Raw genomic sequence first — 72,089 nt, forward strand, 5'->3', positions numbered from 1 at the left:
TAAGAGTACTCTTTCCTATATCAGTTTAGCCTGATTGAATACATTTATTTTGAAAGTTCACATGGCCAATCTTTTCATTTTTTTTTTTTTAGTGGAGGTACTGGAGATTGAACCTAGGACCTCATGCATACTAAACAGGTGCTCTACCATTGAGCTATACCCACCCCTCGCCAATCTTTTCTTAAAAAACAAGCACATCATATAATCCAACAAAATACTTTGTTAGAATTTCATGATTAATTTCTAGTCCTTCTGATACCAGGTCTAATTTATTCTCAGCTTCACTATGAATTTAAGAGGAGCCAGAAACAAGAATGATTGTGTTGTTCAAAAAATTTTTGAAATGAAATTTAATTTGTAGAATCAATGAATCATGACGTTCTAGGACTGCTTAATGACCTTAGAAGTCATCTAATCCAACTCTGTGATTTTGTAAACGTGGAAACTGAAACCTAAATTAAGAAACCTGTTGGATGCACTACAGCTTATTGGTCAGATTCTTCACTGTCATTCCCTAAATATAATTGGAAATAAATACTTAGAATTTATTATTTTTTCATCATCATTGGCTAAACTTCCCTACACTCTTACGAGGCACGGCTGATGCTGAGGTGCTTCTAAATTTCATGGATTCAAACTGGGAATTTGTTGATTACCAGAATTTTAAAAATCTCCATTAAATGAGATGACTGATATAAAGCATTCTGGACAGCACTTGGCAAAAAGTAGATGCTCAATAAAGATTTTTTAAAAATTATTCTTTTTGTCTAAATTCTAGTTCAGACATTTGACATTTAATTATTCTTTTCAGTAGCTGTACGTTTAAAACAATGTTATTGGAACTGTAGATGTCTCCTCTCTTCCTCTATTATGTTCTTTACAATATCACTTGTATTACACAAAAACAGGTAGGAGGTGGAGGATGAGGTCTTGGGCTCACAGGGTATTGAGCAAGATTCTCTGAGACCCTATGGCACAGGGGTGTTAGTGACTCTTGTAGTTGAGAGACTGGGTTATAATTTGTGTTGAAGCTACATGGGTTTTCAGTGGCAGGTTTTGTGCATAACAGGGAGTTTCTGGATCTTGTTAGCTCAGGGCAAAAAGTCATGCTTTGGAGCAGTTACCCCAGCAGGAGGAGAAAAGATGATGGTTGGTAATTACATCAGTTTTGCACTGTTGAGCAGATGTTCTTGCAGATAGATTTTGGCTGGCATTTACAGAATATCACTGGTGAGTCTCATGATAGTGTCAGACCTGCTACAAGTGGAGGAAACTGCAGGTCTATAAAACATTGTGAGAAGGAGGAAGAGGGAACCAGACAGCAGTCTGGAAGTTAAAAAGCAACTCTTAAAGAGGGCCCCAGTGAGATTTGTTTGGAGATGGTAGTTTTGCTGGACTGGATAATTAGATCTAATACATATCTGATAACTTCTTTTGCTATTTAACTTTGAGGATAACTTGGTAGTCCATTAGTGTTTGAAAAAAATAGATTGCTTCTTAAAGTAAGGAACAATTTAGAAAACAGATGAGGGAGCTGAACTTTGATTAAAACACACAATTAAGCAGCAAGATCAAACATACAGTGAGTAATGGAAAAGAATGACCACAGGAGTTGTTAACAAGGAATGCTAACCATTTGGCTAGAAATTCTGGCCAATTTCAAATCAGGCAGAAATTGGGATGGCGAGCAATGAGGCACTGCTGGATAACAAAGCACCTTTAAGGAAGAGCCTGTTTTTCCCCTCTGGCTTAAAATCTTTCCAAATTTATTCTGTTCATTTCTTTTATACTGATTTAACATCTCTCTCTCAATATGCTCTGGGATATGTAAGTATACTCCTGGCACTAGATCTTGGAACCTTCTATTGTTAGTGTCATAGGTAACTGTAAAGTTTTTTCATGGTGATGAGAATATTTTTCAGTTTACTGACAGGTAGCATTAAGTTAAAAGGTAAATTCTAACACATGGATAACTGCATTGAAATCCGTACCATTTAATTTTCCTTGGCTAGAGAAACATTAACTGGGCCAGGGAAAATTAAACACTGCTACCTGCTGTCATGGGCTCTTCAGAATAATTGATCCAAAAAAGGAAAGAAAGGAAGGAAAAAGAGGAAAGAAAGAAAAGGAAGGAAAGAAAGAAGGAAGGAAGACTGTATAGTGGCACCAGCGGAGATGGGTGACTATGGGAGGTCCTGGTAGAGCATTTCACATATATTCGTGCTTAATAACCACTTGGACGGGTTAACCAATGGCTAAATGAGATGGCATAAGGTTCTAGAAGAGTTATCTCTGAGCACGTAGTTACCTGTTACAGCACTCCCAAAAGAATTCTCTTTTACAGCAGTCGTGTGCACTTCGGCACGTACTTTTTGGGAAACAGATGCACCATTGTTTTGTGAAGCAAATATTTGGTCTCAGAATTGACTGATAATATCAGGACAGCCACCTTGCCCACCTCGTGGCTCTAGAGAGAGGACCCAGTGTTCCTTCCTCTTCCTCTTGGTTTACAACCAGCTCCAATTTGGCTTTGGGAGTTGTTAGTTTTATCTTGTTCATCTTTCAGTGATATTTATTTTTTTTCTTTTACAAAATGTCTATTTCTTCTTCTCTATAAAAGGGGACCATAGGAAGTTACTGTAATGTAACTGGATATTTTCAGTTAACAAAGTATCATAGGCATATTTTCACATATTAAATGTTCCTCTGCAATATTTTAGTGTCTATACAGTGTGTTCCATTGTATAGATAAATTATAGTTCTTGAGCATTCAGGTTTTTTCAATATTTTGTTACTATGCTGTCATAAACAGCTTTTTAGCTAAATCTTTACCACACCCATGATTATTCCTTAAAATAATTTCATAAAAGTAGAATTAATGGGTCAAAGAGTGAGATGAATCTTAAATGGCAACCTTCAAGCACAATGGCAAGTGATGGGAGAGATGTTTGGAAAATGTCAGGATTTACTGGTGTTACCCCCCCCCCCCCATGCCATCTAACACAGGTATAATTCTAGGCAAAATTACAAAGTGGGACTTTTGCTTTTAATCGACTCTTAATGTTCTCTTGTCTCTCTTCATTGACCCACTTACTTTTTCTTTCCCAAAGCACTTAGTGTCTTTTAAGTTATAAAATTATGAAATTTATTCTAGGAAAGGATCCTATAAATCTATCTATGTTAGGATCTAAATGACTGATACGGTATTAATTCCAGTTTCTTTAGGGACTAAACCTTTGTCTTGGTAAGTCAAAGGATGAACATCCAAGTAAGTGATTGGGACATCCACTGGGGAGGTTAACAAAAAAAGCCTTCCAAATGTCCTGACATTATACTTCACAGGCAGGTTGACATTCACTCCCCTTCAGGAGGTCAACTCTCATCTATGACATCAGGGATCTGTCTAGTGTTGTCCTTACTGACAATCTCCATATGATGTTGTAGGACCTGTACCCAACTCATACAGGAATGGGGTCTTATTTCATTCAGGTTCTTAGGAGCTTGTTAATAATGATAACCACTGAGATTGAACTTTGAAACCAATACAGTTTGGCATTCTTGGTATCTAAGGATAACTGTTAATGGAAAAAGGGCACTTGAAGTTAAATAAAGAATCAAATTTCATAATATTTCATTAAATATAGGAAACTGTAGCTTAAAAATGAAACAAAAATTATAAAAACAAATGTGTTTTCTCTTAAGTTTGACCACCTTTGGATCATACTTGCTACTATGTATCAATTCTAAGAACAAAGGACCAATCAAGAGTTGATTTTTTTGGTACAATTTTTCTGATGCCACTGTGACATGACTCAGCATCCTTTCTGGCATGTTTGACCTTTTCAGTGTAAATGTGAAGTTGGTTAGTTTACAAAAAATAGTCTAGGATTTCATCCAGTTTCCCAAAGGCCTCATTTTATTCTTGGATAATTACATCATTGTCTTTTGAAATGTCTATTGCACTGTGATTCTTAGCTGGTCTAACTTGGCCAAATTATTATTTGTCAATGGCTTTGCTTTCAGATTTGAGCAGTTCCAGGCTAACATTGAGAGGGCACGTATTTTTTAAGAAATCAGTTCACTAGCGAATATGTCCGTGTTCTGGTGAATTTTGCTTTCCTACCCAACCTCATAACTGTAGGAATTCAGGTAATTAATGCTTGGTTAATGAGCAACACCCTGTTCTCAATTTCTTGGTGGATGTTAGCCGTCAAGATATTTGTGTTAAAGAACCAAAGGTTATTCAGTCCATTCCACAGATACGTAAACTGAGGTAAAGATGGCACCAAGCAATGTCTTTAAAGTCAGAAAAGCAAATGTGGAATGAAATAGGTTCTCTCTCCATTTTGTACTCACCCACCAGCCAGGCTCCATCCCTCTATGTTGTGAGACCTGATTTGGAGGGATGTTGCTGACAAATGGGAATTTGACCATTACGAAAAAGAGCATCTTTGCCCTGGCCTATACCATAATAAACTGATGACAGAAAAACAAATGTCACTTATTAGAACATTGAGGTTTACTGTTCAAGTGATTAACTAAGAATCATTTGTATGATTAAAATGCTGGAAAATAATTTGCTTTCCCCATGAACCTATAGCTTAGATCTCATTACACAGAAGTGCAGCATATTAGTTGAAGCAAATTAACATTCAAACACTTTCTGGAGTGGCTGCTAATCACAGGCTGTTAATTACTGTCATTACATTAGGCTGCAGTAGAGACTACCCAAAGAATCATTCTCATGATCTTGGTATTTGAAAGTGATATTCACCAATAAAAACACATGTCAGACATACAGAAATTGCAAATTGCTAAAATTGCTGACCGGGTTGAAAATTCCGCTGACTATAAGTACCCATCGAGTGATGGATGCATTCTTGACACAGTTTCAGTGTTTGGACTTAGGAAATAATGAGTATCAATGTCCTAGCAAGGGAATATGCAAAGATGAAGGAGCCCTTTTGTATCCTTAATTAAGGAAAGTAGTAGCAGAACTCGTTCACAGATAAGTGACTGTACATAATAATCATGTATTTATGTAAGGGACTGCTATGCTATATTACTGTAGTGGCAATTAGATTTTCACAAAGTCATTTTAATAAAAGACATACTTACATAATAAATAAACAAAACCGCTCATTTTCATGGCAGGCTTTCTAATTATACACTGGATGAAAATAAAATGTTCAGCAATGCGAAGTTAAACATATAGACTCTAGCTGCCTTCCACAATGTGCCCCAAATCCTTTTTCACCCCACAGTCTCAATCACCCCAGGAACTCTGCTAAACAGTGAAAGAGTATTTGTACATCTTACTTGTTCTGCATAAGGGAGGACTCATTTGAGAATTTAGAGGTCAAGGCTTCTGGTAGCTACTGACCTGACTTTCTTTATTGCCCACCCTGTGGCTGCCAATGATCAGGATCACCCCAGTACCAGTATGGTGAGAACTGAGGTGACCAGTACCTTTATTGGCTTTGTGAGCGATCCAATCCTTGGCAACACTATGTGAGGGGAGCTTAAGCCACGACCTTTTGAGGATGCATTTGTAGGTCTCCTGATTCTGGCTTCTCATTCTTTCATTAATTAATTGAAAACAAATACATATGAAATACCTTCCTTGTGGAAAACATTGTACTGGGTGCCACAGGAATGCGAAGATGAATCAGATATAAATCTTGACTTTAAAGAATTTGTAACTTCACGTGGGGTAGTCATCTTATCAATCTAAGCCTCTGGTCCCAGGGGAACAGAGGGAGAGATTTTGGATGGATCTGGATAAATCCTTCTTTGATCCTGTAACTGTGGAACATCTCAAAGGACTTGTCCTACCACCTCTGAATGTGGTTACATTAGTGCCAAAAGAATCCCTGTCCCTAAGCTCACAGGTAGGTCACTATCTCCTAAGGACTAATGAGGAGACACTCATAGCTATACATTTCCTTCCTCCCTCCCTCCCTCTCCTCCTTCTTTCCTTCCTTCCTTCTTTTTGTACTTATTCAGTGTTTGCTATGTGCCAACTTCGGGGGATCTGAAAATGAAAATGATACACATCACCCTGCAGAGAACTTGCAGTCTAATGAGGAATATAGGTAAGTAGACTATAGATACAGAAATAGAGATAAGCACTTCCGACGTGTATGTCCTCTGGTAGAGGTACACCTAACATGCAATGAAAGCACACGAGAGGATTCACAGACTTGAAGGGGCAGGCAAACCAGGATTTAAGGGAAGATTAGCAATGCAAATGGGAGTGTGGTTGGGGTGTGTGTGTCCAAGCATGATGTGCTGGAGGAACCCAAAGAAGTTTGCTATGACTAACTTACAGAAGGCAAGGAGACGGGAGCAAGAAGCCCTGATGCTGGAGATGTGGGGCATGTAAATAATAGGAAAGGATTTAAGATTTATCCCAAGCATTTCCTAAGGGAAGCTACTGACATTTTAAAATAGGGAATGACATGATCAAGTTTCTGTTTTAAAAAGATCATTCTGGATTTGTGTGGAGAATGTATTGGAAAGAGGCAAAGATGGGTAGAGAGCAGTTAGGATGCAATTGCAGGGGTCTACAAGGGCGAGGTGGTAGCAGGTTGATTAAACAGATGCATGTATATGTGTACGTGTATATGGGGCTGGTGTGTTGATGGTGAGGGAGAAGTCAGGGATGATTCCTAGGTTACTGGGCTGATGGTGTTCTCATTCCAAAAGTGAGGAACACAGTAGGTTTGGGGGGTTGGTAATGAGTTTGGTTTGAATGTTGATTATGAAGGACTTTGAGGACTTGCAAGTGGAAATATCCAGTCAATAGCTGGACATGGAAATCTGGCGCTCAGAACAAAGAGCCAATGTGAAGAATAGTCCTTGCCAATGTCCTTTGTGTTTATTTGCTTTTAGTTGCTTGGTTTTACTACATTTCATCAACAGAGGCAGAGATTAAAGTCAGCGCTTTACTCAACAGTGTTTCTCTCCCAGCATGTATACATACCTTTCAATTATCTTGCTTTATGTATTATTAAATATAGGAAATTGTGCTCAGATATCATGGGTTTAATTTAAAGTGACAGAAGCAAAAGACATTACAAATTAAAGTTGCTATGTTTCCCTTTAATGCCTTCAAAGTTTCCATCTATTAAAAGGAAATTCAAAAGAAGTGTTTGTGTTCTTTTCCGGAAGATGTATTTCCTAAATCTATCCAACCTCGATGCAATTTCTTGACATGGTGTTGAAAGGGAGTATATAATAGACACAAATCAGCTTTGGGTGGATTTATGAAACACTCTCCCCCTTTGACAGAAGTGGTAACGTATTTAAAAATAAGAAGACACTCCAAGGGGCTCAAAAACCTGGGCCAGACCAGGTTTCATCTGGCCCACTGGCCTTCTCTCCATTTCTTTGTCCATTGAAGGTGCTCTTAGTATCCAATTCCATGCCTACCCAATGATGGGAATTTTTAGCAAAGCTAGCTTTCCTGGGGGAAGCTGGGAGAGTTACGTGGGTAGGTGTGGTCACCAAGATCTGCCTGCCAGCAAAATAAGAGCAAAGGGTTCTCCCCTCAGAGCAGTCTTATGAATATGTGTGATACCAGACAACCTCATGGCATAAAAGTGAATTCATCTACTAATACAGATTCACGATTGGAGGCATAGAGTCCCTATCACAACTAACCACGGAGAAGTTACGGTGCAATCTGCCTGCTTGTTCAGCAGATACAATTCTCCTGGCAGAACTCTGTTTGGTAAGATCTTCCAGAGTTACATGGGAAAATGGCATATGCTTTCATTTGACAGGAGAACCTCAGTCCACTTTGTAGGACTGGGGTGGCTCCATCCATCCTCACTCTTTCCCATCACTAACCCCTTGTAATACACATGGAAGCCACTGGACAGAGCTAAGCTAACAGCTGACTGAGGGATCAACTTCCATTAATTCAGAGCCACAGACTGTGCACCACACCAGAATTCTTTGGCCACTCTATGTATGAGCCTCTCCCCCAACTCCCAGCCTTTTTTCCAAACAGAGGTGAAACCTGGCTTAAACGAATATAAAAATCAGCAGTACTCAGCTGGACTCAGATGATAGCTGACTGGGGTTATTTGTGGGAGACAGAGCTCAGTGGTGAAGTCTGTGGAGGTTTGGGGTATTATAACATATGGAAGGGTGCCATCCCCAGGAGTGAGAAGTCAAGAATCCCTTCCCAGGGTTCTAGGCCCTGGGAGAAAGTTTATAAATTTGGGAACACTCTGGAGACTGTCCTGGGCAGATCTGGAGTTGGAGATGAGTGGCACAAAGTAGGAAATCATGAGGGGAGCAGGTTGTGAGTAGGAAAGAAACATTATCAATAGGTGGCCGGTCCTAGCTGTGTTGCTGCTGGATACAGTGGAGAGTCATCTGTTTACACAAATTATAAATCATAGCATTATAGTAGATTTGGGGGCCGATTTTAATGCCAGGAGCCTCCTTTACCTCCTTTGGCCATGTTTTCCTACTCATTACACACCCTCCAAAGAGCTGGTATTTCCCCAAATCCAGACCCAGATCAATCATTACCATGTGCTTTACCCTAATGATGACTAACATACTTACTAACAGAGCTGCCCAGCCAATGACTGCCAAAGCAAGCTCAGTCTCACACATAATGACATTTATTAATACTGAGCACCATACACCTATTTGAATGACAGGCTTCAATAGGGATATAAATATTAATATGCCTCTACTTTCTTACAATATTGAGTAATAAGGCATTTCTACTTCAACACAATCAAAATAATTTATCAGATCAGAACCACTCTTTGTTGTGCAAAATTAACCAGTGTGTCCTTATACATGAGTATCTGTACAGACAAATTTACACAACTTCCTCTAAATCTTGATGCTCCAAACTTCCACATTTTGGATTGTGGCTAGAATGGAATTTATTCTTTTTTATATCTTTTAATTTCAACTTTCTGAACGTCAGCTTCTGTCCCCCAAGTCTTACCCAGTTTTTCACATGAGTCTTCAGGTATATGACACTCTCCCAATTCAACTTGTTAATTTCTCTGTTTGCCCAGCTAGCCCTCCAGGAGCACTGTCTCACTCTAGACTGCCTGTAAACCATTGCTTCCACTGAGGTTGAGAGCCTCCTGGGTTCTCAATCCCCAGCCTGCACCTGGGCTGTTTTCCTTCCACTAAGGAGACCCGAGCAAGGTCACACTTTTCTTTTTTCATTCATGCCTAACATTCTTTCCCCCTAAACACACACACACACACACACACACACTCTATTAAATTTGGGCTGAATCATAGAACAAGACTTTTCTGAAAGCTCTGGATTAATGGAAGGAAATCACAACCCTTTATGACTTGTTCTTAGATAGGCTGCTCCAAAGCCCACAGATCCGTGCCTATTGTCATGGAGTTCATGTAAAAGCTGCCTCTAGGCTCAGCTGTAGAGCTTCTTTCCTTCCCAGTTAGAGATTCGCTTTTCTGGCCAGCCATAGCACAATTTCCAGTCCAGCCCACTCCTGGATGCCTCTTGAAACGAAGCCACATTCTTTCGAACACCTAGGAGTGCCCTGGGCATGTTGAGACAGCTGGGATTAAGGGCTAGATCTCTTAGTCCATCCACTCTAACACCCCTAAAGGAAGAAACATCTTCCCTTACCTTAGTTTGGGCTGCCCTTTATTCCCCTACTCTCAACAAAGATTTTCCTTTTCTCAACATGACTGTTAGTGAGACTATTCATTTTCTTATATTAGTGGAAAAGATGCATAAACAATAGCTGTCCTTTCCTTTCAGTCTTCCAAATCACAGAGAGAAAAGATACCTCCCTTTATTTTTATAGTTCCCAATATTGGGATTATCCCTTTTAAAATAATACCGTGTCCAAACCACACCAGGCTAAACCTCTGAGTCCACTCAGGCGAGCTTCCATTTTACAGTCTTTTCTCCAGTGAGAGATGGAGATCAGGCCTGCAAATCCTTGAAATCGCCTTGGTCTCAGCACCTGATGTCCTATGAACAACTGATCAATCAAGATTGACATATTCCCACAAGAACCCACCACCATTTGAAGGCCCAGGGCAACCTAAACACACATTCATTCACTCGCTAAATATTTATTGGGCACACACTTTGTTCTAAGTCCTGTGCTCATGGTCTGCAGAGATGCAACCCTGTCTACATCATAAACAATGTATGAAGTATCCCCAGGTTACTTACCCCACCATGACATACTACTCCAAATCCATCAAGCTAAACTTAAAATATGAACCTCCTGTGACTTCTGCTTCTCAAAGAGCTCTACTTCCAATAATGAGATCTCTCTTCCAAGCATAATACTCATGCTGGTGGATTAAAAAAAAACACACTGGTATATTCTTTCAAAACAGAAAACACTTGTATGTTTTGAGATGACAGCTTTCTCCCCCCATTCTTAGAGCAGGTTTCAGGCAGGGCATTCTGGTTCAGCAGAGTAGGTGGTACGGTGCAGTGCAGTGAATGCAGTCTAGGCCTAGAAAGCTGCCCCACGACTTACAGGGTGTGGTCTTGGGGCCAAAACTAAGGCAAAGTATTTTCCATCCCTGAACCTTAGTTTCCATATCAGTGAAATGAAGACCTGATGACTAGCTCATAGGAATTTTATAAGGATTGAATTAAATGAAATAATTATATTGTGCCTCTGTTACCTAGCAGGCACTTTGTATTGACAAAGTGGAGTCGTGCTGTAAGGGCCAGCTGACTTTAGAACCCAAACCCAGGAAAAGACATGCTTAGTCCTGACAGCAGTGCTTCTATTGGATCCTGAGATTATAGCCCAGAAAAATGCAAATTGTAATGGAAAGGCTTATAAGGAAGAATTAATTATATCCTAGCTGAATGTAAAAAGTCTAGGGGGGAGGGTGGTGGGAAGGGATAAACTGGGAGTTCAAGATTTGCAGATAGTGACTAGTATATGTAAAATAGATAAACAAGTTTATACTGCATAACACAGGGAAATATATTCAGTATCTTGCAGTAGCTCATGGTAAAAAAGAATATGAAAATGAATATATGTATGTTCATGTATGACTGAAGAATTGTGCTGTACACCAGAAATTGACACAACATTGTAAACTGACTATACTTCAATAAAAAATTTTTTTAAAAAGTCTACATAAATTCCCAGGCCAACATCCAATACTTTTGCAAATGCATTATATAACATGCATTTTCAAAAAATGTAAATGGCACAATAGGTTTTGTTAATTTAATTACTAGTAACTTTTAATTTTGATATTATAGTGGCAAGAATAGTACAAGGACATTCATATATTCTTTGTCTAAGCAAAAGGTATACAGATGTTAATGTTTTATTACTGTTTCTATCCACTTGCTTTATCATTTTTCTCTCTCTCAGATGGATAGATACAGATATACAGTTTGCTGAAGCACCTGATAGTAACAGACATCATACCTCTAAATAGTTCAGTATGTACTTCCTAAGAACAAAGACATTCTTTATATAACCATAGTACAATCACCAACATCAGGAAATTTAACATTAAATACAATACTATTACCTAGTCTGCAGTCCATATGGAAATTTTGCCAGTTGCACACCCTCCTACCCCCATCCAGGCTCCAATCCAGGATACCCAATAGCATTTAGTTGTCACTTCTAACCTTAGTTTCTTTTCATCCATAACAGTGCCTCAGCCTTATCTGCCTTTCATAGCCTTGAATTTCTAAAGTGTGTAGGCCAGCTGTTTTGCAGAATGTCCCAAAATTTGAATCTATCTAATGTGCCCTCATAATTGGGTTAAGGTTATGCATTTTTGGCAGGAATATCACAGGGGTCATATTGTGTCCTTCTTAGTGAATCATATCCAGAATCACACAATGCCAATTTTTCTCAGTATCAGTAATGTAAATTTCAATAATTTGGTTAGGGTGGTGCCTGCAGGTTTCTTTTATATAATTGTTATTTTTCCCTTTGTAATTTATACATAGTTTGTAGGGAGATGCTTTGAGATTATTTAAACATCCTGATGTTCATCATAACTTCATTCATTATTTTTAGCATTTATTGACAATTCTTGCTCAAACCTATTATTAATATGATGGTTGCGAATGGTGATTTTTAACTTATTTTTCTACATTTATAAATTTGCATTCTACTGTAAAGATGAGCTTTTCCTTCTCCATTTACTTTTCATTCATTCATTTATTCAAATCAATATGAACTCTAGGCTTTCATAGATTCTATTATTTATTATTCATTATTTATTTTGATGCTCAAATTGTCCCAGATTTGGCCACTTGGAATGCCTTCAAACTGGCTCTTACATCTTTTGTGACATGTCTGCATTATATTTCAATCACTTCCTTATTTTCTGACCAAAATTATTCTACATTTATCTTCTGTTTTCTTTACCCCAATCATTTCTTTAAAGCGCCCCAATTTCTTTCAGTATGAAATGTTACTTAGTAACCAAGATCTAAGAATATATATTTTAAATAAATAAAATAAATAATAAAGAATGAATGTAACTATGTAATTTTTCTCACCTAAAATAGTGTACTTGTTGGGAGATTATGAGGAATTATGGCAACAGCCATAAACATATACCCGTATATTATCTATACAAATTTAAGATAGAGTCAGGCAACTTAATATTGGGTAGGCTAGACGGAGGGTGAAAAGTTGAAAGTCTGAATGTTTTGCTCTCTCTTTATCTTTTGAAGAAGTCAAGAAAGAAAATTTTCAGTAATTTCCACACCAAATCGTTTTTATTCTTTCCTAGCCAGTAGAGTTGCTGAATTTACCAATGGCTAAACTTAGCTTAACAATGGCACAGAAAAATTTGTTCCATATAAATGAGCAACATACAGAAGAAAATATTCATAAAGAGTTGACATGTAAGGAAAACCTCTGCATCTGTTAGTTCATTTTACATGTGAAGAAACTGAGCTTCATGGAGATTATATGATTTGCTAAAGACCAGACTGCTAGTCTCAGAAGCAGGATTTGCACCTAATTTTGCCAGTTTCTAAGTTCTCTCATTATGCTGCCTTCTCCGATTTGTCTTCAACATTTAACTAAGATTTTAAATATATATATATATATATATTCTCATGGGTTCTCCAGATTGGAACCAGTCCTTTGGGCCTTCATTTTTTAGCTGCTTAGCTCGACAGTCTTTAAAATAATAATGAATATTTCTAGAAAAACTTCTGTGTTTTTAGGTATTATCTTATTAAACCTCCAACTACTCTAGGAAATATCATCATCACTATCATCCATCCCATTTATGAATGAAGGGAAAAGCTTGCCATGGTAAAAACTTGTCAGTGGAAGAACTCAGTTTTGAACCTGGGTATTGTGGCTCTATGCCTATATTTTGTAACCACTGTCCTCCACCAGAACCCACTGAAGGCTGTAGGGGAGTTCCCAGTGATCCAGTGGTTCCCTAAGACATGCCAATTGGATATATCTAGGCTTACCTGTGGCAACACGCTTCTTTCTAGTGCTGGAACAAGCCATTTCCCTGTCATGTGTAGTCAACTCTCAGCTAACCAGGTAAGGTAAGAAAGCAGCAGCAAGACAGCTCACAAGTCATGGATACTGCTTCAGAGTGCACAGTGATATTCTCCCCTGTAGATACTGCCTCTTAAATCTGTCCCTGACAATATCATTCACTTTTATTGAGAGGAAATAAGTTATAAAGGTTTTAGTTGGATGTGAGAAAGCATATTAGTATTAGGATGTTATTGTAGATAAACTGTCAAGCAGAAATTGCACTAACAGACAATCCAGAGTTCACCACATTGAGGAAATCCAAAGACTAAGTCGTCTAACCATGGCAAGCAGGAGTCAGGAGATGGGCTAACATGGTGGTTACAAATGTGGGCTCTGGAGTCAGACTACCCATGTCTGAATCCTGGCTTTGTCAGTTCCTAGCTTTGTGACTTTGAGCAAGTTACTTAAAACTCTCCTTGTCTCAGTTTCTTTGACATATTATTGCTTCTGTAACTCTTGCCCCCACCCTACCTGGCTTGTCATGCTAGGGGTCTGAGTAAGAATCTGTAAGGTAGGGGAGGATCAGAGTATGCAGATGAAAATGCTACCTAGGAATTTATGATACTCACAACTCCATCCACTTTTTACCCTCCACCTTATACCTGTACCTATACCACTCATCTAATGAATTGCTGAGAACGTGTATATTAGTTACCATACTAGTGGCTATAATCAACACATCTAATGGTATATAATAACTAAAACATAATACATGTTTGCTTTTTTATGAAGCCCAAATGGGTGTTTCTCCTTGGTGGTGAGTCAGAGACTCAAGCTCCTTTCAATTTTTAACTTCACTTCAGTCTTGACTTCCAAGATCACTGTGCTTGTCTGCATCAAGCTGGCAGAGGGGAAAGCACATGGAGGATGCATCTGAGAGGTTTTTACAAGTTAGGCCTGGAAGTGGCCTGCACTACTTCTATTCACATTCCATGGGCTGGAGCTGAACCACATGGCCATACATATGTGCAAGTAAGATTGGCAGATGTAGTCCAGCTGTGTACCCAGGAAGACAAGAAAATGGGTCTGATGAAGAGCTAGCCAGTCTATGCTATGAACAGCAGTAGCAAAATTAAGAGAAGTTTAGAAGGAAAATATAACTTCAGATTTGCAACTTGTGTTGTTTGAACAGCAACACAGTTCTGTACCTCTTTCATTCTGATTCCAGGCCTTCAGGTTGGACCTGCTGATCAGTCACTCTGATCTGACTCTTGAATTCCTAAAATGAAGTTTCACTATGGACACTTTCATCCAGCAAATGTGACACTGTGTAAACTGCAAAAAGTTGATCTCATACCTGTGATCATATAGGTGCTATAGATCAGCACATTAATAAAATATTACCATTGCCAGAGTACGCAGAGGCCATTGTGAAAATGTTACTGCACAAATAGCCCATTGAGAGAAGCTAAATTTTGTATACTTCAGTGAGCATAAAATACATGGTTGTATTTGACTCTAATATGTGTTAATTATGAAAATCAGCTCCAAGCAAAGAAAGTCATAATAATTAAAAAACATCTTTTCATCTTAAAAAAGCCTTCCTCCCCAAAGTATTTATGCACTGTAATGAAACAAATAAAAATAGTTATGGCAAAGCCTAAATAAAACCTCTATTAAAGTAGTATATACACTCCGTAATATGTAATTATGTTGCACTTAAATAGCAACAGACACAGAACAAATCTATTTAGTGAAGAGCAACAAAATAGATACTAGATTGTGAATGTTATTATTTCCTTTTTTGCTCCTTTCTAGTTTCTGGTATATATAAATTATGAAAAAAATACAACCTTGGCATGATTTTCACTCTATCTTATACATTTAAAAATTTCAAAAGCTGAGATTCTGGCCCTAAGAAATCAAATAGGATTGATTTCATATACTAATTTCAACCAACTGTAGTGGCTGCTTGGAACAGTGCATAGAATTGTGTGGCTCTATGCAAACTCACTGGAGAGTGTCATGATCAATCAGTGATGTTTGCCTAGGTATAGTAATAGGGAGTGGTAGCATTCTTGTTAAATGTTTTCTAAGCATGGTTACATATTCATTAAATAGACTAGAGATAAAATTAAAAAAGAGTATAAGGAAAGGTCACTTTGGGTCCTTAAATTAGATATATACCCTTCCAATTTTAGGAACCAATAGGGTAAAGTAGACAAGTCCTACAGCCAAAAGCAACAAATAGTGCAGAAAGTGACTTGAGCTGCTTTTCTGTTTGTTTGTTTGTTCTCTGCCTATTAGTTTTGTTTCCCCAGGCCATAACAATGTAGATACATCACCATAATGTAGCAATTTTTCATAACTTTTGAGTTGCAGTTCTTAAATCTTTGGTGTTCCTAAATAAATGCAAAGTCAATCTTATGTAGGGAATGACAATTCAGTATCAAGAAAAAATTAGAAATTCAAATATTCACTTGTTTTAAGTATTGAGAAACTAAAAGAAATTTGCATATAAAGACCTAAATTAACTTATGATTCAGAGAAAATGGTAAAAAGCACAAAATTTCTTTCCCACTTAAATGGAAAATTCATAATAGAACTTCCTTTTGAATCAAAGCATTTTGGGGGCAGAGCCAGAGGTGATTTCTGTGCTTCAGGGATTCAGAGCAGGCTTGCTTCAAATCTCTCACAGAGGGTCCCACTTCCCTGCCTTATCACTCAGAAGAAAGAAGGTATAAATATGTTTACTTATTTGTTTTTTATTGTTTGCTTGCTGTGTTTGTTTGGGGGCAATTTGATTTAATCCTAAATGACTCACTTTTTAAACCCCTCACCTTCCACCTCCTTCCCCCAGTAAATCATTTTTGCTTTGAAGTACGTTCTTCGCTACATGCAGTTTGATAACCTGCATTTATCTGGATGACCTCATGTTTTTAATATGTCTGTACATCCACTGGCCCCAAAGCTTCCCTTTCCAAAACAGAATGTTTCCCTGGCATACAGTCCTGCATACTCACTCCAATACTGATTTCCTGCTGACCTTATAGCTTAAGCTGTAGAAAGTTAACTTTCATTAATTTGCTTTGTAGTTTCATTTTACCATGCTAACTTAGCCCCAGCTGCTTTATTTCTAAAAGGAGAAATCACTTCTTCTTTCCCTCCCACTTGAATCTACATTTTAAATTATATTTAAACAAACTAGAACAGCTTTGGAACACAGATACATAATGGTTTCTACACAATTTACTGAGAAGGGAGATTTTACTGTCACATATTCCTAAGTCCCACTGTTCTTTATTTTTATAGCTTGAAATGATCTAAAAAGCTCAAGTTCTGATTTTCTTTGTTTCACATAGCAGCTGAGTTATTCTTTTCCTACTGTAGACGGAAAGACCTGCCTTCAATTTCTCTTACTCAACCCTAAGAAGTGGCTTAAATGAGTTTTAAACTTTATCTTCTGCACATGGACAAATATAAATGATGATGCTATGAGGAAATGTTATTGATGATGATTATAAACTAGTTGGTAGATTTAAAATGTTCTGTGAAATTTCAACTTCATCCATCACCAAAATACCAGTCTTCTCCACACAGCATGACTACAATTGGCTCTTTTCTGCTGCTGCCAGGCACTCAAAGACTAAAAAATAACTAAAAGTTCTCAGACCCCTGCTGAAAACTTGAGAACCTAAATCCAGACAACACAGAGGAAATAGGACTTGTCACAGATCAGCACAGACAGGGTGCTGCATAGCACCCTGGTCAAGCCCTGGGCAGAAATTTCTCCTTTTCTCCTTGATTGTCCTGTTTTAATTCACACACACGCACGCACACACACACACACATGCACACACACACAATTTCTCTTCACTGCTGAATAAAGTTCCAACTACCTTCCCACATTAAATCTCCTTTTGATTAATTGACTCTATTTAATTGACTATTATTTACCAGTTTGTTTTTTATTGATAATTTGACTTGCCGCAGGAGTAGGGACCTCTGTGGGGCAGGAGGTGTAACCATCTGTAGAAGTGCTAAAGAGAGACCAACTGAAGAGCCAAGGATGAGCTAGAGATCAACCAGCAAATGGTCAGCAGCACAGCAGACGACAGGCCTTTATCATCTCCCAGCACTTTCCAAACATACAAATCAATAACAATTAAAGCAGATTAAGAAAAGGCAATACTGGACTGTTAAATCTTTGGACTTGATTTAAACTGGGTTAAATGCTTTCACATGCAAATTTACTGCATGGAGAGGGTTTAAAACTTACCAGAAAGGTTAATTTAGCACTGTAGATTGAGGTAAGCCTTAGAAGCATAGCTAATACTATCTCACAATCATAAATTATATATACACATGTACACATGTATATACATGTATATTTCTGGCATTTGAGGATTGTGATATATAGCTGTATGCTAGAAATCAGCATAACAATATAATCTTGCATAGTTTTTCAAAGTGTTGGTATGCCCTTTCCTCCCCACCCATAATGTGATAGTTATTGCTGGGTCTTTGGAGAACTCTGGAACTGGAACTCAAAGCAAATTGCTGACTTCACAGAAAGTCTCAGGGAAACTGGAGGGAAACAAAAAAAAACTAACCAAAAATTAATTACTTATCTGGGCCGATGCCCTGCAATAGTTTGAACAGCATAATAAAGATGCACTACTGTCCTAATATCTCGGCACAACGTCAGGAATTTTCCCCAAAGATTATGCAAATTCCAGCTTACTGAAATGATGTAACTTCTTCATCTGTGGGAAAACCAATGTTTCAATGAAGGCAGTCAAGAAGGAAGAAAACAAAAGGACCTAGTGAATCTGTACTTGGATCAGTTGACAGAGTTTGGAAAGCCAAGTGGCAGAAACTGCTTGTAGAGAGAAGCTAAGAAGTTGGAGGAGACTGAGGCAGTTAGAAAGGTGAAAGTTCCATCAAATTCCATTTAGTCATTCTGCTTGTCAAAAACAGGGACTCCAAAGGATGCACAAATGAAGGGCAGATTGACCATGCACTTCTGGGAGAGGCAGATTGTTTATAAATAGCTCTGGGGCCAGGAGCCAAGTGGCTTGAGGGGAGACTCTGTTAGAAGAGAAAGCCTTCACTGAACAACTGGTTAAGAAAGGGGGCTTGTGCAAGGTGCATTTTGGTTTCGGTTCTTGTGGCCCCATGACTCCATTATTGCTTGCCTGACCATGGTCCCCAGCCTGTCCTTTCCTCCTCCCTCCAGTCTGATGTCCTTCTCAACACTGGCTGCACATTAGAAACACTGGGAAAAATTTAAAACATAAGTAACAAACAAAACTGATGCTCTGTCCCCACTCCAGACCAATTAAATATGAGGCAGGGGTCGGGAGGTCTAAGCATGAATATTAAAAAACAAAACAAGTGAAAAAAAAAAACAAGTGAATAAAAACTCCTTGAGGCTGACTTAAACAGAATTCAATATGATGCCAGGGTTGAGGAACTCGGACTCAGGTGCTGTACTGGGGATGCAATAATCCCCAACACCCAACCTGTGTCTGGCCACCTGCCTCCCTCTTGCCCACTTCCCACCTGATGGCTGTCCCACTTCCCACTAAGCTCTCCTAGTCCTTGTGGCCATATTCATCTGCTGCTATGTTTCTAGGTATTGCTTACTGAGTGCTTACTCTAAATAAGACACAGTGCAAAGCACTACATTATCTCATGGAACCTCCTCAGGAATCCTATGACGGAGGGCTGATATCATACCCATTTATCAGATGTGGAAACTGAGGCTTAGAAAGGTTAAGTAATGGACCCAAGATCAAAAAGCTAGTCAAGTAGCCTAGCTGGGATTTGAAGTCAGGTTTTCTCCTTTTTGGCAGTCTCACTTCCTTAACTACTCTGCTGACTCATCTCAGTCTGACCCATTTGGGGTTTGTAACAGCTACTCCTGGTGACCCCTCCTTTTTAGGTGGTTTGTCTTCCTCATTCTATTAGCCCCAATTATTGCCCATGACTCCCAAGGATTCCTTTAACATACTTCTGGGTGTGCATAAAAACAACTCAATACCAGCCTCTATGATTTGTAGCTGATACTGCACAAAATGAGTAAGTGCCCACTATGACCTCGTAATTACTGAGAAGCTTCAAGTCCACTACTTTAGACTTCATGTCCTTTTAGAGCCTACTCATGGGCTTCCCAGAAAAGGAGCTCTTGGGGTAACCTGTTTACTAGGAAGGCTGAAAGGTATCTTGTACTCTTGCTCTTGGGACACCATCCTTTGAGATTAGAGAGAGGCCCTCCTGGGAGATGCTACAGCCTTGGCTTGCAGAACTGGCACGGTGTACATGACCCCAATTCCTTTCCTAGATGGAGTGGTTTTTAGTTTTAAACGTTGCTGCTGGCATTGAAAAAGGTGAAGTGAAAATGTGGAGCTGATCTACAAATAACTACAGCTCTGTTCCCAGGTTTCCAAGGACACATGAATATCAAAAGAAAGCCAATGCTGGAGAGTTCAACCCAAGTTCATTTCTTTAAAAGGACACAGGTGGCCTATTGTTCCATCCCCTGCTCCATCCCATTCCTCTGCCCTCTCCAGGTGGCCCCGTCATTGCACTTCCCATCCTATTGAAGCCTTGCTCCTTCCAGCCCAGGCCCAACTCTGCTCCTTCCTTTTTCTCCCTGGGAGGCTTATCTAGGGTGAACGTTTACCCTGGAGCCTGTGATCTGTGAATAATGGGCTGTGCTGTGCGAATTACAGAAGCCAAACATAAAGGATGTGCTTAAAAGCCCTCAGTCATGTCAGCTTGGTCTGTGATGCTATGGTCTCACTTTGGTTCTCAGCACAAAAAAACTAGTGAAGGAGGTAACGATGACTGTCAGAGAATGAACATGCTGGCAGGGCCTCGTTGTTCGTCTTCAGGGCAGCACAAGGAGTATCTTTTTAGATGCCCCCTTTGGCATTCCCACTGCTTTCTGTGTTCACATCTGCCACTCATGTATGCAGGACAGGGACCACAGCTGACCTGCTTAAGTCAGGCGCTTCAGGTGAAAGTGAGTTATCTGGAGCTAAGAATGGGATTCCTGCAGCTTGTCACAGTCCCCATTGTGCCCTATTGTCTCCTGTTGCCAGTGATGAGCCCCCACTGTTCCTGAAGCACCATGTGTACATGAGTTGTCTTCACCCTGGCTGGCTTCACTCATGGGCCTCCCCCACTAGGCGTCAGCCCCTTGAGCACACAAGAGCAGGGACTAGAGCTCTCTTGTACAGAACTCTACCCCCCAGGCCTAGAACCTTGCCTAGCATGCAGAAACTGCTCCATATAGACAGACTGTGAATGAATAATGAATGAATGAGGAAGCTAGAATATAATTCCTCCTGATCTCATCACCTCAGGCCCTATAATGACCACCTTTATGTTACATTTCCAGGGCCCCCTTGATTCACCCATCTTGCTGTTCCATGGCCAGAAGTAAAATTTTCATTCTAAAATCAGCTGTGAAAGGTATAAAAGGTAAATGGTCTGGTGGAGGTAAAACATTAGAGTGAACTGATTTCAGACAAGTGAAAAAATCAGCTCTTTCCTGTTCTGATATGAGGAGAAAGTATTAGAGACAGCGGAAGGCACTGGGATTCTGGACTTGGGGGAGACTTGATCAGGACTGATACAAAAAGAGGCTGACTACGTTCATCTTTACTAAATGTCCTAAATACAAGAATTGTGGGCAGAAGTATTTTGTGTATATGCTACTGTGAAGGCCTTGATTTTGCAAGAATCATATTTGTGTCTCGCTACATAGCCTTGGCCCTAATTTTAGCTGCTAAAGATTTGTAGTAAAAAGACAAGCTGGATATGAAATGAAAATGATCTGGCCTTGAGCCCTGGTTCTGCCATTTACTTGCTGGGTGACAATGAGCAAGTCTCAGCTCTGTGGGTCTCAGTTCTGGATCTGTGAAATGGTACCTGGAAGATGATTAACAACAGTTGCTAACCTATTGGCTGACTGATTCACTTAATGAATGGATAAATGAATGAAGTAGTCTAGGTGTTGGGAGGGCTGCACTCCCTCTGGGGGCTCTCGGGGAGATTCTGTTCCTTGCCTCTTCCAGTTCTGGTGGCCCCTGGCATTCCTGGGCTTCTCTGCCTCAGAGTCGCATTGTCTTTTCTGTGTCAAATCTCCCTCTCATAAGGACAATTGTCTTTGGATTGAGGGTTCACCTGGATAGTAGAGGATAATCTCATCTCAAGATCCTTGATGTAATTACATCTGCAAAGACCCCCTTTTCCAAATAAGGTCACATTTACAGGTTTCGGGGATTAGGGTGTAGACATATTTTTGGGAGGACCACCATTCAACCCACTAGAACCCACTAGAAGTTCCTAATGCCATTATTAATGTATTCTGTGATGCAAGATCCTTCAGAATCAACCCTGAGAAAGTCATCTCTAGAAGTGTTTCTCAAACTTCACCTGAGGATCTTGGGAGAATGCAGGTCTGCTGCAAGGCCTGGGAGCCTGCATTTCTGACAAGTTCCCAGATGCAGCCTCTGCTGTTGGTTGGTGAAACACACACATTGAGACTTCAGAGCACAAGCCTTTGCTGTACAAACCTTACTCGATCAAGGGGTGGTCTCCTGGGAGCCAGTAGGACTACCCTCCAAGCCTTGCCAAGGACTTGCATTGGGCAGCCCAGATGAAATGGCTGCCTATTTGTGAAGCAGGAGTGGAAATTCTATTTCCAAAGGGATTTAACTCAAGTCTTCCATTTTCTTGGCAAAGAACCCTTATATATGACTGACTTTTGCTGATGGTTAAAGCTCCAGATGGTGGAGAGAGATTTAGCTGAAATGCTTCCTGTACCAATATGTGTTTTTTCTATGTACAGTTTATGGTGTTGCCTATTAATCTGCAGTCTTCAGCTTCTTTCTGTTTGGGCCTTTTTGTCACTAATTTTTGGTTTACTCAATTGCCTATAGGAGATGAGAAGTCTCCCTGTCAGGGCCCAGACTAGGGTGAGGCAAGCGTGGTGCCTTGGGTACAAAATTTAAGGAGATTTGCTCTCACGGATGTGCAAGTTCAGGGCGGGCACTTCAGAACCCTGCATGTGAGGGTCCCTTACCTTCGCTCCCTCAGGGCCTCATTCACCTCACCCCAATCCTGGACCTGCTTTCTGGCTCCCCAGGCAATTAGATTTCCTTTCTCTCAAACTGTGGGGTTCTGGCTCTCTCTTCTTCTCTCCTATTGTGATTTAATCTCTCTAGTTTGCTTTTCTCCAATGGTTATAATCTTCTTGCTAACAAATGATGTTTCCTTTTAAAAATGCATAGCATGATACACAAGCTCTTATAGGATCTGGCTCCCATCTACCTGTTCAGCCTCACCTGTCGTCACTCTCCCTCCCCCCAGCTCCCACCCCTTGCCCCTCACATAACATTCCAAATACATTTTAATTCCCTGAGCACATCACGTCTCTATGCCTTCATGCCTTTGTTCCCAGTAGTCCGCCTGCCTGGAATATACTCCCAGTCTTGTCTCTGTGGCAGCCTCCTATTCCATTATGAGTGAGCCCAAGTGTACCTCCTCTGTGTGACCTTTGGGATTCTCCCATGTGGACTAAAGCATTCTTTCTTCTGTGTTTTCAGGCCCCAGTGCATATTGAACCTGCACACTGAGTTAGAACTGTCCATCTCCCCACTACCCCTGAGCACGGGGATGAATGAACGCTTTTGTCCATTTACTGGGGCTACAGCCATCACAGAACAGACAGGTCTCCAGGATCAAGGGACAGATTTTTTCATTTGCACCTTCTCAGTCCCTCATAGAACAATGATGGGGCACAATTACTTGTTAAACCAATGGATGGATAAAAGAAATATTGAAAACGCTCAGCACCAAAGATAGAGTAATAGGGGCCAGTTTATCTTTTTGTTTGAAACAACAACAATCAAAGCACAAAATACATAATACAATAATTCTCAAGATACTGGGCAGCAGGCAATGAAGAACAGTAATTCCCTAGAGAAGGGGAACAAACGAGGTGAGCTCTATGATTTCTCCAGCTTACTCTTCTGCATCAGAGAGATTCCAGGCTGTGGTGCGGGCAGGGGGGACCCAAGCAGAGCACAGCAGATACCCTGAGTTATGGAGACAGAGCAGAGAGCCCAGGGAGACCAAGGTGAGGAAAGTTCACAGGGCTGAGTTTTGGGGAGAAGAGAGCTTCACAGAGGGAGAACCTGGGGAGCTGCAGAGGGTCCCCTTCAAGTATTCAGCAGAGTGCTGATCAGTGCATGTGTGTGAGGAAACTGCCTGAGGCTGGGGGAAAATACATCCAAAGGATTAAAGGGAACAATTGGTGTGCTTACACAGGAACAGGAGTAGTGCTTTACCACCAGCCAGAATGGGAAAATTCATAATTCACAGAGTAGTGGATAAAATACTGAGGAAGGTCTTATCTCAGTATGGGGAGTAGTTAACTCCAGACTGAGCCCTGCTCTGGAACATCTAACAAATCATAAAAGCAAGACCTGAGAGGATCATACTGTTTCCAAACAACTATATCCCAAAATAAAGTTCAAGGAAAAATTGGTAACATTTGATCAATGATTACCAGGAATGCAAGGAAGCAGAATGACATGACCCTTAGTTAGGAGAATTATTACCCATCAAACTGACCCAGAACTGATACAGATCTTAGAATTAGCATAAGAATACATGGAAACAGTCACTTTAAATGTATTTCCTATGTTCAAAAAGTTAGTAGAGACATGGAAAATATTAAAAAGGCCCAAGTTGACCTTCTAGAGATGAAAAGTATGTCTGAAATGAAAAAACTTTGGAAATGGTTAACAGCAGATTAGACATTATTGAAAAGAAGATGAGTGAAATTGAAGGCATAGCCATAGAAACTATCCTAAATGCAACATGTAGAGCAAAGAGAATCCAAAAAAAAAAAAAAAAAAAAAAAAAAAAGAGAAGAAAAGAAAAAGCATCAGTGAGCTAAGGGACTACTTCAATAAATGTAACATTGGAGTAGCCAAAAGAGAGATGAAAGAGGAGGAGAAAGAAAAAGAAAACCATCTGAAGAAAAAAAATGGCCGAAGAAGTTTCAAATTAGATGGAAAAGAATCACATGAAACCTCAGGAAGATCAATGAACAAGCACAAGAAACATGAAGACATGTCATAATCAAATTTCTCAAAACTAGTGGCAAAGAGAAAATCTTAAAAGCAACCAGAGAAAAAAGACACTTTATAGTCAGAGAAACAAATATGAGAGTTATAGTAGATTTCTTGTCAAAAACAATGCAAAAAAGAAGAGTGGAGAAACATCTTTAAAGTACTGAAACTAAAACTGTCAGCTAGAACTATGTCCAGTGGAAAAATTTTCAGCAATAAAGACGAAATAAGAAAACTTTCAGACATATAAAAGCTGAAACAGTTCATCATTAGTATTAAGAAATGTTAAAGGAATTCCTTCAGGCAGAAAGAAAATGATACCAGATGGAAATATAGGTCTATACAAAGAAATAAAGAATGCCAGACATGGTAACTACATGGATAAGTATATAAGATACACTGCTTATTATTTAAATCTCTTTAAAAGATCATTGGCTGTTTAAATAAAAACATAATACAATGTGTTGTGGGGTTTATAACCATGCATAGATAAAACATGCAGCAGGCAGTAACAGCATAAGGATTGGGGAGGGAGGAAATGGAAGTGTACTCTTTGAAGGTTCTTGTACATAAAGAGGTACAATATCATTTAAAGGTAGACAGTGATAAAGTTGTATACTAGAAGCCCTAAAGCAACCACTAAAATAATGAAACAAAGAATTAATGGTAATAAACCAACAAAGGAGATTAAATGGAATCATAACAAATACTCAAGTGATCCAAGAAAACTAGAAAAAAAGAAAAATGGATCAGATGAGAGAAATAAAAACCAATAGCAAGATGATAGACTTAAACCAAATCATAGCAATAATCACATTAAATATAAATAGTCTAAATCAGGGATTGGCAATATTTTTCTGTAAAGAGCCAGGTTCTGTGACCACATAGGTCCCTATGGCATTCTTTCTTTGTTTTTCCAACGTTTTAAAATGTAGAAACCATTCTTAGCCTGCAAGCTGTGTAAAAATAGGTGGCAGGTTGGATCTGACCCACAGATTGCAGTTTGCCAATACCTTATCTAAGCATTCCAAGTCAGAGACAGAGATTTTTCAGATTGGATAAAAAAGCAGTAGTCTTAAAATGTTACTTCTTTGCAAATTTCCTATAGACTCAATATAATCTCAATCAAAATACCAGCTTGCTCTATTTTAGATAGTAACAAGATGAGTCTGACATTTTTATGGAAACGTAAATGAACTAGAATAGCCAAAATAAATTTTAAAAAGAAAAAACATAGTTGGAGGACTACTGCTACCACTTATCAAGACCTATTGCAAAGCTACAGTAATCAAAACAGTGTGGTATTGGTGTAAAGACAGAAAAATAGATCAGTGGAACAGAATAGAGACCTTGTAACATAAAGAAAACTGATTTTTGACAAATGCACAAAACATTTGGACAATTCATCAAAGAAAATGTTCAATACCATTAGTCCTTAGGGAAGTAAAAATTAAAACCACAGTGAGATATTGTGATACATCTATTAAAATGACTAAAATTAAAACAACTGACCATATCAAGTGTTGATCAGGATGTGGAGGAACTAACCTCAAACACTGCTGGTGGTAATTTAAAAAGGTACAACCACATTGGAAAACAATTTGCCAGTGTAATCCAGCCATTGTATTCCTAGGTATTTATCCACTAGAAAGAAAACATGCCCATACTAAAGGTGTGTACACACACACACACACACACACACACACACACACAGCAGTTTTATTTATAATAGACAAAAACTGAATGCAAACCATATGTCCATCACCTAGTGAATTGGATAAACTATGGTATATGCACATAATGGAATGTTACTTGATTATAAATTAATTACTGGTACTTGCAAAAACATGGATGAATCTTAAAATTATTGACTAAAAGAAGCTACACACAAAGAGTATGTATTAAGTCAATTTATACAAAACTTTAGAAAACACAAACTAATCTCTGGTGACAGAGAGGTGTGGGAGGAAGGACTTACAAAAGGGTATAAGGACTTTTTGGAGGTGATGGTTATGCTCATTACCTTGATCATTATGATGGTTTCACAGGTGTATACATATGTCAAACTTAACAAATTATATACTTTAAATAGCACAGTTTTCTGCATCTCAATTATACCTCTGTAGAGCTGTTTTTAAAAAGTGGTACAAAAGCTAGTAGAATCATGAAAGATTGAAAACAAATGAACCTATGACCCTGATTCCCATGACAGTTATCTGGGTTACCTCGATCCCAACTTTGCAGCCTCACAGGGGGCCCTGGATCATCCCCCTGCATGACTGCAGGTCCTTTCTGTGCTGCTTTATTTTGGCTCACTCTGCACTCACAACTAACATTCAAAAGATTGTCATTCCAAGTGAAGTAAGCCAGAAAGAAAGAAAAATACCATATGATACCACTTAAATGTAGACTCTGAAAGAAAAAAAAGACAAATGAACTTATTTAAAAACAGAAACAGACTCACGGACAGAAAACAAACTTATGGTTACCAGGGATGGAAGAGGGTGGGAAGGGATAAATAGGCAGTTTGAGGTTTGGAGACACTAACTACTATATATAAAATAGAGAAACAACAAATTTATACTGTATAGTGCAGGGAACCATATTTAGTATCTTGTAGTAACCTATAATGAAAATGAATATATGTATGTATATGTATGACTGAACTATTATACTGTACACCAGAAATTGACACATTATAAACTGACTATACTTCAATTAAAAAAAAAGATTTATAAGGAACTTTGAATAAATAGACTGTTAAGTGACTCACAAAAGTGACTTGCATAAGAATAGATTTTTGTGAGATGGGGTGGGGAGCAGCAAATTGATAAGTTTCTTGCTCCTGATTTCAGCTAGGAAGGTCTTGGCAGTTTGGGGGTAACCTAGGAGAGCCAGGAAATATCACACCAAACCTAATCAATGCTAGGTCATATTTATACCCCACTGTAGTCAATTCATGATCAGTGGGTCAATTGTAGTCCGTGCTGCCATGTATGCCATGTATGTGTGTCACAGGGTCTCACAGAGGCAGTCATTAAAAAAAAATTGGAAGCAATTACATTACATCTAATTCAAATTTTGAATGTTGTTTCACTGTTCTTTTCCTTTTAGAGAGTTTTCAATACCATTCCAAGAACTCCTAGTCAAGATTGTTGCTGGTCTTACGAAAAGGACATCCCACTGTGCTCCACAAACAGCCCACCTGTCACCTTTGCTGAGGAGCCTTGAATGTGAAGGACATAAAAACAACATTAACTTACAAAATAAAAACTCATAACAGCATGGAACTCAGGTGCATAAAAAAGTCTGGACTGATTGGGAAATAGAGTTAGTCACCTAAAACCAATCATGACCAATACACTCCAAACTATTTCTTGAGCATATATTTTATTTTTAGCAAGGAAACAAAACAGGTGTTCTCATAATAAGCATACTATTTCTCTTTTTAAAAAAAAGAAAGGAAATTTTAACCAACAAAAAGATCACAAATGTTCCTATTCTGCACTGGGCTCTGCTTCTGCAGCAGAAGCAGGTTTTATGCAAGAGCGAGTATCGCTGTCTGTGATTGTGTGCCGCCCGCTGTAGTGTTTACCTTCGCCGGGGCTGCCTGGCGACTGTCGAGCCAGTTGAAATGATTCATGGGTCTGACAGATGTCTGGTACAGCTGGATGTGTCCTTGATTATCCCAAAAGTCTGGACAGCACTGTCATTCACCATTGCCCAAATTATCTTTGTATTGACTGTGGAACCCTCTGTGACAGTACTGTAATGGCTAATTACCCAGGATACCTTGGGTACTCACTTCATAATGGTTTAGTGGAAAAAGAAAAAGACCATAAGGAAATGAGGGGGAAAAAAAAACACATACCAATAAAATAACATCCTGTTCTTTGCAAAGAACGTGTACTGTAGTATGACACAGAATATATATTTATTTGATATCATGAAATTTATGCTAATGAAATGTAGAGACACAAGAGCAGAAGCATAGATTTCTCATGAAACACATAAGGAGAAAATAAAATGTAAAGAACCTTGACAGTGATAAATTATGGACAATAGAAGGAGCTATTAGCTGTGAGAGAATTGTATGTATAACATACTTGAGAAAGGGATGACGAGGGGCCATTTGCCTGCCTCATATATTGCTGGGGGAAAAGGAACATGTTCTGTTTAGCAAATCACCTCCCTAGAAATAGAGAAGGGGGGTGGGGAGAAAGGAGGAGACTCTTAGTAAAGCTGCCTAAAGGAACAAGAATCGAAATCTGAGGTTTCATTTTTCCCCATAATGCCATAAATTAGCATATTTTGACAAACATAGCTCCCACAAAGCAGATATATATTAGGGGAAAGAAAAGATAAGGGAATAGAGGGTACAAAATCCCATTTTGACTTTTAGTGGAGATGATGAGATCCCAGGAGGGCAGACAAAGCAGACTGGGAACAGCTTTTCACACAAAGAATACAGTAATTTGCCACGTTCTGTCCAGGCTGTGTTTGAATGTCACTCCTGTCTTAATTACCAGACTAACAAAGCTATTCTGTTATTCTGGAATTGCTGCCACAGTTCCTGCAATGCAAGAAAGCAATTGGGAAGAACTGCTCATGGATCATTACTAAGCGGGTAAGTGAGGCAGGCGGCCTCCAAAGGAGAGGGAGCCCTGGGGCCACAGAAGGAGACAAATGCAGGAAGCGCCCTTATGAAGACCCTCACTTGTTCTTGGGTTTCGGAGTGCGTAGCTGGGCAGGGTAGAATGCTTCAGCTGATACTGAAGTCAGTGCTTTGGCTCTGTTAAGTCCTTGGTGGGATGAAGTGAAGACAGTCTCATCTCTCCTCTCCCTGGCTGTGTGTCAGCCTCATGCCAAGTAACCCATAAAACGTAGGGCAGAGCAAATCTGACCACAAAACCTCGGTTACTGAAATTCTGACTCATTAAATTGTCCTTTTAACCAATAATAAAGAAGAAAGCCCTTCTCATTTCGATGCATTGCTGAAAGCATTTCTAAAACATGTCGTTCCACTCTTCTGGAACTTTCTTGGCTTATTCGTTAGAGTTTCAGAGAAAACTTGATAATTCTCACCAAGGACCATGGTGGCAGTTTTGGTGAAGAAGGTGCAGGAGTTGGGCTGAGCCTGAAGGCCTGTGCTGATGAACATCCTGGGGGTGACTGTTCAGATACAGACTAATAAATCTGTACCCTATTGTACCCACCACATCCTTCTTGGAACACCTTACAGTAAAACAATTTAGTTAATTGTCAGTTCTGGTTAGTTGCAGTGTTTTGTATTTAGAAAAGAAGCTTGCTGTATTTCAGAAACAGTCAGGTGACACATTTATGTTTCCTTTTCCATCAGGATTTGGGTGTGATACAGTGTAGCAAAATAAGAGGAAAATGAAACAAATCTTTACTTCTGTTTATCCCAGTGGAACAGCAATGATCTGTCCTTTAATCATTTTAGTTGCATGAATATAAAGACAACATTTCCTGATAATGTTTAATCTATTATAATTAGGATTTTATTTGGAGGAGATGAACATTGACCTTGTAAAAGTATTCTACAAGTAAAGTATTGGGATAATTATGTAAAATGCTAGTTAGTCAAGCTTATTAAAAAAAAGCAAATTACCCTTATTTCTCTTCTTCACTTTTAAAAGAATCTAAGAAAAGGAAGAATTCAAAGCTACATATGCCTGGCTTGTCTTTCACACAGAGGTGCCATTTATCCTAAGACAAAACATGACAAAAGTTGCTAGAATGCCTAATTCTAGGCATAATGCAAAGTTTGTCTTAAAGTTATTTCTCAAAAGGTATTAATAATATCAAGACTCCTTAAACCCCTGATTATATCAATAGGATTTAGATAAGAAATAAAAGAAGGGTCTGAAAATAAAGCAGGTACCCAAAGCTTGAAGAGGTGCACATCTATTGCAATCAGAGAATAGAAATTATCTAAGTTGGGTTTTTAATTAATTACATAAATGTATCAAAAATCCATTATGTTGTCATACATTTATTTTTCCTTATAAATGTGATGCATAACTTAAAAGTATAATCTTTTAATGTGCCTTCAGTTATAATGATTGTGCTGTAAGATTGAAAACTTCAAAATTAAAACCAGAAAAAGGTAGAGAAAACATACTGATATATTGTTTTAAAATAAGAGTATTGTCTTATGAATGAAATTGTAAACATGTACGTTGATAACTGTCTGCCTAGACCTAACTGCTATGGAGATAACAGGCACACGTTTTATTCACTAACTAACTCTGACAATGATGGACTAAAATTCTAGAGGGGGAGGAAAAATGTCCCAAAAGAAAGAAAAAAGAAAAAGAAAAAAGGCAGTTCTATATGCTGACTTAGCAATTTGCCATTTTAAAAGCTGAAAGCATTCCCTGGGCTCGATTATTATTAGTTACATTAAAAATAAAAACCCTGTGGCACAGAAAAATCTAGGAGCTGAAATTTAGATGCTCCCAGGGCCAGGCAGGAATGTAATGGACTAGTGGGGATGTAGCAAACTGGAGGGCTTCTAACCTAAAGTGGGCACTTCATCAATTGTTGCCATATGGGAATGCTGGTCAAGTTTTGCAAGATCTCTTACATTTTCAAGAAAACCTGAAAATCTAAATATTAAGAGATTATAAGTACCTGTGGCCTCATAAGTTCCTAGCCTGCTGGGTTTGCCGAGCATCAGGGAGAGTGCTGGGCTGAGGGGGACCTAATGCATCATTCTGGTTATTCAATAAATAGTAAGAACCATAAAGAGTAGAGTACTGTTTGCCATTGGGTAATACGTGGTGGATTACAAACAACACTGTGCTCACAGGTATATAGTTTAGCTCAGTTAATAGCACTTTCTCCTATCTCATGTCATCTAGCTCACATAGTCAGAGAGATAAAGGTCCTTCTACATTGCCCATTTATAGGTTTGTTCCCTCACACTGGCCTCTGCCTCGTCTTTCTTTCCACTTCTTCCTCCGGAGGACTCATTCTTCCATGCTCATAGAAGACTCTTGTCACCCCTCTAACTGGGCTAGGACCTTGTGCCATGCCTCTTGGACCCACCCACACTGGACAGCATTCAACACTATCACAATTATGAATATGTAATTTTTATTGTCTGTCTTCCCTCATAGACACTAAGCTCCATGAGGACAGAGAACTACATCTGCACCCTCAGCACCACATCAATGTCCACAATGTATTTGCTGAATGAATGTTTGCAGGAAAAGAGACGCTTGAATCAGTCACATAAAATTTTATACATGTGTCCAGAGATTATTCTTGTTATTCAAAATCCTCTTTGGAGAGTCCAAATGAGAGCTAGTCCTTGATCTATGGTCAGGTAGACTTGTCACTTATTTCTGAGACTTCAGAATTTTCTCTGCTGAGTTGAGGACTCAGTTTTTCTGGGGCTCCTGTTTCTCTTTTCTGACATGCATAAATAATGGAATTTTCCTACTGCCCACTTAGAACAAGTGCTCTGCTTCATCCAGACAACAGAAAGGATGCGAAATACTAATTGTGATAGATTGTAAAACGGGCCACAAATTATTTCCCTCTCTTTATCCACGCCCTTAAATAGTCCCCTCACCATGGCTTGGCTATGTGACTTATTTTGGCCAATGTGATTATTCAAATATGATGCAGAGACTTAGGTATTAGGATATGTTCTCTCTTGCTGTTCTTGGAAACTCTGTGGCCACCAGCCACCATTGTAAACAAGCCTGGGTAGCCTGCTGAGAACATGTGGATCAGATACCTTCATTACTCCAGTTGACAGCCTACAGATAAACACATGACTGAGGTTATCCTAGACCAACCAATCTCCAGATGACCTGCCATCTGAGTTCAGGTGTATGAGTAAACCCAGGTGAACCCAACAGATCTGCCTAGCTGGACCCCAGCTTCTACTGCTGGCCCACAGTAATGTGAGTTAATAAACGATTGTCGTTTTAGGCTACAAAGTTTGAGGATGGTTTGTTAAACAGCAAAAACAGACAGAAAATCTAAGTATCAATTCTCCCTTCCTGAAACCCACCCATGCACTCTTATTGTTAGCTTCAATAAATCAGAAACCATTCAACATAGGAGAGCCACCCATCAGAGACAGGGAATATGACTGAAAGGGACAAAGCTCCCCATTTCTCCCAGTAGCCTTTCTCCAGATCTCATTAACACCAGAGTGTGGGCAGCAGATCTGAGAGGGAGGAAAGAGGAGGAAGAAGTGTGTAGCTGGTGGTGAGAACCAAGCTTCTGGGAAAGCTTATACAGAGAAAATGAAAGAATCCACTGTACTGGCATTATACCACAATATCCTTATTATAGTAAAGAAACCCAGGCAAAGTTTCTAGCTTCTGACGGCTAAAGAATGAAACTATGCAAATATGGGGACTATGCAGTGCATCTTTTTAATATAGAGAAAACACACACATTAGATGTGTAAGCTTGTCTTTGTTTAAGGCACTTAAGCCTTTCTTAGCATTTTTTAGGAAAATGCATTGAAAGTAAACATTTGCTGCTTTCTAAAATGCTGCTTTGGAATTTTTAGTATGCTTTTGTGCTGAATCTTGATACAGTAATTTACAAAAGCAAGGACCACACGAAATGTAGGGTGTTGTTACAGAGCTGGGGTAAAATAGGGTGGGTGTTTACTGAATGCTTGCTATTTGCTAGGGCCTTATCTCATTTAATCCTTGCAACCACCCTATAAAGTATCTGCTTTCTCTTTATTAAACAGATGAAGAAACTGAGGTCCCAAGAGGCTATGTATCTTGGCCAAGGGCACACAGTAGCTAGTAAAGCTGTAAGTTACAGACACTGATATCAAATCTGAATCCACTGGCTGTGTTGCCTTGGCAAGAATACAGTACTTTTACCATTAGTAATAATAATAATGATTATTTTTATCAAGCTCTTACAATGTAATTTTCTGAATTTAATAAAAATCTGAAAATTGAGAAAATATATGCCAATAATGTTCTAAGCACTTTACATAAAATAAACAATTAAATCCCTACAGAAACCCCATGAGGTAGGTATTGTTTATTGCCTCCATTTTTGAGATAATGAAACCAAGCAGAAAGAGGTTATGTAATTTGCCCAAAGTTGCATAAGTGAGGATGAGGGATGAAGTAGATATCAAATGTAGATCTGTCAAAGCCCAAGCTCTTTCTATTAAACCACATATCCTCACTTTTATGTTTCTTCTAAAGTAATTGTGATATATTTTGAACTCATTACTGTAACACCTGCTAGTGCAATGAGTCTCCAAAAAAAAAAAAAAAAAAAAAAAGGTGACTAGCTGCTACTTTCTTAAAGAAAGCCAGATCCCCTGGAATATATTCTTTGTGAGACTGGCCCCTGTCAATCCTGTTCCAAGGGTTGAGTCCCTTTCATGGAGTACAGTGCCTGGCACATGGTAGGAGCTCAATTAACAGGTGCTGCATGAATTCAATTCTGCCAACAGTAGTCTAACATGGATGACTTAACACTGTGTAGCCCTTTGGGCCTTTTGGTAGAGAAATACTCTATGTGCTTCCTAGGGCTTCCGTAACAAAGTACTCCAAACTGGGTGGCTTAAAATAACAGAAATTTATTCTCTCACAGTTCTGGAGGCTAGAAGTCTGAAATCAAGTTTTTGGCAGGGCCATGTGCTCTCTGAAAGCTTTAGGGGAGGGGTCTCCCTTGCCTTTTCATAGCTTCTGGTTGTTGGTATTCCTTGGCTTGTGGCAGCGTAACTCCAATCTCTGCCACCCTCTTCACATGGCTGTCTTCCCTGTGTGTGTGTCTGTGTCCAAATTTTCTCTTTTTATAAGCACACCAGTCACACTAGGTTCAGGGCCTAACTAATCCAGTACAACCTCATCTTAACTCACATCTGCAAAGGCCCTATTTCCAAATAATGTCACATAGGTTCCAGGTAGACATGAATTTTGGAGGGAGACTATACAACCCACAATTTTAAGAATTTAAAATAGTTGTTACTTACAGGGCCAAAGATAAGAGCAGGCAGGACTGAGCACACCTGGCTAAGGCTGGGAAGGGTCTCACCCACCCTTAATAAAACAATAGTCCCAAACTCCTTTAGGCATGGGCTTGATTTTTAATTTCAAACACCTATGAAGGCAAAACATGGTACACCCTATCAGCTGTGGTTACTTATTGTGAACTATTTCCTCTGTGTGCTGATGTGGACAAGAGATGTGGGGAAAGGCTCAAAAGCTAAAGTAAGGAAGTAGGACGTTGTAGGGAAATGCCACTAGATGAGGAAATGGAAGCAGAGTTGACAGATGCAGAACGTCTGCATGGATCCATGCCAATATTAAATAGATAACCTTAGAACAAAAGGCAGCTGAAGAAGACAGCCTTCTGTTGGTCATTGGTAGAGGCATATGATTACAGGCATCAAGACCTACCACTTGCCAAGGGATTGATAAAGGCAAGACCTCTGTAGATGTTACAGAAAATCTAAGAAAGCCACTTTAAATGAGTACAGTAGAGGCAGAAGCCTCTGGCAGGATGTGAGTCTTAAGAAATGCATGGGGTTTCCCAGGAAAGATGCTATGTGTTTTCCTATTTTTCCCTGCTCTATCACCAGGCACCCATTGGAGGGTCTGCCTTACTAGCAGATCAGACACTGTCCTGTGCTTGGGAAATCAGAGGAATGTGAAATAATCCCTCCCTGAAGCTCTCCCAACCAAGCTGAAGAATCTGTACATAGTCACCATACCTTGGAGGCAGGGCCATGGCTTGCATGCTACAGGAGAGGAAAGAGGGCATGGATGGCCCTGAGGTGGAGGTTGGGAGAGGGGCCTTCCCTTGGTTGGTGGTCTCTGCAGATCTCTCCAGGCCACCTCTGGGAGGCATCAGGGAATGACAGAAAGGACACAGGTGAGGAGTTGGACTAGCTGTGTGGCCTTGTGTGAGTTACGCAGTCTGTGTTTCCCCACTAAAACAATTCAATGAAAATACTCATGCAACACCACCCTTCTGGGCACAGAGCATGTGCTCAGAAATTGTTCTCTTCTGCTTTCCTTGACCATGGAGTTTATTCTTCACATAAATCTGTACTGGGATCTAACTTTCTTTAGAAACTTAGAAATGATCATCTTAATCATAACTTCGTTTGTTTTGTAAAAACTCTTGATTCATCTGGGCCTAAAGTTTCATTATGATTTTAATTTAAGGAACTAAATTGGGTACTTGGCAGAGGTAGAGTGAAATATGCATTCTACAGCTGAACGAATGGAATTCTGTTATAGTTTAAATTTTGATAAATGCATAGTTTTTATGTTCTCAACTCAATTTTGCTCTGCTGTGTATTGTAGAATTTTTAAAAATAAATGCTCCATTTTAAAGGAAAGTTTCTCCTTTGCATTTGGGTATTTTTCTATAGGGGAAAAGGATAGGGTGGTGGGTACAGACTCTGAAACAATCCCCTGAGTAAATTTGGTGATACTGTTAATGAAGAGTTTAAAAATGCTAATTAAGCTCTTTATTTAACCATTTCAAACTTTCCTCAGGATGGTTACAATACCAATGATTAAAAGTTGCAAAGGTATTGTAAACTTCTCTGGGTGGTATTTTTTTTTTCAATAATGCAAATGATTTCTCCAGCTCTTGTGGCATCATTTAAAAATGAATTTTGATTACTTCTAAGCTTGTAAAAAAAATGGAATCATAAGTGTGCTCATTTCCCACAATGAAGGGGGACAGGGAAGGAGAAGAGCAAAAGAATACATCACATTTCTAAGTAAGCAGTCACAAAAGACCTTTAAATAACTCAACTTCCTACCATATTTTATTATCTTCTCTCAGTTTTACAGCAGTATCTACCGTAGAAATGCAGAGAGATTTGTAAAACACTATAGCATTTAAGTCATTACATTTTATAGCTAATTTCTAATGTGGATTTGATTTTTTACGAGCAGAAAAAGAATCTAATTTGCATTAGTGACAGTAACTAGAGAAATTTAACACCTGGCCCTGGTTGTACCAGAAATTGAATATTAGGTACTTGGGTGCTAAAAACCCATTCAGATCTTCAAGGGGGAATTTTTCATTTATTTATGCACTGCTCTCCTGTTTATCATTATAAAACTGTTCATATTATGATGGAGGAAAACTCACTGCCTGCAAAAATTCTGGATATACATTTTTAATCCTCTGCAAAAGGAACAGAATTATTTACCCATTAGCAAGAACACCCTGAAAAAAAGCACCACCATTCCACGCATGTAAAAAAACATCACAGCAGCACTGCATGAGAAGCTTTTGACTCCTGCTGGCCTTTCCCATCTCCCCCTACACTTCCAGTTTCTCACATCTCCCTTTATTTTCTCTTTCCCACTTCCCCTCCCCAGCCCGCTCCATATCTGTCGCTGTTTCCCCGTTAGAAGCTTGAGTGCTGTGTATCCAAGCAAAATTAAACCTCTGCTAAGAAGATCACATTGTTGGTACAAGAGCAATCCATATGTTTATAAAGTGTAGAAAATTAGGAACTGCAAAAGAGGCGAAGCTGGTGTTAAATGATATGGGAAGTGACACTTTACATAGCCAGTTACAATTAACACATTGATGGCATTTTGCTGGCTCCTTGCAGTGATAATGCTGTTGTCAAATGTGTTTAGTGCACCAAATCTCCTGGAGCCTTCAGCCAGGCAGCGAGCTTTTGACAGATTGAAGGTTCGAAGATAGGCTATCATGACAGATGGAAACTGGCACCGATGTTCAGCTTTCGCCGATCACAGGGGACCTGCCCCCCTTATTCTGCAGGGCTCGGCTCTGCAACCTTCCCCCTTCTGATGAAAGCAGGGGATGGCATTGTTAAATAGTGCATCTGTGTGAGTTAGACTCCTCTGATGAAAGCATAAGGCAGGCACGCCGTGAAGCAAAAGACAGCCTCTGCTCTAACTGCATTTTAGATAGACTTGAGGAAGACCCCAGGGAGCTGGGAGAAAACTTGGGTAAATTTCAGACAGAAACAGAAAAAAGACCACCCATTAATTTCTTCTCCTCAAAGAAGACAAAAATACACCTCTGATAATAAAAATCTCAATTAATGGCTTTCATAAATAGTTCCCCAGGCTAGTAGTACTCTTTATGGAGTTGTGTGGATGTATTTTTCTTCTCTTACTATCATAATTTTCTTGTTATTAATCAATTAATTTCCAAACAATCCAAGGAACTCTATAAGGAGGTGCCCGGGGAAGTTGTGAATCTTTGACTTCTTGGCATCTAATTCAATTACTCCAAGACACTTTTCTTGACACTGGGCTGGGTTCTTCAATCTCAATTTTAAAATCCAGGGCAGGGGCGGACAGAGCTTTACACAGCTGGGCAGAAACCGGCAGATAATATAGTTAATTAACCTTTCACCTTCTCCCACCAACCCTCTTTTAAAGAAAAACATGGGTCATTTTATTTTGAACGCCCATCTACTTCAAAGGCTTTTACTTTGGCTCCTGTAGTTCTTCTTGCTGACAAATTCCTCCTTAATTTCCTTAAACTGGTTGAAGAGCCCTCTTTCTTTGCAGTGTTAATCTTCAATTCTGCTCTTGCCCATACAGGTTGGGAGCAGCAAGTACTGCAACCCATTTGAGGTATGATAATCAGCTGATTAGCTAGTGGAGTCGTTTTCCCTGAGGCTCTTTTGTGTGAAAAATCCTCACACTCAATTGACATGTGGACATCATAAAGCTGATGAAATGCAATTGTAATGAACAAGAGGGAGCGGCATCTGCAGCCGTCTAAATGAAGGACCCTTTCCTCTCGCCATGCTAATTCAGAAAATCTGCTCTTAACGTGTACTCCCCCTGGATTCCAAATCGAGGCGCATCTCCATGAATGCATATTCAAGAAGTGAATTAGCCTCTGTGGCAAGTGAATGCCTAGCCTGGCCAGACTGATTCTAATTTCGAGACAGATTATATTGCATCAACTGTAGTAATGATCTGACAGTTCATTTGTGATGAGAGTCCTACAGTCAGGTTTACTGCACGGACAGACACAGGTGCATAGAGAGCACCAGCAAAACCTCTCAGACAAGACCAAATGTTGCTTTGCTGTCAAATTATTTCAGCCAAAATAGCCCGACAAAGGAGAAAAGAGGTAGTGAATTAAAAAAAATTAATGTGTCCTCATGTTTCAACCTCGGTTGTAATGGTGGTCAAATGGATGCTCCCTTCCCTATTAAAGGATCATGCACACTTGGCAATCATTAAATTAGGAAAGAGGTGAGCTTTCCCTCCCACACCCTTTTCAGAAAATGACATTACTTGCTAAGAAATTTCCAAGAGAATGTAACTTGGCATACAAGTTTTTTTTTTTCCTAAATTGAATTTCACATGAATCAGAGTGTAGGAAGAAAAACTCTGCAGTATTAGGGAGAGAGGCTGTTCATTTCCACTGCCTGCTCCGTGACAGTTGCTAATATAATTTGACAGGTTTGTTCATCACTATTTTGGATCACCTTTGGGTTTTCTGTACTACTCTTTGTATTAATACATGTTAATTAATGATGGGAAGGAATGCTCAACTTTGTATCGAAAAGCTTGGAGCACTTTTCAGACACTGATTTATCTTTGAGAGTTAGAAAAAGAGTGGGCATTAGCACTGCTATTTTTTCAGAGGTGGAAATAGAAGGGTGGTGGTGAAGTGACTTGAGCAAGGTCACACTGCAAGCCAGTCCCGTTATCTCTGCCTTGAACGCATTCTCACCCCTCTCCACCACTTTTGTCACAGAAAATACCCCAGGGAAAGGTGTTGGTAATCCAACATGAAGGAGACTCCTTCATAAGCATTGCTAATAAATACAGCACATGCTTTAAAAGCAAATGAACAAGACAAGCTTAATAAGGACTGTTGTTACTACCTGGCAAGCCACTCAGCGTCTGCACGGCTCACAAAGAGGCCCTCATCAAGGAGCTGAATTTCCGAGATTCTCAGAGCCACTTCTCCATCTCCTTACATTTTTCTTCCACGTTCACGTTGATCTTGACCTATAGCCACTCATTCAATGTAACTCAATAACGGTGCAGCATGTGCCTGTGGACATGATCATAGATAATTTTGCTCCCTCCAGTATGTTTGGAAGCAAAATTTGAGGGGGAGGTGCTGATGAGAGCTGTCATTGTACAGCCCCCTCCTCTCGTGATCAGGAGTTATCCAGCAGATCCCTGGCTGTCCACTGCGGGCAACGCAGTACAGTAGGCACTTCAGGGAGGTAAGAGGAATGAGACAAGTCCATCTCTAAAGGTGAAAGTTCCTAACATTCATGTATAAGAAAGACAGAAATACACATAAGCAAACAAACCAAAGAGCAAGAACATCATTCCAACTGTGCCAAGACACATATGTAGCCCCAATTCACAAACTGGCTATGTTCCAAAATCTGCTTGCAAATTAGTTCTTTCTGACTCACAATTCATTTTCCCATGGAAGCTGAGTTCTGAGTGGTAGTTAGGCTCTCAGGCCAGCTGTCAAAGCCATATTTAACCTATAACATAGCCGAATGCACTACTTACAGTAACACATACAAGTATGGCTGAAAGAGTGTCATTGCAACCTTTGAACTCTGAGATCCATGTGGCATGTGTTCAAATCTCAGCTCTGTCATTTACCATCCTGGGACCCTGCACAAGGACTTCATCTCTCTAAGCCTCAATTTTCTCATCTGTGAAAGGGGCTGATAATAGTGCTTACTTCATAAAATTGTTGTTGGAAGGATTAAATGAGATAAGACAGAATAAAATATTTGACCTGATATATAGCAAGTGCTCAATAAATAACAGGTAGGAATAACAGAATATGTTTATTTTATTTTCTTTTTTAGCTTATGTTCCTCAGATTCATTGCTAACATCCCTCATGCCCCACTCCAAGGGTAGGAAAGAGTGTGTGCAGGTGAATTTCTTTGCTGAGGAAGGGACCCTCCTCATTTGTAAAGAGAAGTTTTTGTAGCCTAGGGGTTAAGAGCCAGATTCCAATGCCACAATGGATTCAAGTTCTGTCCCTGCCACTTACTAGCTGTGTGACCTTGGCCATATTACTTAGTCTCTCTGTTCTCCATCTGCAAAATGGGGATATTATTAGTACATATCTCACAGTGCTGTTCTAAGTATTAACCAAGTTAACATGTGCAAAGTGTCATGCTTACAAGCACAATACAAGTAAACATATTTATTATAAGGATATCATGGCCTGGCATTGGCCATGACAAATGAGCAGAAAACCAAGGCCTGGTTGGGAGATTACTGACTGTCTTAAGGTTAAAATTAGTATATAATGATCTGGGACTTCAGGTTGGTCTTCTAATCCCTAGTTCTGTGCTCTTTCCAGGTCGTGGTGTTCCCTCTACCATATCCCTATAAGGTACCCTGGAGTGTTAGTTAACTTCATTGAGTACCCAGTGGATGTCCAGCACTGAGCTGATTCCTGTAGAGCTTCCTTAAAAGAGAGAAGTTATGCTCTAGACTGGCAAACTACTGCCACAGGCCAAGTCAGACTGCTGCCTGTTTTTGTATGGTCTGTGAGCTAAGAATGGGTTTTGCATTTTTAAATGGTTGAAAACAATTCAAAGGAGAATAATATTTTGTGACACATGATAATTATGTGAAATTCAAATGTCAGCCTCTGTAAATGAAATCGTACTGGGACATAGTCACACCCACTTGTTTACACGTTGTCTGTAGGTCTTTTGTGCTACAACAGCAGAGATTAGTAACTGTGACAAAGACCATATGGCCCACAAAGCCTGAATTACTTACTATCTGGTCCTTTAACAAAGTTTGCTGACCTCTGGTCTAGACCCAAGAAGATCGATTTAGCCTGCTTATTACTGAGAGGGGTTAAGAGGTTTGGCGATCTAACTCAAGGTACACAAACTCAGCCTCAGATTAGCTGAGATGAGAATGTAACTGTCTTCCACCACCTGAGCAATGTGTTAACACTGTGTTCTGAAATATATCAGAGGCAGAGCAGTGTCGCAGACTCAGGAACCTGACTGCCAGGATCCAATCCTAATTCTACAGTTTGCCCATTGTTTCACCCTAGGCAAGTTGCTTAATTTTCTTGTGTCACTGTTTCCTCATCCAAACAATGGGATTGTTTTGAGGATTACATGAGTTTTTACATCTAAACCATTTGGAAGGTGGACTTGCCCACTGCCAATGTTATGCTGGTGCTAGCCAGTGTTATTTTTGGAATCTCATGACTCTGGAGAAAAAGAGAAAGATGCCTTCCTCAGAGCAGTGGGCAATGTGTCTGCTCAAACTCACTCCTCTCACTGTCTCTCCCAGGCCAACACACACTCAATCTTTAGCCCAGTACAGATGTCTGCATCTTCCCTGGCAAACTTTCCTTGAGTGATTTACTTCTTTGTGCTTCCATAGAACATTGTAGACCCCTCCTTCAAGGCTCTTATGAATGAAAAAAGACATTTATGCACATTTTTGCCTGTACTAGATGGTAAATTCCTGGAAGAAAAGCATTTTCTTGTCTTTGTCTTCAGAGTGCCTGGTATGTGGAATATATGGTATGCAATAGTGTCAGTGGCTATTTAATGAATTACAGAATGAATAACAGGCCAGGAAACTACAGGGTTAAGAAGACTGTGATTTTTTTAAAGATGTGTGAAAGCCTTCTAGATGTGGCAATGACTTTATCCCTTAAATGTACAAGCTTGCAATGCCATTAAATTGGAAATCTTGAGGCTTAAAAGGCAAATGGATAGTTTCACTAAACACAGAAATCATAGAATAGAAATTCTTAGTTTGGGGAGAAGCTTAGTATGAATAGGCTAAGAGACCCTAAGTGGCTATGTGATTTTGGTAGGGCACTTTCTGATTTTAGACTTTCATATTTCGTCAAAAAACAAGAAAAATGTACAATAGATAACCACTGAGGCCTTTTCCACTCCCCAAACTATGATTTCTGCTTCTCCCAGAAAATACTTTATGCTAACCTGTGAGTAGGGCTTCTGGATAATGCTGTTAGGTAAGTTACTTAAGTTTTCTGAACCTCAGTTTAAGAAATAGAGAGTAATATGATCACCAAATTGCACACATAAGGATGAAAGGAAAAAAAAAAAAAAAGGATCTATAAAGAAGGTTGGGGCTTGACCATGACAGGCTATGGGTGCTGTGTTAAGGAGCCGGACTTGATGGAGACCAGACAATAGGAGGTTATGGATGGTGTTAAGAAGTGGAGGGACGTGACCAACTTTGTGTTTTGGAACAAGGACTCTGGCCAAAGTGTGGAAACTGAATTGGAAGGAGAAGAGGAAAGCCAACATACAACAATGCTGGAGGAGGTATGGGCTAGAGGGGTATTTAAGAGGTTGGATTTTTGGATTTGGGAATTCAGATAAAGCTGAGCATCTGGGCAAATGAAATGCCATTTACATGATAGGCAACAAGAGAAATAATACTCATGGTCAGCTTTGATTTCTTATAATATATTCTCAATTAGGAAAAAGTCATGGATTTAATTATTTGTGGAATCACACTGGAGCCAATATAGGATAGTGGCTAAGAGCTTAGGCCCTGGGTTTGAATCTTATTCCTTCAGTAGCTCTGAGATCTTGGGTAATTCATTTTACCACTTACAAGACTTAATGTCTTCCCAAGGTCATGGTGAGAATTAAATAAAATGACGAACATTAAAGTGTGTATCATAGGGTTTACTAATCTGCAAGCAGTAGGTTAAGGGCAGCGACTATGACCAGAGGGTATTTGTGTTTGCCCCAACTGCAATCTCAAGCCTTCAACTATGTTTCATTTCTGAAAGAAACATTAAGAAGACTCAGGTTTAGACTCTTCTGCCAGAACTGGAATTAAAAACAAACAAATAAACAAACTAGATGACTAAAATAAAAGTTTAAAACCACTATTCTAGTAAGCGTTTAATCCTTGAAACCCAGAAACAATTCAATGAAACTCTTTGGTTAAGTTAAATGCAGTTCTTTGAAATCAGCTTAAATGCATGGCTCACTACTCAAAGATTCCAGAGAACTCCACTTGCCTGCTTGGGAAGCAGCAAACAAGGTCAGTATTGATAGCTCACGCTTCAGTGAGTGTATCAATTTAAAGCTTCATCAGTGATTCTCGCTCATCTGCAGCCCTGCATGGCTGTTGTCTTGCAAGAACGGGGTGACTTACGAACCTATTAAGTAACTTCTTCACTGGTGCTCTAATGAGCCTATTGTTTCTCTGGAAGAACACAAACACCTGAGTACAAGCACAAACTGAAGTCACAAATAAGAGGGTGCAGAGTTCTGCCCTGCCTTACCTAGAGACACTTTTTGTTTTGATTCTCTGTGCTTTCCAATTGCTTTGCCAGCCTAGCCTTACATTTCTATACCAAGTCCTGAGTAGGGCTGTTGGGGTCCCCCGCCCACTTCAAAGTGCTCTGGTCACGGCTAACTCATCTGCTGTGCAGGGCACATGTGTGTGACCTTTTGGAATTTGAATATTAGACACTTGCTTATCTACTGTTCCCCCTGCCACCAGCAAGTGCCTCTACAGGGAAGATGACCACCCTCCCAATTCTGAAGTCCACTCTGCATACGCAGGAGTGGATGAACCTGCTGGGTGGAGAGGGGGAACAGAGCCCACACACCAAGAGGGCATCCATGGGAGTGTCAGCCAAGAAATTCTCCTTGTAGCCTCTGCCCTGCAAAGGAAGGCTTTGGCCCTGTTTTTTCTGTTACCGCAATTCAAGGCTGTGTTTCCCTGTCCTCTATCACTGATGAGAGATGAAAGATTGAAAACCTGTCCCTTAGGGACTGGGGCCGAAACTGTCTATAGAGGTACATATTTACACTTGGCACCAGAGTTCCTCTTAGGAAGGAAACTCTTTGTCTAGGAAACAATCTTGGTAAGTTTTAAGGGCAGGTATAAGAAGAAGACAAAGAGAGTGAAACAGTCCTATTTCAGAAATGAAGAGAAATCTGTGGGTGGACAAGGGCCAGGAGTAGAGGAGAAAGGGAGGAGAGGGAGAGCCAGATGCTGGCCCCATCGTGGAAGGCTGAAGCCCACTCAGAAACACGGTCACTGCAGCAGGGCCAGAGAAGTTTTATGAATTTCTGCCTACCATCTCTGCTTCTCCTGGGTCTACCTTCCTTCAGGACTCCTTGCAGCCTGGCAGCAGCTCTCAGTCAGGCCCAGGGAGGGGTTGCCAGATTTAGCAAATAAAAATATAAGATACTTAACTCTGAATTTCAAATAAACAATGAGTAATTTTTTAAATAAGCTCTCATTTTATAAATATGTCCCAATATTACATGTAATATTACCTGTTGTTTATCTGAAATTCAAATTTAACTGGACGGACTGTATTTTGTCCACCTACCCTCCTCCCAGGCTAACTGTCCTCGGCCACAAGGACTATGGCTCCTGATGAGGGAGTCCTTTTGGACAACTCACTAGCCACACATTCAGGAACCTTCTGTCTCCTTCACAAGGCACAGGTTAACATCTAGATACCTTCTGTGCCCTGAAGAGTCAGGGATTCCCTGAGGGAATCCAGGCCCTTTCTGGCTAAACAACAATGCTATGTTGCCATTCTCCCTCGATGTGCCACCCAACATGGGGCCAGGGAAGTGTGAGTGCCATGGGTTGGGGCAGAGGCCTTTCTGCCCTGGGTGTGACCGCCCTCCCCACATACCACTCATCCTCCTCACCTTCTGCCTCTTCTCCTCTTCTTCTTGCTGAAATCCCCCGGGGCCAGAAGCAGTGTTCTAGTTCCCCTTTGTCATGTCCCCCTCCTACCATAGCACAGTGAGCAAGCCTCATGCCTGGCTGCCACAGCAGAAAGAGTATTTTCTTTGCACTATAGGACTCAGTGACCTTCATTCTCCAATCTTGGTTCTGGTTACATTAAAGACAGAAATAAAGGAATATAGAAAGTCCCCTCTCAAGGTAATGACCTGGCTTGCATGGTGGTTGTCTTGCTACAAAATTCTATACTGAATGTCAATTTTTTTTTCCCTCGTGTTCCTTCTATACCAATCTATTCTACCCCTGGGTGGAAGGATATGGCCAGCTGACTGGAGAGAAGACCATGAGCTCAGAGAGACTAAAGAGAAAGATAACATGAGTTCTTTTTCATGTTATCTCCTCATTATGTTTACCTTTTGAGCTTCTGCCCAATATAGATACTTCTACTTTGAACTGTGTGCCCTCCTTTCATTATTGAGAAGTGTCTTGTAATATGAGCATCTATTATGGGGGAAGTGGACTTGGTCTCCTGAAATCTTCAGAAGGTCAATTAATTCCCAGGCAATAAAAGTTTTTTTTTGAACTATGAAATTTCTCATACTTACTCTCAAAGACACAGAAAGATAAATGAAATGAAATAGCAGCATGCAGGTACATCCAGACAGATTCTTTAGAGAAGATCTTAGAAACTTCAAGTTTATAAAGATTTAAAATCAATTTTAAAAGATATGAAAAAATTATTTAGAGCCTTTGTCCTCAAAGTACCTTCTCTATGTTTTCCTAGTATTTTAGGAAATATCTGAAGGAAATAATCTAACTACAAGGATAAAACTACCTTATTTGATAGGACACAACTGGGAAATGTAAAAAAGGGAAAAACACATGCACAGGGTGCATCTCATTTTTGACTTCCTAAAATGTCATCTGTAGGTTGAGACTTAAGGAGGAGAGCATGTAATCTCTACATCTGAAAATAAAATCATTGCTTTCTTCAGGTAATCAGTGCCTCTGGCTTCCTTGTCTGCCTTCTACTCTGCCTAAGTGGACCCATTGCTCCAATGTCTTATCCTGAGTGGGCTTTGTAAGGAAGACTGTTTACCTAACCAATCATTTTTGCATTCTCAGTGCATGCTTTTAAGTTGTAGCATGTTTTACAATTTTTCGTCTTTAATGTCATAGAATATTTGAGGTGGAAGGTAAATGGGAGGAAATCCTGTGCAATCTCCCCATTCTGGAGTTTGAGAAAGAGGAGACGTGATCTATCCTCTAGCCAGAGAGCTGTGTCCTGTGTGTGATCAGAGCAGCCACGTTCTTCTGTCACCTGCTGCACCATACGAACTTGCTTCTGATTAACAAAAACAACCCACCACGCATTCTGGTATCAAGAATGTCGTAAAGTTTAAATGGGCCTATCTTGTAGTTAACTATATTTTAAGGGTTTGGAGGTGGGCTAAGCGCTCCATTTCAGCATATTAACAGTTTCACAAGGAGGAAGGGGAATTTAAACAGAAGACAAAAAGAGAAAACATGTTCTTTATTTGGTGGCAATGAAATCTGTTTCAATATTATTGGATTATAACAGCCCAATTTTTATCTAGAGTCTGTGCCTCTGGAAGCATAACCCTCAAAAATGATTAAAACTATTTTCACACTTTTTTTTACATTTCAATAATAGCAAATAGCAAGTTTATTTACCTGTGGCCATTTTTATATGCATCAGGTGTTTTTTTTTCAGTCTTTTCTGAGAAACACTTATTTTCTACATCATTTATTTTCAGTAGAAAGAAGATCCAAACTTTCAGATTTAAAACCCTCCATGATCTAGTTACATTTCCACATACATGGATTACTTCTTTTTTGCCCCCTAGTTCCAAATTGGGCCGCCCAGCACAGCTTTCTGGCAATTGGTTTGGGCTCTTGCTACTAATGCTTCACTGATTTTCAGAACTGGACTCATTCCTATAAAGTTCAGATGCTACTTGCTTCATGAAGCCTTTCCTCATCTTGATTCCTATGTCTACACTCTGTACAAAGTGAATCACACGCTACAAAGTGAATCTTTACATTCTTAATGTTCCCATAGCACATTATTTCTAATATACTAAATAAATAACCAACATGTGGAAAACTTGCCATGTTATCAAACACATTTTACTTAATTATTTCCCTTAATTATAGCACTTGCAAGAGTCGGCGTTACTACTTGGCTCAGCATCTTAGCTCTTTCATTAGAACGTAAGGACCTTAATTGTGAACCTTAATTTCACATTTGTTTTTGTGTAATCTGTTGTATTACATTTTGCACGTGGTAAAGTGTCTCAATGGATCTTTATTAGCACTAAATTGATAGTGGAGTCCATACTGACCAGAAGAAGTTAAATTCCTAAATGTCAATAGGTTGTTCCTTGTCCTCGGATGAAGGCTCTGATAGTGACCCCAGCAGGCACTGCTAGTCTCAAATTCCACCTCTGACTTTGAAGTCTGGCAGCCACCTCAGAGCATTAATAGGCAAAGCTGTGACTTGCTGGGTAATAACACACTGCCTTGGAATAATCATTTTCAAATGAATCAACAACAGCAGCTATTTGCCTGATCTAATTAGCATCACCTTTTTTTGAGCAGGCGGAAAAAGGTTGGCATATTCTGTATGATGCAACATGCAGCAAATTATATAGACAAGGCAACATCATGGGGTCAGGCGCTCACCTCCGTGGCTGCGGGCTTACTGGCAGTCTTGTTCTCCCCCTCCTTCCTACACTAGCTCAATAATCAGCTTACATTATTTCAAGTATGAGAACTGCAAAGAAATCCTTAATTTGAAATTTAGCCCAAATGTGGTTTCTCTATTTCAGGAGACTTGCTTCACAGGAGCACTGCAAGAACAAAGGGGAAATTCTCTTTATATCCAAGAAAGTTCGGGAAGTGATTTAACCTGAATGAGAAGTTAACTCTGCTTATTTACTCGGTAGGAATGTCAGGACGGAACAGCATCACCCTCTTGTCCCTAAGAGTTGAGATGCCTTTGTTTCTAAAGCCTAGACCATGGATAGTCTGTGAGGGGTAGGCTTGAAGGGAGGACAGACAGAAGGGATGGCTCTGTCTTTAATGAGCAGAACGAGGTACTAGAACGGGAAAGAAGATGTGTGTACCGAGCACTGAACACAGTGCTCTCTCACTCAGAAGGGAGTGGACCTGGGGTTGGGAGAGGTGATGAAGGTTTTGGGGAGCAGACTCTAAGGCAGTGGTGGGCTGGAGCATGTCAGAGCACATCTCTTCCCAAATGCCATCAACTGTCCTTTCCCCACATTTTCAGGACTATGGCAGCCCCGCAGATTCTTAGAGGACCCAAAGAGGAAGAACTCTCTATAATGACTGAAATGGAATGCTCTATCTGCCCTGGCGAGGGTGAAGCCAGATAGAATTTGATTTCGAAAAATAAAATGCGGGCTCTCAAGTCAGACTTCCTGTTCTCATGTATCTGGACCTGCCACTTGCTAGGTGTGCTTGCTAGGTAGGCAAGTATTGCAGTTTCCTCACCTTTAAAATAGGAAAATTATATTCTCTACTTTATAAGGTTGCTATGAGAATACAAAGAGTTAATACATGGAAAGCCTTTAGGGCCAGGCCTTTAAGTGTTCCTCCTCAGAGCTGTTTCTGGGAAGGAGGGTGGGGGGAGCATATTCATACACGCTGCATTAACAGTCCTTTTATTGACTGTGTATCCTTTCCTGTTCTCGGCCATGCTGTTAACTTGAGATGGACATTCTCAGAGGGTTTGTCAGGGTCTATAGCTCTTTGTTTTTGCATTGCCTCTGTGCACTCACAACACTCCCTGTTATAGCTGGTTTTGAACACATATACTTTCCATAGCTCCCCTGGTTCCTGACACACGTATAGGCACAATGCACACAGGTTTTAGATTGAACTGAATTTAGATCTGTCGTAGGGTATTCAGCAGAGCGCTCAGCCTTTAATCAAGGCTTTCTGATGAGGCCGATTGAAAAAAACAATTACAATTATTTTAACAGGTTTGAAATAATATGGCTCCTGATCAAAAGGAAACAGGCCCTGAAGGACATCATTACAGATCACATGGATATTTAGAGGCAGAAATGGCTCCCTGAGCCCTTCCTGCTCCAACGTCTCCAGGTTGGAGAAGAGCCAGTGCTTCTGTTTAGAGAAGGCAATCGAAGGCCACAAGACCTTTGTCAAAGTAAGAGTTCAGAGGAACCCTGGGCTGCCTGTGGAACTGGATTCTGGGGGGAGGGAGCAGCTGTTTCACAGGAAGCAGAGATTTCAGTGGGGACTGGACTTGTTAACCAGAGCAGCTGATGAACTTTTCCTTCCTCCTCCAGCCCTAGGAAAGCATCTGGCCAAAAGATACATGTCTTCAATTCATGAAAGGAGTGTTTCCATGAACTTCATGGCTTAACAGTTAACCAAGTACCCTCATAACAGTGAAGTTCTCTTTACTTAACAAATAAAAAACAAAATGTATTTGGAAAGACAGAGGCTACATAGCAGGGGTCAGCTTTCTGATTTAATATTCCAGTGATAATAGTAACAATGGACAGTGACTGGACAAGGGCTCCTGTGCTGGGTTGTATGTACTTCATTTCATTCAGTCCTTACAGGAGCTTTAGGAGCTACACTAGTGTTTTCTTCACTTTACAGAGGAGGGCATGAGGATGAAAGAGATGCTAGCTGACTTGTTCAAAGACACACAGCTGGTGAGTTGTACCCAGAACTGGAAATTTCTTCGTGCCTGGATGCACTCCCATCATGCCTTCTAAATATCAACAGTTTAAAAATTAAAGAATGGACCAACTTGAGCCACAGAGAAATAGGAATAAATGAAGATAACTGAGGCTGAAATGAATTTCCTCATCTCTGAAATAATGGTCACAGGGAGTAAGTTCAAAATCCACACTTTGATTTTTTTTTTAAGTCTCTGGTTATCAAGGTTAAAACTATAGCATTTAAAATGCTGGTGTTAAGAGAAAAAAAGGAAACTGCTGTGTAAAGTTGGCCAAAGAGAGAGGACCATTAAAACAGCAGGAATGAATAAAACCCAGAAAGCATGAAACAAGATGAGATCAGTTGGCTCAAACCTACAACTTATGACTGTGGGGAGAGACCAAGCTCCCCTTCTCCCATTTAACTATAAATCTAGACAAAGTGACAGAGAAAGCTTAGAAGTTAAAAACAGAGCAAGGAATTACTTTAGAAATACAAGTAAAAGGTGGCCAGGGACATGGCATCATTAATAGTGGCTATTGTAGGAACCAAAGGAAATGTAATGCTTTAAGCAGAGGAGTTTTTAAACGAAGGTGAGAGCCTCCAGTGAAGATACAGCAGAGGAGAGCGTTATGCACAACAGTACTGAAGGACATCAAAATGCTGTCCTCAAAACCTGACTTATCAGGTAAGCACAAAACAAGCTATAATGTCATTTAGTTCAGTTTCCCAAACCACAGACACTTCTAGTTTAGCAGCATTATTTTAGACTGTTGGCCAACATATCCTCCTGCCCTGGGGGCCCAAACCCTACAAACAGTTCTGAGGGGTTTACTTTATTTGCTTCCTTCCTTTCCCCTTCGTGACGCCCGTAAACACACCACACAATTACAAAGTCGCAGCCGCACGCAATATTGGAACAGAGACACCCTGTTAAATCCGTTCCTGACAGCTGCGAACCCCTTTTAAATTTCAATTATAAGAACAACAACTGTAACCGCTGGCAGACCATTACCACCCAGGGTTCAGGGAGTTCTGGGGACAGAGTGAGCCACCCGGAGGGAGGAGGCCTGGCTAGGAGAGCCTCCTGACCCCCTCACTTGGCCAAACCTGCATCTGCGCCTGAAGGATAAACTTGGGCTCAAATGGGACTTGGGCCTGCAGCAACTTCAGGCTGGAGCCTGTGCCAACAGCAGGACTGGCTCCCTGACTGCCACCCCACCCCCATTTTTCTTTCATTTCACCTTGATTGAACTTAGAAAACCAGGTCCCTCATACCAGAAGTTGGGAAAGACAAAGGCGTGGTGTGCCCTTGCTAGTTCTCAGCTCAAAGAATGACTCAAAATTCTGCTGTGAAGACCAGATACGGCTCTCGCCCTTTGAAAACAAGACCCCTGTGCTGTTCCCCAGCAATGGCAGCTGGCAAGTGCCCCCTTGCGCTTGCCCCTGCTCAGGGATCTGGTCTGCAGCGGGAGGCCTCAGTGCAAGGCTCCCCAGGCCCTCGCCCATAGCTAATGGGGATGTATCAGGTCCATTCAGGTCTCCACCTGTGCTCAGACCAGCTCCTGACAGTTCCCAAGTTAGATAGCTGAAAAAGCATGTTTCCATGCAAAGCCTTGTTTCCTAAAAATCTCTGTTCCCATCCAAATCACCCCATGTTCCTTGCTTTTAGGACTTAAATTAGGCTGACCCTCATAAGAAGACTTCATTGAGTTTTCTGGTAAAAGAGATCATTTGAAATTAAATTTAATTAGCAAATATTGAACTTCTGCAAAGATTTTGATTCTCCATCTTCAGGGTGCTTAGAACTTGTAGATAGCAAAATTATCCATTTCCTTGTTAGCAGATGGGTAAGCCCCCTAAAATGGAGAGAACCCTGAAGAGTAGTAGGTTCTTGTGAGGGCTTTGTGTTTCCACAAAGAAAGAAATGCCTTCGTGTTTCCATAAAAAAAAAGTCTTTTCCATTATCCAAGCAAAAGTATTTCCTAAGGCCAACTATAGGTTAATTTTAAACAGGTTAATTTTAAGCCTTTACAGACATCTCGAGACAATAGGTCCCGGTTTCGGTTACCTAGCTCCCTGCCCCCTTCAACCTGACCTTTTGATTATAAAGTACACATATATATCTGTTTTTAGAAATTATACATTCAAAAGTGCTCCCTGCTAAAAGCTTCACACATCTTCCCTCAGAGCTGATTTGGCCATCTGCAGAGTTTCCTAAGAAAACAGCCTTCAATTACCACATTTGCTTCAAAACCCTGGCTCCTCCGGACCCCCCATTCATCCCTCAAGAACTCTGAAAAGCCACACTTCACAGATTAGGACGTTTATAAAGAAATTCTACTAATTAGCTTGGCTTCCCAAGACTAGAACCTTAAAGCCTGGGACCTGCAGGCTAAGAGGAATGTAAAGGTACAGGAGATGGTTCTGAAAATTTAGCAAAGTCTTGCAGGCATTCTTCTTGGCACTACTGTTAATAACCCTCCTGACTCCTGACAGGGGTCCTCCTGCTTGGTGTCATTTGAGCCAACAGAATGAGACACAGTTTGATTCAGAAGCAAAAGAAAACTGATCGAAGAAGGTGAGCTCTAGAGTTTCCTCTCTCGCCTAGCGGCTGTGGGCAGGGCTAATTTATAGGCAAATAGGGGGGTACGGAGTTCTCGCTGGGCACACAGCTGTGCTGCTCAGACTCCAGGTGGCAGTGCTGGACACAGCGTATCTGCACATAGCCCCTCCCCGCCATCTTGAGTTGAGGTGTCGTGAACAGTGCTTCTGTGCTGGGAACTCTAATCTGACAAGATAGGTGTAAGAACTCTGCACTGGCCTTCTATGGGCAAGTGAAACTACACCCAGCACAAAAGAAGACATTAGACCTTATCACCTAGACCTGCTCTTATTTTTTGGGGGACCCCAGTGGGCTTTACCAGTGACACTACTCATACCCTTTGCCTACAGAACACTTTGTAGCCACCACTGGTTGTCGTGGTTGAGATAAACTGAAAAGAATGTGGTCAGGATGGTGTGTCTTTGAAATAGCTTTGTAGAGAGCATTTCATTTGTAGCACTAAGGTTTCCTTCTTGCTAAATTTATGTTCATGACAAAGCACTTGCAAAGTTGTGTGTGTGTGTGTGAGAGACGCATCTCAGCGAGAGAAGCCCTGCACAGTCTTTATGAGAATATGCCTGGTACTCTAAGAAAAACAGTTCATATTACTCCAAGGATCTGCTTTTACAGGACCTAAACTTCTAAACCAATACCTTTTAGTGCTTAACTCATAAATGCTTGAAAAAAGAGTGTAATATTCCACAGAAGACATTCTTATTTTGATCTAGTCTGTATATCAATATTTTGTCAGTAAGTTTTTTTAAGACTTTAAATTTCTAATTAAAACAATTTTGACAAACAATGGCATATCTTAAATTTCATCTCTTGTTTTTTAAAAAATTGTATTTTGGCAATAAAAAATTAAAATTAAAATTTGATGGATTGGATTAAAATTATCTCCTACAATTGTCAGGATTTCTTTGTGTGTTGGATAAATAACTATTTGTAATACAGGTCTAACAATATCTCATCTACAACTCTTAAACTCCAAAACCTTAAGTTTTTGAAACTTCTTTGGCAGCAAAACCTGACCCAAACCAACACAAGGCTACTTGTATCTTTATTTCTTCCACTTGTGAATATTCATATGTTTCTCTACAGAAATATTAATGCATTGATTACAGAGTGCTGCCCTATACCCTGTTGGGGATGTTATATAAGTTCATGCACCACATTACCTTTGTAAACTCCATAGATAATTTTAAATTCTGAAACAAGGTTTTAGATAAGGGATTTTGAGCCTGCCTGTAAAATCAGACCATAGCACATGACATTACATTTTTCCTTAGGGTTTAATCTCCCTATTTATTCTTATTGGAAGAGATGATCTATGCATAGTATTTAAACAAAATTTGCAGTTGGTTTCAATGACAATGTGATCTATTCCGTTGAAAAAGTCTTTTTCTTACCAGTTTCCCCCCATCTTTGTAACTATTAGGTGTCTGTAACATCCTCAATTCAGTTCAACATCTATTGCTTGCCTACTGTCCAGGCACTGTGCTAGGAGCCATAAGGGAGGCAGACAAGAGCAGGATACTATCCACCACCTAGAGCAAACTTACTGGGGGTGCAGACATGCAAATACCACTCATCTGTAATGACAGGCTGAATATTATAAAGGGCAGACTTGAAAACAAAATGCTGAGGGATCAAAGAGGAAGAGTAATGTATGTCCAGGAGGGCTTCACAGAGGAGGTGCCATTTGAACTTTTGCAATTGTGCCTTTTTCAGGATGTTGAAATTTTCACATGTGAGGAACTCAGGGATGCTACTCCAAAGATTTTTACTGTTCAGAGAAGCCCTGACCTTTACTATTTTTCTTAAAGGATGCCAGTACATAATGAAAGAAAATAAAATAAGAAATTTCAAAGCAAGGTTACAAAACTTGAGGCACATTTTAATGTTTATTTTGAATGCTTTCTGCATAGAAAATGCAATGTAATAAAATAGCAGTCATAGGATAACTGCTAGGTTGCAAAACATGTTTATGCCCAGTCCTTTATAGGAGTGGTCTGGTTTACACAGGTGTAATGAACACCTCTTTAAAATCTCATCGGTTATCCCTGTGACTGTAATGTTGACTTATTTAGAGATGAGCTAGATGTCTAAGCTTAAGGGCCCACATGAAAGTGAGACTAGTATGAAATAAGAACTTCTGAGCCCCCTACCTGTCACCTGCCTCCCGCTACCTTGTTAGCCCTACAATGGTTTGGAAAAACCCACACAAGGGAAACAGACAGAGACATGGATGTATGTCAGTGTAGGTCGGTCCTGAGGGAAGATGCACCAGCCATACTGAGCTATGCAGTTTTGTAAACATGCTTTACTTTCTACCACTTTTGTGCCTTTTCATGTGCTGACCACTCCTTGCACAAAATATTCTGCACCACTCTCAGTGTCATCCCAGAGAAGAATAAAGTGATCTCTCTTGTTCCTACTAGACCTCAATGTTAGCTTACCTATAGCAATGATTATGTTTTATTTTAATAATTCCAATGGATGTATGTCTCCGCATTGAGGGCTTGAGCCTTTTATCTTTGTAAACCTAGGAAATATCAGAGTTTCTGGCACATCATAGATCTCAACAAGTTAAGTGAACATACAAAAAATAGGCTTAAGCCAGATAATGGAGTGTCTTCAGTGCCCAGTGAAAGAAGCTTAGATTTAATTTTGTATATATATCATTAGGATATGTTGGGTTATGCTGTGGTAACAAGCAACCTCAAATTTCAGTGAATTAACACAAAATTTATTTCCTGTTCACATCACATGTCCACTGAAGGTCAGCAGGAAGGCTCTGTTCCTTGTAATCACTCAGGCATCCCAACTGATGGAGGCTTCTTTTTAATGTACGTTTCTAATGATCACCTGAGCAGTGTGGCAAATCACATGCTGCTTCTTAAAGACTCTGCCCTTTGTCGCTTCCACTCACGTTGATAGACCAAAGCAATTCACATCTCCACACCTAGTTTTGAAGGGGGTGGGAAACAACAATCCTATTCTGGATGATCAAGAGCCAGAATTATCAGGTCAAGAGTACTAATGACAACTTCAGCATGGAACAGGGAGTCATACAAGATTCTTAAAAAAAAAAAAAACAAAACCCAAAAAAGCCCAGCAACATATGGTTGAGCTAATAGATAAAGTGAAGGAGCGCATAGATTATCTGAAATTGGGTGCCTTGGGAGAGTGAGATGGGAAATGCATTGGACTAGCAGACAGCTAGAAGTTTAGGGTTCTCTTAGCAGTCCCTGCACTGAACTGTGCATTCATATTAAGCAAGATACTCATTCTGGCTTCGCTTCAGTACCTCCAAGGGGAAAAGAGACACAGAAATGGTAATGTATACAGCCTTCCTGTTAGTCTGAGGGTTAATGAAAGTTGGGGGATGAGGCACTTAACTCCCTGTTTTCTATTTAATTCTGGAGAGAGCTGCCTCTTAAACAAGATGAGCCGTTTTCTTTGAGTTCACAGTACATTTCCACAGTGACAAATTTTGCCAACCTCGCCAAAATTTGAGCTAAACCTGAATAATAAGTTGACTATTTATTTTATGAATTGGATGTGCATCCTGCCAGGTTTTCCAAGTGGTTATGACAAGAGAATCCCTCATCTATAATATCCATCCACAGCCCTCATGTATGGCTCCCTTGTTTGTTCCAAAGATAATATATTGATTGAGCCTCTTTTGATGGCATTCTTTCCATGCTTCTCACATGAGGAAGAATTACTGCTGTTTTCCCCAGGGGACCTAAAAGAACTGCATTTTTACACGTGTTATTTACTGTATACATTCTAATATCAAAATGGTCAATTCATTTATAATCTTTTTAACGCAACTTAGAGAATAAAAGGTCTGTTCTTAGGTTTGTATGGGGAAGTTTTTTTGCATGTAAGTTTTACTTTACAGCTCATTAATTTATCTTGTGCCCATGAATAGTTAACATTAGTTATGCACAATTAGTATACGATAATGTATGACACACATTTCAAGCAAATATTAGACAGCATAATTATACTGAATATTACTGCATTCAGCTATGCAGGTTCACAAAATATGACGAATGGTGTGTTCATCTCTATTGAATCCATTTACTTGACCTAGAGTGATGATTTAAAAATGAACACAATTGGAAATGAATGCACATAGGTTGAATACTGTTGAGTGCTAAGGAATATTGCCAAGCAGTGAAAACTGGAGGTCAGTTGACCAGTTCTTTTGCTTTTAGCTAGAAGATTATTTTAGATGCATATTATAGGATTTCGGAGCTCAGCCTTAAAATCCTTCAGAATTCAAAGGCTATTTTCTGTCAAGTGTTCTGACAGGCAAAACAATTCCTTTTAAATCATAGTTCACCTCTGATCTGCAGGCTTACTGTGGAGAACAAAAATATCTATGCATAGTAACAAACAACTATTTTTGGTATATACCCAATTGAAGATGCTTAAGAAGATAGGAAACCCTACTACATTGTACCATTGTTCTAAAAGCACCAGATGAAATCAAGCAAGAGAGAAAGGATGCTTGGGTAAATCCTCTCACCTGCTAGAATTATTAGTAAGAGTTTACCTGTATTTTCAAATATTCTTTTATTAGAGCTTTTGAGTTTTCTATTCAAGAAAATAAGATAAACGAACAGGCTATGATTGAACTTTGACTTTCTAGTTGAGAATTCACTATTTGAAAAGTCTATCAGCCTCACAAAAATGAGACCTCCTTTAAAAAGAACAAAAGCCCACAGTAAAGATAACCTTATGTTTCCCATTGTGAGCATAGAAAATTACTCTGTTCCAAGCTGTCACACAAACCAATTTTTCTACCTGGACTTGACCCAGCTAGTAGGCTAACTGAGAAAGGCTCATTCTGCCCTCCCGCACCCTCCTTTCCTTTGTGTCCTCACATTAACTTTGGGGAACCCATCTTGAGAGCTCTCAGCTGTCTTCTATTTTAAGAACCTAGTTCAGCCATTATAATTAGTCCCCAGTTTGTCTGGAATCCTCTGAGGCATTCAAAAGATTCCAAAGATCTTAAACAAGTACTTCTCAAATTTTTCCACTGAAATATTCCTCGTAGCAGAAGAAAGTCAACTTATCTTTGGGGTTCTGGGTCCCTAACTCAAAATGGGACATGTCTTTGAAGCCTTCCTTTTGCCATAAAATTCTGTATACATGTTGGATTCCTCTGGATAACACAACTGAGTTTTTTTAAATTAAAAAATTAATATTCTAAATTAACTTATCATCACATAAAATGGATGGTTCAGAAAGCCACACTCTGCTTGAGCTTTGAACATTTCCTAACACTGCCATAGTGCCATCCTAAATGGTGTGTTTTCAGAAGCAGTTGCCACAGAAATGTTACTATGTTGTTGTTAAAACAAAGTTCTCCAAGTACAAATCGTCATTCTCTTAATCATTCAGTCCTTTGATAAACATTTATTCTCTAATCTATACAAAGCACTAGGATACCATGAGAACCTGACAATCTCAGTTCCTGCTTTTCCAGGATTTACTACCAAGAGAGGGATTTAGACAAATAAACAGGCAATTACAACGTAGTGTGTGCTTGTAACCCTATGATGGACCATAGGATCTAACAGGGGGTCACCTAATAGACCTAATAGGTCAGAGGGGACTTCCTGGAAGAACTCTATACCTAAGTTCAAATTTGAAGGACCAGTGAGAATTAGCCAGGGCATGGGGAAGGGCAGGAAAGATGTATTCCAGGGTGTTCTAGGCACAGAACAGAGAGTGCATAATCCCAGCAGCAAAAGCAAGCATGGTATATTCAAGGACTGAAAGAAGTTCAGTATGACTGAGAGTGGAGTTAGAGGTTGAGGGGTGGTAGGTTTGCTGTTTGAGAAAGTAACTGGGGCAAAATCACGAAGGACCTCGAAAAACTTGGTAATAAGTTTAGACTTTTTGTTCTAAAGATCAGGAGAATCTGCTAAAGATTTTTAAACCAGGGAAAAGATTAAAGGTGGTCCACCAGACTGGAAGTAAGGAGGCCAGCCTTAGGCATTGATTTATTTTGATTTTATAAACTTCACTTTCTCATCTTTGAAATGAGGACATTAGCACATATCTCAAGGTTTGTTATGAGATTTAAATGGGATATTAGAAAAAAAAGAAACTAGATTAGTGTCTGGCTTATATTAGGAGTCCAGTAATATCTCCTGACACCTCACAAGTCTATGGTGTTAGATTTATTGGTACCTGATTTGTTTTATAACATTGTTGATAACTGAATTGATATTGAATTACTGAATGATTCTTTAACTATATCAAGGCCCATATTGTCATTCAATGAAGGATCATGCCAATAAGACACAGGGCAATCAATGTTCTTGTACAAATTATTAGAATTGTGAACCACTTGTTAATGTCACTGAACCAGGCTTGTTTGTTCTACATGCAGCTAGCCAGAATGCTGAGATGCTGAGGTTTATTCACAAGGCAGCCTAGTGAGGAGACAGGAGAACAAGTCTCAGATCTGCCTCCCCCAAAGCAGGTGCTTTGAGTATTTATGGGACAAAGAATAAAGAAGCAGAATAAAGGTCTGGGGCATGGGGAGCATGGGGAGCATGGGGAAAGGTGGTTGGAAAAAAGTGTAGTAATTGGCCTTCTGCTCAAGTGTAACTAAGGATTCTGCACGTGCTTAGGCTGATCTGAGGGTGGGGTTTTTTACCCCTCTGACGTCAAAAGGTCACCAAGGGAGCAGACACTTGTTCATGCCCAGCTAGAGGGCTGGGAGTTCCTATCTGGTCTTAACCAGTTCAGCTCCAGTGAGACACAGCTGACTCCCAAGTTCCTGGAAAAACGACTCGTGCAAATATCTTATTGTTTAGGCTCCATGCTGCATGGAGGATGTGCAAGTCTTTTGTAGCAGCAATTAAAAAGAATACAAAAACGAATATATGTATGTATATGCATGACTGGGAGATTGTGCTGTATGCCAGAAATTGACACACTGTAAGACTGTACTTCAATAAAAACAAAAACAAACCAAAAAGACCTTGCTTAGTGAAGGCAGGTGAAATGGATTTGACTAGTGACTACCCACTGACTTTCAGGACTATTGGAAGCAGCAACACTGGATGTTTTTTTCTTAGTCCTTTGTTCTCTTAGCTGAGCAAATGTGTTATTTTCTCAAATTTAATATTTTCTTTAGAGTTCATATATATATATTTTTTAAACATTTTTTATTGAGTTATAATCAGTTTACAATGTTGTTAATTTCCAGTGTAGAGCACAATTTTCCAGTTATACACGAACATATATATATTCATTGTCGCATTCTTTTTTGCTGTGAGCTACCACAAGATCTTGTATATATTTCCCTGTGATATGCAGCATAATTTTGTTTATCTATTTTACATATGCCTGTCAGTATCTACAAATTTTGAACTCCCAGTCTGTCCCTCCCCACCCCCCCTCCCTCCTGGCAACCACAAGTTTGTGTTCTATGTCTATGAGTCTGTTTCTGTTTTGTATTCATGTTCATTTTTTTTTTTAGATTCTACATATGAGTGATCTCATATGGTATTTTTCTTTCTCTTTCTGGCTTACCTCACTTGGAATGACATTCTCCAGGGACATCCATGTTGCTGCAAATGGCATTATGTTGTCATTTATTTATGGCTGAACAGTATTCCATTGTATAAATATACCACAGCTTCTTTATCCAGCCATCCATTGATAGACATTTAGGCTGTCTCCATGTCTTGGCTATTGTAAATAGTGCTGCTATGAACATTGGGGTGCAGGTGTCATTCTGAAGTAGGGTTCCTTCTGGATATATGCCCAGGAGCATGATTCCTGGGTCATATGGTAAGTCTATTCCTACTCTTTTGGGGAATCTCCAAACTGTTTTCCACAGAGGCTGCACCAAACTGCATTCCCACCAGCAGTGTAGGAGGGTTCCCCTTTCTCCACACCCTCTCCAGCATTTGTCATTTGAGGATTTTTGAATGATGGTCATTCTGACTAGTGTGAGGTGATACCTCATTGTAGTTTTGATTTGCATTTCTCTGATAATTAGTGATATTGAGCATTTTTTCATGTGCCTATCGATCATTTGTATGTCTTTCTTGGAGAATTGCTTGTTTAGGTCTTCTGCCCATTTTTGGATTGGGTTGTTTGGTTGTTTCTTATTAAGTCGTATGAGCTGCTTATATATTCTGGAGATTAAGCCTTTGTTGGTTTCATTTGCAAAAATTTTCTCCCATTCCGTAGGTTGTCATTTTGTTTTGTCTATGGTTTCCTTTGCTGTGCAGAGGCTTGTAGAGTTCATATATATTTTGTTTTTAAGACTGCTCAGTTGTTGCTAACTATCAAACCATATCCATGGTAGAATGGAGAAAAAGGGAGGGAGAGAGGAAGCGAGGGAAGAAGACAGAAGGGGAGAGAAAGGTGGTGTGTGTGTTGGGGGAGGAGGGTAGGCAACCACAACTGAAGAATGACACTGTTTTGGCTTATACAATGTAAGATAAAACTTTCCGGCTATGGAAAATCTTAAGCCAATCAAAAATAAAAAGTTACATAAAATAATAACCTATTGATAGTCAAAACCTTATTAACAATATGCATGTTTGAAATGTACATTTTAAATGAAATCATCTTTGGGAATGTGATTCTCCCCAGACCTGTACAAGTATAGTTATATTTTTCTTTACTGTTTTATCAAGTAAGTTTGCTTAGCAAAACCATGCAATAACAACTCTATTATTCTTGGGTACTACTTTAAAAATAATCTAGCTATGGAATTCAGCCTGGAATCCAATAGAAAAGTATTCTAACCAGCCATGGATTCTTATAAGGGATCCCAGATTATAGGTAATTCTGAAATCATACCAAGATGGAAGGAGCAGAATGAATTCAGTCCAATATCAGTGGGGAAGTGGAGAAAACAACATGGAAACAAAATTTGGGGTTTTTTCCCAGTAATAGGCAAATTATTTAATAGAGGGCTAGATATTTAGCACAAAACCTTAAAACAGAGACTGACGTACAGAGAAAACCATTATATTCTATGTAGCTGTAAGGTTAGTGATTGTGACTAAAGAGTTGACATTTATTTTATTTTTCACATTTCACAGGCAGAATTAGTACCATATGGCAACTAACTATTGGGAGGTTAAAAATCACAAGATGATCAATTTTTGCTTTTAGAATATGCAATGGATCAAAATGCTTTAGGCTTCTCTTTTTTTTGATTCTACCTTCCTTTTTCCTTTTCTTTCCCTGGGAAGGTCACTATACAGTATCAATCACCCAGAAGACATTTAATAATAAATTGGTGATGGTAAATGTTACATACATGTGTATATGAGATACAGTTTGTGTTTACTAGCGGAAGGCCAAGGCCTTCATCAAAAACACTTCTTTATAAGGGATCACCCACTTTTTTTTTCTCATTCTCCTGAAACTTTCGCTATAGAAAACCAAGCATCCTTTCTTTAGACTTTTAATAACTATTTTTTTCATCATTTGATTAAAAATTAATATTTCTACTTAGAGGTGCCCCAAATTACACTGTTAGAGATTTATTCCTTTCGTTGAAGTCTAAATTTCTTGCTATAATACAAATAACCCCATAAAAAGGTAGCAATTAGTCTTTTGCATCATATTGGGACTCATGAATCCAGTATAGAAAAGGAAACTTTTACGCCCAAGTTGTTAGGCATATCACTGCAAAAGGAGAAAGATCTGAGTGAAAAACGAGGGAGAATAGGAAGGCTGCAACTGCCAAAATAAACTGCTACCCAGAGAATCATCTGAGCTCAGCTGCAGGTACAGAGGGTTCCAGGCAGGTGGTTCCTTCCTATCTCCATGGTTTGAATACTTGTAGGCAACAATGCTAGAGGACCTGTGTTTGAGTCCTGTGGCAGAATCTTCTAGGCAGCAATCAGTGGGAAAGCTTTTTCCAGCTGACCCAAAACAGACCCAGTGGGTAGTCACAGGCATTCTAGAAAAGTCACACTGCAATTCCTTCCTTGAATGGATTTATCAGAAGCAACAACAGAAAAGGAAAGGACAGGAGTGAGAGTAAAAAATAATACTGAATATGTAGCTGAGGTGTGATGTTTACACTTTAAGAATGAAGCTTTGATGACAGAGCTAAAGATCTCTTTGCAATTAGTATAGCTGCTGAAAACAAGATGTGACAAGAGGAGAATCTAGGGGAAAACCTGAGTGGAAATATTCGCCAGCTGGCCCAATCTAAAGACCCCTTTAATACCCAGAGAGGTGGGCTCCAGAGTTAACATTATAAGCACATGAATATTCCCAGTGATACCCACCATTTATCAAGCACTACAACAGGTACTAACTCTATTAAGCTTCTCTAGGTTAATTTTCATAATAATCTGATATTATAATTATCATCATTTTACAGATGAGGACACTGGGGCTTAAAGTTAACTAGTTCAGCCTTAATTCCAGAGATCAGCAATTGTATTCACTTGTTAGTTTTAGTACGCCATTGTCTGGGTGGCTTAAACCATAGAAATTTATTTCCTCATAGTTCTAGAAGCCAGAAGTCCAAGATTGGGGTGTCATCAGGGTTTGTTTCTTCTGAGTCCTCTCTCTTTGGTTTGTAGATGGTCTGAGGATGGCCATCCTCCCTCTGTGTCTATGCCTTAATCTCTTCTTATAAGGACACCTCAGAATGAGATTACAATCCACCCTAACAACTTCATTTTACTTTATCTCTTGAAAGGCACTACCTGCAAATATAGTCATACTCTGAGGTACTAGGGGGTTAGGACTTCAGCATATTAATTTTAGGGGGACACAATTCAGCCCATAACAGCAATTCTTTTTCATTTTTAATGTAGATACAGATTTACTGTAGATAACACTCAAGTTGAGCTGCAAGAATAAACTATTACAGCAGCCAATGAAACAGAAACTACTCTAGGAACGTCAAAATAAGAAATCTGTCACAAGAAAGTGTTTACATAGGTGACAGAATCGATGAGAAGCCCAACAGAAACAAACAGAGAAGAGTAAGTACAGGAAGGTATTCGTTCTCCTAGGGTTGGTGGGACAAAGGGAGCAGGTGGTGTCACTGGAGCAGCGTGGGATCTGGGGCCACCCCATGGATCTGAGCCATTGTGGACCTGTTCAAGAGGAGCTGGGACTACAGAGGGAAGGTCTGTTTGGCAAGTGATGGTGCTGTGGAGGAGAAAGGTGCTAAGGAGATGTCACCTGAAACACTTTGAGGAGGAGAAATGTCTTGACTTCTCCCCTCTGCCAGTGTCTGCCTCTAGATGGACCCTCCTACACACTGGAAGTTCTCATAATTCCCTATGGGGAGGAGCAGAGCAGGGGAAGGACAAGAATGACTCTGAGAGCACACAGCCAAAGACCAACACCACTATGTAGAATTTATTTGACAGGCTGCGCATGATGTTTCCTGACTAGTGGTTTTGTGGACCTTATAATGTCACCAGTTAAATCCCTTTAACAACTGTGAAGCAACAATACTGAATTGTTTAGACCTGGTTTAAAGCCAGGATGCTGATGCTTGCTTTCATAGATCAGAAAAGCCTCATATTTTGTACTGATAGACTGTTTCCTTCCCAGTTTCCCTTAGCCCACAAAATTGTTCTGTAGACGAACAAATGCTTGCAAAGAGTTTGAGACTGTAAAAATATGACTTTATCTGACAATTGCTTGGTTCACTTGCTACCTGTTTTTTGGATACTTTCTCCTCTTATCTGCAGTTCTTTGAGAGAGGAACATATCTTGGCAGAACTCTGTGGTTCACAGCAGCATCAGAATTGAGCATAACATACATGTGGAGCCCTTTGCAGGGAGGGGACCAAGGGAAGGAGGAGTACACGTTTCATGTAGCTAGCAACCTCTTTAGTGATGCCCAGGAAAGAGGTGTAGGACGTCAGACACATGAACAGAATCATTTAGAGCCACTGGTTTTCTATGCAGAGACTTTTACAAGACCTAGGCTATTTTTGCCTGCTTAATGTGCTCTGCATTTTCTGCAGTCAGACCCCACCGCATAGTAACTGATACAAGTCCTAGGAAGCTTGGGGATTTTGTGGGTAGACATCAGAGACGCTAACCTTGTCAAAGCAGAAAGAGATGACATACAGTATCATAAGACACTCAGTTCCTAAGTCCCTCAAGCAATTGGGAAACAAGAGATTTGATGCGGACAAACTAATCACATGGCCAGACTCCTCTGAAAGCAGTACCATCAATCCCCCCTACTAAAAATGCACATCAACGGAAGACTAATTACGAGTAATTTAGTGAGACAACAGGTAACAGAGGCAATTATCCTAGGGGTGGAGGCGAGCAAGTAACCATGGGCACAGTAGAGCACACACCGGGTCCCCTCTTGGGCCAGAATGCCTAAGTATAAAAGGCATAGTTATCAGTGGGATAGCTGGTGAAACCACTGCAAAGGAGGTACATTCATTAGTAAATATAATTCAGCCGACAGGATGCTGCCACACCCACTGAGCAATACTACATTCAGGGGATCAATATTTGTGACCCGGGAGAAATAATAACTTAAAACAAGCAACTTAGCCTTCAACAGTATAACTCCTTGCTTCTTGGTGGGCCTTGGCTGGTCATGCTCAGTTTACATTTAGCTGCTTCTGCTGCTAACTCGTGCAATGGTGTCTGACTCTAAGCACAGTAGGACCTTGTTGTTTATTTGTTTTATATATAGTAGTATCTGCAAATCTTGAACTCCCAATTTTGCCATCATATTTAACGAATACTGTGGTTGAAATTATTTTTACTTTCTTAGCAAATGAAATCATAATTCAGCCTCACTGAATCTATTCTCAAAATTCTGTCCCAGGTTTTTTGGAGGAGGAGGTATTTAATTATAAATGAGAATTTGGATAAGAGGCTTCAGGTTTGGAGTGTTCCAGAGCCCTGTGGAGGCCACATCATCTTATTTTTCAAGTTAGGACACCTAGGAGTGGTTGACATTTAAAATGGTTTTAAAACGTGGCTGCCCATTGGAATCACCTGGGGAGTTTTAAAACTTCTGATGCCTTGGTCCTGAATTCTAAAGTAATTGGTTTGAGGTGCAGTGTGGGTATTGGGAATTAAAAAAAAAATGCCTCAGTTCTAATATGCATCCAAGATTAAGAACCAGAGTAAGACTTCTCTGCTGCAGATATGAATACTTAATGTTACTGATGATGCATCCCAAGTGACCTCATCCATTTATTTTCTTAAGGTACCAACAAAGGGAGATGTGGAGATGTGGTCCACTCTTCATGGAAGTCCATGTATTCTGTCATGGATCCCATGTTTGGCAGCCTGCTTTTCTTTCCTCTTTATAATGGATACCTCCCATGTTATGCTTTTGGGTTTTCTCCATCTTCCCCCCACTTCCACTGCTTAAACTTAGCCCTCTACTAGCTTTAGAGCGGAATACAATTTCCTACCCATCCCTCTGCCTTGTGGGCTCCTAGGAGCACTTGGTTTTAAGGAGTTTCCTACTAATCACTATGAGGAATCTGGTAGAGAGCAATGAAACATAGTAAAGTTACCAAGGTTCCAGAGGTTTCTAACCATCTTGATAGTGGCAGTCTCTTTTATAGCCCATGTCCCCCATCTGAGAGGGGCACTAGATGCTGGGACCCACCAAATCTCTCCCTTTACTTTCTATTTCTTTCTTTCTTAGAAGGAGATGATGCCAAGAATCAGCCAGCAACTCATCCCATCTCCCACCACCTGCTGCAGCGTCTGGGCAGAAGGATCCCAGTGCTAAGTGAGCTGTTTTGTTTGTATGAGCCCTCCAGCCCAGGGGATGGATACCCACTTCACTGCTTTTTATTGTGTCAGCCTGGCCACCTAGCCTCTTTTAAAACATTGTCTCTGTAGAAAAATGTGTTTTGAATTGTAAACAACTCACATACAAATAAATGTTGAAGACTCAATCTGTAAGTTGGAGACAGCTGATTCTTATAATGCAGTAGCTATTATTCAAAGGAAAGATCTCATAACAGGAGTTAACCCATTGTTTCAGCCTTAAGTGATTAATGATATTAGCAATAAAACTAAGGTACTGGAAACTGTCAGAAGGTCTACTGGGAGCATAGTGTGTGGTGTTACTATGTTCTACCACAAGCTATTTCTTACTATTCAGATGATTGCCAAAATCTGAGGAGGAGCCCGGTCCTCACAATTAGCATAGGTTTGGAAAAACAGTTTATAAGAAAAGAGCCCTTACTGTGAGTCAAACACATACTAAATATAATTTAATCCTTACAACAACCACACGGTTTAGGTTCTATTATTACCCACAATTTACAGATGGGTAAATTGAGACAGAGAGGTGCAATAACTTTCTTACAGCATAGGGCTCATGAATGTTTAAGCTATGATTTTCAATGGACAGTATGATCTCTTAGGCAGCACACTTCACCGTGTGCAGGTCACAAGAGCTGGGTAAAGGATATTATCTGAGTCATATGTTACACCCAAAGATTAAAAAAAAAGAGGACACTACCTTGTCCCTGCAGCTCCCAGTGATGACACAAGCAGAGGGGGCGGAGTCTCGTATGTGTGTGTATGTGTGTGGTTGTGAGTGGGTGTGCACACACAGAAGCTTGGAAGTATACAGTTGGACATCTGGCTTGTTTAAATTTAAATGTACTGAAGGATTGAACTTTGAATACCTTGCTTGTCTGATCTCCCCAACATTTTTCCTTATGCCCTAGAGTCTAGACCTTCTCATGGTCTTGAAAATTGAGCTTTTTCTATTTAGGTCTTCATAAAGTATAGTGAATGTTGACTGTTACGAATTTCTGAAATCAGCTTTAAAGTGTTTATCTCTCTCTGAGAATGCTCTTTTTAAGAAAAGATTATCAAATCTCTAGCATTAAAAAATATTATATTTTGGAAGTAGTAGCAACTTTACCCAAAATAAATTGCAAATTAATACTTTATAAGTCTTTTGAATGAAGAAGCCCAGCTCTTAATTTTTGGATTAGTTTTTATTGTCTGTTATGATTAGCTATGCCTCTCCTAGGAATAGGTTGTACATTTCTATGGCCCCGACTATGGCCTCGGGGCAACAGGATAATCACTGGTCCATTAAACTATAAACTAGTATAGTTTTTCTTGAGATCAAGGTATGAAGTATGAGTAAGATGCACCATAATATGAATAAAACATATGAGACCAAGGAGTTACAGATACAAATTTCCACACTTAAAAAATCATAGGTTCACAATTTTACCCACAATTTTATAATTAAAAAAAAAAAAAGTGAACACAGTAAGCATTTCTATAACCGCTGGTGGCAGGCTTTCATCTGAACGAATGTGATGCTATTTGTGTGCCCCGAAAACCCCTGTTTGAATGCTCATTCATATGTTTTGCCTCAGAAATTTTAATGTGTTTGATTATTGGGTGGTATCCAGGTCCTGGATGGATAGATACAACATAATATGGATGTCAAATAATATATATAATGCATGTATACAGCATTAATTTATTAAAATGGAAAAATTCTAAACTCTGAAACAAGGCTCCAAAGACTTCAGATAAAAGATTTTAGAACTTCTAAAAAAGGAGCATTTGACTGACATACAAATTCAGCAAAATGCATCACTTAATCTGCTTTTAAAAATTCACTCATTCTTATTACAAGGAAAAACCTTTTCTTTCTGTTTAATGTTGTATCTATATGAGATGTGATGGATGTTCACTAGACCTATTTTGATAGTTATTTCATGATGCATGTAAGTCAATTCATTACATTGTATGCCTTAAACTTATACAGTGCTGTATGTCAATTATATCTCAATAAAACTGGGGAGAAAAATCATTCATTGGTTTAATTAACAAGTATTTGTTGAATATGAAGGCTGGGGATATAACTGTGATTAAAACTAGAACAAGAGAATGAGGAAGACAAAACATTAAATAGTCACACAAAGGAATATGTATACACACAAACTCAGTTAAGTACTCTAAAGGACTTTTGATATTATCCAGCCTACAAAATACATGTTTTAAAAAACTTTTAAACTGATTTTGCTGGCATCAAGTGACCATGGTGACAGAGCTAAAAGTTTCTTTCAATACTTTAATGTAAATGCACACGAAACAAGGATGTGTCTGCCAGCCCACAACATGGAAGTGCAATGTAGTTAATGAAAAAGTCATTTGCTTGGAAGAAAGAGGGCATTTGGGTAAGAGCAAATATACTGAATTCTACCTGGCATGGTTGGGATTAGTGTGTATTTATTTAATGCCCAGTAAATTGGGTGTGTGTGTGTGTGTGTGTGTGTAAAACAACTTATTTAACTCTTGCAACCTAATGCAAAATATAAATAGCAATCATATGAAATAGGTGTTATTCTTATCACTGTTTTATAGACATGATAACTGAGTCACAGAGGGGTTATATAATTTGCCTGTGTCACATAACTAACAAGTGGTGAGCCCTACATTGAACACCATACTTCTCCTGGGTGCTAACTGTGCTTTTAAATGAGGAGCATCAATCAGTGGGGATTAAGGTGAGGGAGACAGAGTAGGAGAGTGAAAGGACTTTGGGTTTGTAGGCTGGACAACTGGGTTCAAGTCCTGATTTTACTACTTGCTAGTTATGTGATTTTTGAGCCTGTAAACTATAGATAATAATTACTTCTTCTCAGAATGGGTGTTAAGGCTAAATGTGCATCCATCAGACTGGCAAAATTAAAAGTCTGAAAACAATGTGTTGATAAGAATGTAGAAGAATGGTAATGCTCCTCACATGCTACTGGCAGGAGTGTAAATTGGTAAACCTTCGGAAAATAGGTTGGCATTATTTTGTTAAGCTGAATAAGTATTTACTCCATGACCCAGGAGCTCCACAGCTAGAGTTTGCCTACCTACACTAGTATATATGTTGTATAAGAATGTTCTTTGCAACGTTACTAATAATAGCCCCCAACTAGAAACAAGCCAAATGTCTACAGACAGGAGAATGGATACATTAGTTGTGGAATAGTCACACTTTGAAACATAAGAAAGTAGTGAAAGTAAATGAACTTCAGCCAAGCAAAACAACATGGTTAAACTTTAAATCCACTGTTGATTAAAAAAGCAATTCTCAGGAGAGTACATACAGCATGATACCATTTTTGTAAAGGGATAAAACAAGCAAATTTTAAAATACCTTGTTTAGAAATAGGGGTTTAGAAAATGAGGTCAAATTATTTTTGAATAGTAAAAGAATGATAGATTAAGAATTCAGCTTGTTGTTACCTCTGTAGGGGTATGTGCGTGGGGTGCTAATCTGAGATGAGCACATTCATAGCTTTAACATTATTAATGATGGTCTGGTTCCTCTATTGGATGGTAGGCACAGATGTCAATTTAAAAAATTACTTTTCATAGCATATATATTACATATTATCTTTTTATAAGCATCAAATGTTACATAGTACTCATTAAAAAGCCCTATTTAATGCAACTATAAGTCTTTTGAGGAATTTCATTCCTTGCTCCCCCTATTCTCAGCATCTTGTCCAGAAGTAGACACACATAGACCAGGAGGGATTTTTCAAATAAACTAGTAACATTTGGCTAAAAGGAAAATAAAAAGATAAAATATTCATAAAGTGCTTTGCAAACGAAAAATGCTATACACACAATAGGTATTATTAAAAGAAAAGAATTTACAGTAATATCTTTTAGTTCTCGCTCCCTCAAGCCTGAACTGCTTTAATTGGTGGGCTTGCGAGGAAATGCCTGTCAACACTTTGCATCGTAGATGCATAATGCATTGAATCTGTGCCCTCAGACCCACTAGTGTCTGGTGGAACACCAAAGTAAGAGTTTATTTCCAACCTGTTCCTTCTTTAGGTTTTAAGAGTGTTTTCTTTAGTAGTAGGTGGGGGTGTTCACAGTGTAAGGAGTACTTGTCAGTCTGAAAATACTAAAAATGATGAGGAAAAAAGAACCATGCACTCTTCTTCAAAAACACTTTTCTATGTTCCTTTGGGAAACACCCAAGGTGACTGTTAAGCCTATCAACATTTTTAGAGACAAGGAGGGGAGATAAAAGTGTGTGGTGTGCAAAAGCAAGTAACACGTTTTTAGCTTGTGCTCTGTGTCTAAAGTGTGTCTTTCACCCACCACTGCAAAGCAAGGTAGGAATCTGGCCCTTCATCTTTTCATTAGTGGCCCTCTCTACCCAATGTTACTATTTCATGTCTTTTACTTAGATTTTAAATGTATTCCCAGTTCAACCTTTTTATTTGACTATCTCTTTCCTCATGCATCTTGGCATCATTCCTTTCTCAAGAATAAAAGGGAAGAACTAAGAAAGAAATCCTTTGTATAATTATCAAACAACAATTAAGAGTTTATTGTGTGTGTGCCTTTTAATACTCTACTGTATTTTCATTCCTCAAAACAGAGGCAGCCCTGAAGTGCGGTTATAAGTCTGTTTACACCACCCAGATATCAAATTGACTTGCTAATGGTAACTCTTCCTTGGTATCCATGGGTTACTGTGTCATGTGATTTGACATCAAGTACAGACAGTGCTGATTAGGAGCATCCAGCTCTGTCCATCTCCGTGCATCACTGAACCATCTGGTCATTTATTCACTAATAAGCCCCTAATGGCCCAAATATTCACCGGCCTGTCATTGTGACATGGCATAAAATGCCTACATCTTTCAACTCGCTTTGACATGTTGCTTGTTTCACATCAAAACCCGTCATTTACAGGAAAAGAGCTCAGAGGGGTAAAAACTTGACCTAATCTGCAGTGTTAACACAAAGACAGAGGCTTGGTATCTAGTAGCCTGACGGAAAGCATGTAAATGGGCAGGAATTCATTTTGTACATTTTTTTCCATTCTCATTTTACAACATTCTTTAAGTTTGGTATCATTCCTAATATGGGGTTTTATGTGGGTTCTGCATCGAAATATCTATCCTGTATCTGTTTAAAGAGCACTTTAAAAGGAAAAAGCTTCCTGGAGACATGGAGCTTGCCTGTTTACATTTACATGGGCAGGGAAAAAATAATACAGAATGGACCCAGAAGCAGCCCTATGCGATTCTCAGAAGATTATGGTTTGTTATTTTAACCCTCTCTTATTCTCTGTTCTTCCTTTCCAGTTTAATATGCTTCTCCCTTACATTATATCCGTAGATGATAAGAAATTTGAGATTATCCATGTTTGGGGCATTTGACATTATCACCAGAGAAATAATGAAAGGCTAAAATCTCTACTTTCAATCACAACCATTAGGAAAGAAAGGCCATGAACTCTATGAACAGACAGACTGGCACAAGCAGAGTTAAAATAATAAAAATTAGGAGTAAGGAGGGAGAAATACAGCATTCTATCACATTCAGTATTTCAGAAACCCTGG

Source organism: Camelus bactrianus, chromosome 5, assembly GCF_048773025.1.
Source record: "Camelus bactrianus isolate YW-2024 breed Bactrian camel chromosome 5, ASM4877302v1, whole genome shotgun sequence".
In the NCBI taxonomy this organism is placed as follows: Eukaryota; Metazoa; Chordata; class Mammalia; order Artiodactyla; family Camelidae; genus Camelus; species Camelus bactrianus.